The sequence below is a fragment of the Erythrolamprus reginae genome, chromosome 9, assembly GCF_031021105.1.
Source record: "Erythrolamprus reginae isolate rEryReg1 chromosome 9, rEryReg1.hap1, whole genome shotgun sequence".
In the NCBI taxonomy this organism is placed as follows: domain Eukaryota; kingdom Metazoa; phylum Chordata; class Lepidosauria; order Squamata; family Dipsadidae; genus Erythrolamprus; species Erythrolamprus reginae.
Genome location: NC_091958.1, coordinates 23,479,587 through 23,540,534, shown reverse-complemented (window position 1 = coordinate 23,540,534; position 60,948 = coordinate 23,479,587). Strand labels below are relative to the sequence as shown.

Below are 60,948 nucleotides of genomic sequence, written 5' to 3'. Positions count from 1 at the left end.
TCAAGTCCTACCCTCAAAATGTCGCTACAGAGCACTGCACACCAAGACAATTAGACACAAGAACAGTTTTTCCCCGAACGCCATCACTCTGCTAAACAAATAATTCCGTCAACACTGTCAAACTTTTTACTAAATCTGCACTTCTATTCTACTAGTTTTTCTTATCATTCCTATCATACTTTTCCTCCCACTTAGGACTGTATGACTGTAACTTGTTGCTTGTATCCTAAGATTTTTATTAATATTGATTGTTTCTTCATTGCTTATTTGACCCCTATGACAATCATTTAGTGTTGTACCACATGATTCTTGACAAATGTATCCTTTTCTTTTATGTACACAGAGAACATAGGCACCAAAACAAATTCCTTGTGTGTCCAATCATACTTGGCCAATAAAATTCTATTCTATTCTATTGTTCCTTGTGTGGCTTTTGGGTGCTTTGGAAAACAGCATGACCCCCTCCTCTCTCTGACAGACCCTCAAATATTGGACGACTGCTGTCAATGTCTCCCCTGGTCCTTCTCTTTGCCAGACTGGCCATTCCTACAACTGATACTTTGTATGTTAGAGTTTCCAGTCCCCTAATCATCCTGGTTGCTCTGTTTTGCACCTTCTCTAGTGTTTGCACCAGACTGGGACCCCTGTACTTCATCTCGGGCTTTAGCCAATTTCTAAATCTCTGTAAATAGAAGGGATGCTGACAATCATCTTAGCATCAGCAACAGGAAGGCAACTGTGTCACGATTTCCACCTCTCTTGCCCCGCTTGCACAGAGGTCCACCTCTAATCGGAAGTGTGATAATGAAACGGTGCTGGTCCCAACAAATCTCCAGCTCGAGCAAAGCGATTCGTTTCCCAATCAGAAAGGAAGCTCCGCGCGCGTTGCATCCTGGGAAGATGGCGGCGCGCGGTGAGTGAAACGCGGTCGTTCGGGCGAGGGGGGTCTCCCGTGGGGAATGCTTCTCCCTCGTTTCTCTCACCGGCCTCCCCCACCCGCCCCGGGCAAGGCAGTTAAGCATTTCGGTTCGCCAGGGGATGAGAAGGAAGCTCGGTTACGCCTGCCCCGTTTTTGCTCCCCCTCGTGCGTCTGAACATGTGTGGAGTTCATTCCTCAGGTTATCTGACCCAGAAAAGCAGGGTTCGTGGGCATGGGCAGAATTCCTGATCCTCAAACAAACTTAGATGAAACTAACGAATTTGTAAAGTTTAGTTTCTCTATGTTGTGTTGTGTTGTGGTTATGTAATGTTATGTAATTCTGGGGAATCCAGAGCAATGATACCATGGTCTTTCGAGATGAAAGGATTTGTTTATTTTGTCAAGAACATATTGGGGGTATAGAAAGATATAATAATATTCATATACATGATACAAGTAAAAAAGAAACATGCCAATGCCATATAACGTTTGTGTAATGCTTATGTCATGATATGATTTTATATTTATATTACATTTATATTATATCATATCATATTATTACAATATTATTATATAATATTAATTATGTATGTTATATTATAATATATGTTATTATGTTATATTATACATTATTCTATTATATATTCTATTTATTATATTCATTCAGTCGACAAAAATAAAGTACAAATCAGAAAACAAAAAAGACATCCACCACCATCAAAAGTGACATATGATTGCTTTTCACAATTGTGACCTTTGCAGTATCCCCATGGTCAACAACAACAAAAAAGAAAGAAAAGATTGGTGTACAGAAAAGGTGGGGAAATGACATGTGTATCAAATAAATTAATTTAATTTATTTGATTTATAAGCTGCCCATCTCCAAATGTGTAACATTAAACATAAGCCTTAAACATAAACGGCATAGCTGGAACTGGGGAGAAAAAAAGACCAGCAAAAAATTATCCTCCCCTCTACATAGTAGGTCTACCAATAGTTATAAGCTTTCCCCTCCCTACCTAAGAAGAACAGGATATTAAATAAACAAATACAGGTTTTCCTTGACTTATAACAGTTCATTTAGTGACCATTCAAAGCTACAACATCACTGGGGAAAAAGTGACTTATGACCATCGCAGCATCCTCATGGTCATGTAACCAAGATTTGGATGCTTGGCAACTGGTTCATATTTATGATGGTCGCAGGGTCAATCTGGGGTCTTGCAATCCCCTTCTGCAAGCTTTTGACAAGCAAAGTCAATGGGAAAGTCAGATTCACTTAATAACTGCAGCAAGAAAAGTTTGTAAAATAGGGCGAAACTCAAGTGTCTCGCTTATCAACAGATTGGACTCAATTCTGGTCATAAGTTGAGGATTACCTGTATTCCAGGGGAGGGGATTTCTATCTGATGATCAAATCAACCAAAGTTTTGTTTTCTGTTTTATTAATTTGTCAAATTGATATAGCTGACCATTTCATATGTTTAATGTGCATCATTTGTGATCACATGACCATGCTGCAATAGTCGTGTGAAAAATGGTCATACAGTATATCACTTTTTCCAGTCCTGTTGAACTTCCAATAGTCACTAAACGAACTGTTGTAAGTCGAGAACTACCTGTAAAAGGCAGCCTTGCCATATATCCATATAAACGTGGCTGACGGACCATTCTTTTCAGTTTTTGGGGTCAATCTCATCTTAGAAGATTGCTTTGGTTTGACGCGATAATGGTGTTGCCGTTGTACATTTCCTAAGCTGCAATTTGTTTTCTGTTGCAATAGGTTTTAGCTTATGCATCCAAATACAGGATTTGTCTTAAAAAGAACTTTTCTCACAAAATAACAAAACAAGATAGACGGTGATGAAGGTTTTCTGTGGAAGAGCCAATCCGACTACTGGAGCCATGGAGTGGTTAGAAGAAGACGAGAATTATGATTACCACCAGGAAATAGCAAGGTCTGTCTGTCTATCTATCATCTGTATTTAAACATAATGTTAATGTATAAAATCAATATAGCATAGTGGCAACTTTGTTTCAGGCCAGGATATAGCATAGAAACAGTGTTGAACTTTTTGGCAGCTTTTGGAGAGCACCCATTCTTCCTGGTCCTCCTGCCACCCAATTTGGCAGTACCCAATCTTACTGGTCCTCCTTGATTTCTCAGCAACTTTTGTTAGTTTCATTCATGGTATTCTTGACAACTTGAAGACATGTGGACTTCAACTGCCAGAATTCTCCAGATAGCATGATGGGGGGAATCTTCAAGTTGCAAAGATTTTTGCACAAATTGCAATTGTTCCAGAAAAAGTCTTACTCATGGTCATTGAAGACTTGACATATCTCTCACTTGGACTTCTGTAATACAGTCTACATGTGAGAAATGGAATCTTATTCTTGTAAGAAATAACAAATATAATGAGAGCAATGGCACAGCCACTTTTATGACATATTATTTAACCAAAATATTTTTTGCTTCTCAGATATCCTTCTGTTCTCATAAACAGGATATGTTTGTGCTTAGAGAGGAAATGTTTATGCTGCTAAAATGTGAGAAAGGAACTTCCTGACCATTACATGGACAAAGTGTGTAGATGTCCAAATGATGTAACACTTTAGGGACTTTCCAAGTTGGAAAGCACCAGAATAAAATGCCAAGGTGTTTACACAACAGATGTGTATTTATATGCAGTACCCACATAATGACTTTGCCTTTTTTGATTTGGAGATATAATAAGCCTCCATTCATTTGGGGACTTGTTGTAACAGAAACATAATAAGCCATTTCTTAATTGTTCCTTCAGACTCCTGTTGTTTTCCTTGGTGGATTTTCCTCACACACATGCATTGCTTTTGAAAGGAATTCATAAATTACACCTCATACAAATTTGGGTGGGTTAGACAATGATGGGTACCATCTGGATAATAGTGGCTAACCCTGTTTTGGAACTGTATGAGCCATTAGGTTTCTTGTAAGCGCAATTCAGGGTGCTTGTTGAGGCTTCATAGAGCTCTGAACCAGGTTATCTAAAGCAGGGGTAGACAAAGTTGGCTCTTCTATGACTTGTGGACTTCAACTGCCAGAATTCCTGAGCCAATCATGCTAGCTCAGGAATTCTGGGAATTGAAGTCCACATGTCATAGAAGAGCCAACACTGCCTACCCCTGATCTTAGGATATATTCACTCCCACTCTTAATTTTGATCCAATTTTGCTTCCTTTTTGAGCTTGAGTCCCATTTCCTATGCGCTACTATACATGTTTATCTGCATCGATATGATATTTTCTCCTGTCATTTTATAAAGTAGCAGTGCAATTATTGTGCATTCATATTTGGTGCATTCATATATATGCCATAATAGGAATTTATTTATTTATTTATTTATTGGATTAATTGCTCATCCTGTCATTTATTTAGCTCTTTTTTTGATAATTTTAGCACTCCTTGGCAGCTTTCTGAATCTGTATTGTGTTTGATCTGATAACTGAATTTTATTTACAGGTCGTGCTATGCAGATATGTTGAATGACAAGGACCGCGTAAGTTACTTATTTGTTTTAGCCTTGTTTTATTAGGTGTTGAAATTCCTTAATTCCAGAAGGAATTAAGGCACTACAGATCTCCCACTCTGTAGTGACTTAAAATATGAGGCAAAAGATATATTGGCTAAATGACATTGATAATTTCTAATGAAAAAGGATTGAGTATTTGTTTTTTGCCTTATTTTTTAGTTATTGGTGCAATTATTAGTAACTTTGAATTTCAGATATTTGGGGTAGTTTTTGTGCAGTAGGTCTGGGTACAACCATATTTGAAATTATATAGAGTGACTTTCAGAAAGTTTACATTTTACTCTATTGTTTTGCAAATGCTCACAGATTCCCAAACCCTTGTGGTAGGGTGCATTTGTCCAGGTCTAAGAAATAGGAATACAGTGGAATAATGGATTCTCCTTTCTTTTAACAGAACACCAAGTATTTTCAAGGTATTCGTGCTGCAGTTAGAAGAGTAAAAGAAAGAGGGGATAAAGCCATTGTCCTGGACATTGGGACTGGCACTGGACTCTTGTCCATGATGGCAGTGACAGCAGGGGCTGACTTCTGCTATGGCATTGAGGTGAGCATCTTTCTCCCTTGTCTGTAAGTAAAGTATGTGGATCAATTGAGTAGGAGACACTTCTTGACACTGTGAATAAAAAAAAAGGTTCTGTCCTGTTCCATATTAAGCTCAGAAAGGTTTCTTCTTCTGGTGATTCTATATTCTTGAATGTTTGTTGAAGTATAATTGTTAGTAGGGCTTACATCATCCCTGCTTTATTGTTGCTAGTATAGTGCTTGAGAATCCTTTGCTGTGTTTTCAGGGGTACATATTGAGCAAACCCGTTGCAAATTTTGAGCATGTTGAGCATGTTCAACTTTTAATTCCAAGGAAGCCATTGGCACTCTCTCTTTCTCTCTTTTTTCTTTTTGCTATCCAAGTCTCAGATTGTAGCCTTCCTTTTAGTTTATTTATTTTTATTTATTTATTATTTGGATTTGTATGCCGCCCCTCTCCGAAAACTCGGGGCGGCTCACAACAAGTGAATAGTCATACATTGAGCCTACCTGTATAGAAGTGCCACCTTCTGAATCTGACCTATTCAGAAGACGACTTTCCTACATAGGCCCTCCTTGATTTATAGCAATTTAACATCATTTTTCTAGTCCAATGGTAGTATGTGTATGTATGTGTATGTATAAATATATGTAAATAATTGAGTAGGCAAGGATTAAGTTAAAAGATGCTGAAATAACCTTTTTAATTAATGTATTTACTGTATTTTTCGGACTATAAGATGCAGCTTAGTTTTTGGGGAGGAAAACAAGAAAAAAGCTGATTGGGGGGTGGATATTCTCAATCAACTGTTCCCGGAGGTGAATCTTAGCAATAGGTTTGTTGGTTGTGAACTCTATGCCTTGCTTTTTCAGCCTGTGAAACCTGTTTCAGAGCCCTTTTCCCATTCTTTGAAACCTGCAATTCAGAGGCATTTTTTCAGCATCTGAAACCTCTGTTGTAGCCTCGCTCAACCTCTGAAACAGAGGTTTCAGAGGCTGTTTTGAGCTTCTGAAAGCTCAGTTTGAGAGGCTGGGCAGGGCTACATTCAGTGTATAGGACACAACCAAATTTTCACCCTCTTTTTAGGGTGGGAAAAGGTGCATGTTCTGAAAAATACGGTAATTGGGGAGACTACCCAATGTATAACTTCCTCTTGTGAGCTCTCCAAGGTCCTGAAGATTCTTTCTTAATGTTCTCTTTTCTAGAGCATTCTTTGGGAATCCCAGGGTTTCTTTTCTTGAGGTCCTGGACCAGGGCAGTTTCACTTTGGATGTGAATAGATTTTCAAACTTCAAAGGCAGAATGTTGTGCCGACTTTTGAAGTAGATGTTCAGGAGTTCTTGTCAATCAGGGTATAAAAGAAATATGTGGGATAATGAAAGCTGCTGTAGCTTCCAATTTCCTTGGTGTAGGGTCACCTGCTCCGGGGGCGTGGGGTTGATGACTTACAAGTTCCCTTCCAACTATGTTAATCTAAAAAAAATACTTTCTAGTCATAATTCCTTATTCTATAAAAAAATAATAATCCTGGTGGTTCCATTGAATGGCTTAATCTCAGGTTTTCAAAGACCTCATTCTGCTTTGTTTACTGTTCCTATTTTAAAATAATAATAGCAATAACACTTAGACATATATTGCTTCATAGTGCTTTACAACACTCTTTAAGCAGTTTACAGCGTCAGCCTCTTGCCCCCAACAATCATTTTACCAACCTCAGGAGGATGGAAGGCTGAGTCAACCCTGAGACTCACAACCTTGAGCCTTGATTAAACTGCTGGCAATGGGCAGAGTCAGCCGGCAATACTGCATTCTAACCACTGTGTAGCTTCAGTTATTTTATTTTCAAGAGGTTGATTTAAGCATTTCATCTAACTTACATCCCTTACCATTGTCTACAGCAAAGATGTCACATAGGGACAATTTTTAAGCAGGAGATCAACTCTTAAGGAGATAAATTCCTTAACTAGGGAGATAGAGGGTTTAAAAATAGAAAGCACTTGTCTCTTTCCAATAGTTTATCAGGCAGTTTTTAATCAAAAGGTATACACAATGTGTGTTTTTTAAACAAAATCCATGGCAGGATTTTTATGCCAAAATTTGCAGAATGAGATCAGAGAATATATCTAAATTAAGATTTCTTATTTCTTATATGTGAACTTCAGTATCTCAAAGATCCCCTGATTTTAAGCTGTATTTGCCTGTATTTATCTGAACTTCCTATGCAGAGCTTGCTTTTGTCTTGTAAATTAACTAATACACGTAAGACATATGTACTTGCATCTAAGAGAATGGATTGTAAACTTTACAATAGATGTGTATTGTGGAACACCAGCTTCTTTATGTAAAAAACAAAAACTATAGGGTTTTAAAAATGCCTGAAACTGTACAAATTGTTTTCTCACATGAGAGTTTGCTTATTAGCATGCAGATACTTAGTTTCTGCTTGGATAGCTTCCAAGAAAACCTTTGTGTTTTGATGACTCTGAAATAACAATAAGGCTCTGATTAGGTAGGAAATTTTGTATTTTGAGAAGGTAGGGACCATGTTAGGTTGGATTAGCTTTTATATTAAGCCATTGACTAATGAAAGACTTTTTGGCCAGCAGTGGTCTGTAGCCATCTGTGCTTTTCCTCAACTTTTGGTTTCACATTTACATTTTGGCAGGAAAGAAAGCATTTTTGACAGCTTGGATTGTAGCAGGAATTTTTAATTTTTGTCAGGATTCATTCATTAATTAGATGGATGTTTTAATATAAACAGAAGCTTTTTGGCCTTAACAAACCACAACACTTTGCTAAGTTATAATTCGCCTTGTTATGCCTGCCCAGGTCAATGCAAAAAAAAATTAATCCAGAGTTTGCAAGTTGGCAAATGGGAATAAATGGTCAGCCCTTTCCAATGTAAAAAGGAAGAATAAGTAGAATGAATTGTTTTTAAATGGCATGAAGCTATTTTGGAAAATCTGGATGTTTATTGGAAGTTATACACTGTTTGTGCTTAGCTATGTTGCTTTGCAATAAAAATTGGCTGTAGTAATTTTCTGATAGTACAGTATTTGAACCTAGAAAGTAGATCCTGTTTACTTCAAGAGATACCAATGTTTATTGAATTGAATGTAGCATTTTGGGGTTCTTTTTAACTGTTTTATATTATTACTGTTTTACTATGTTGTTTATTATTGCTCATCTAAGATTTTTATTAATATTGATTGTTTCTTCATTGCTTATTTGACCCCTATGACAATCATTAAGTGTTGTACCACATGATTCTTGACAATTGTATATTTTATTTTATGTACGCTGAGAGCATATGCACCAAGACAAATTCCTTGTATGTCCAATCACACTTGGCCAATAAAGAATTCTATTCTTGTATTGTATTATATTATTTATGACTGTACACTGCCCAGAGTCAACAAGGAGTTGGGCGAATGAAAAATTAAATAAATTAAATTAATTAACTTCTTTTGGGGGGAGCATTTGGAATAGTGCAGGGGTCTCCAACTTGGAAACTATAAGACCTATGGACCTCAACTCCCAGAATTCCCCAGCCAGGATGGCTGGCTGAGGAATTCTGGGAGTTGAAATTTACAAGTCTTAAAGTTGCTAAATTTGGAGACCCTGGTATAACGATATGAGTATATAATGGGAACTATCAAATTCGGGTTCCATTCTGAGCAGTGAATTTGTAAGATGTTCTTAAAAGCAGAAACTTGCCCAATTTTCTCAGCCAAGCTAGATCCTATTCTGCTCAATTATGGTTCTTCTGTAATAAGGAATGTAAAAAAAAAAATCATAGAATATCTACTTGGATCAAAACTTTATGGTCAAACCAATCTAATATACTTTCCCCATTGTCTCCTTCCTCTTTGCATACCCCAAGAATGAAAGTAGTGAAAATATTGTAAGACATCTAAGTTTTGGGGCTAGATAGGAAATTCCTATTCATCCAGCTCAGCCTTTGGAAAATACCCTCCAGATATATTGGATACCCCCCAGATATATTGCACCTTTTTGTACAGCTCTCAAATCTTCATCTAGCTTGGTCTTTGGGTGGGAATCTAGGAATCTTAATCATTTCTAATACCAAATTACTATTGTACACTGTTTTATTGTCGCTGTTAGCCGCCCCGAGTCTACGGAGAGGGGCGGCATACAAATCCAATAGATAGATAGATAGATAGATAGATAGATAGATAGATAGATAGATAGATAGATAGATAGATAGATAGATAGATAGATAGATAGATAGATAGATTGTAGTCTGAGCCTGAGGCTGAAATGAAACTCAAAATGAAAAGCAATTGTATTACAACTGGGTTCTTCAAACTTGGCAACTTTAAGAGCTGTGGACTTCAACTCCCCGAATTGTTGAAGTCTGCAAGTCTTAAAGTTGGCAAATTTGGAGACCCCTGCATGAGAGCAATGAACTCCTAAGGTATTCACACGAAGGCAAAGCAGTAAAATCCCATCCTTCTCTCAAAACTGCTTCCTCCTGCCCTTAATTTTTTCACGTATACCTCAACTCCAAATGATAGCTCTACACTGGAGAGCTTTAAAAAATTAATGAGGTAACGTAGATGGCATATTTAAATGTATTATGGATGGCCAGAGTCTGCTGGAAGAGGCGGCCTTGACAGATTTAAATAAAAAGTGTTTTGACCCATTGAAATATACTGTATAAATACCAAGGATTTATACATTGCAGGTCTTTAAACCAATGGCCAACACAGCTGTGAAGATAGTGGAAAAGAATGGCTTTAGTGACAAAATAAAGATAATCAACAAGCATTCTACCGAAGTTACCGTCGGATCAGGTAAGGCTACTGCCTTGATTTACGGAGAACAGAATATTTTTTATATACAGGTAACCATCAACTCACAACCACAATTGAGTCCAAGATCTTCCTTGCTAAGCAAAACAGTTGATATGTGATTTTATTATTATTATTTATTTTATCACTTAGATTTCTATTCTCCACAGACTCAGGGTGGCTTACAACAGGAAAAATACAAAAACATATAAGAAATCCAGTAATTAAAACAATCTAAATTTATCTAAAACCACAATAATCCAATTCATCTAAAACCCCAATTACCTAAATTTATTTAAAACCCCAATTATAAAACACAATCACATACATTCTTTCTTTGTATAAATAATTTTTATTGTGAGTTTTCAAAAGTTTTACAAACATACCTAAGAACACAAAATAACAAGATAAACACATGTAACAAGAAAACAAAACAAAAAAAAGGAAACAGTACAGTATAATACAAGTAACGTACAAAGGAAAAAAAGCATGTTACATTATTATTAAGATTTTACTAATATTCACTTCCTTGACATCAGTGTAATATTAATGTTTGCGGATTTATAGATTTTTTCTTTTTTCCAGCCATGTATAGTTTCTCCCATATGATATATATTGTTCATTACGTAATTCTAAAATGAGTTTACTCATTTTTGAGCATTCCAGTATTTTGTTAATTACCATTGTTTCGGAGGCCATGTGTTCATTCTTCCATTTTTGTGCGATTGCTAATCTGGCAGCTGTTAGTATGTGCATAATTAAGTAGTAATATGTTTTTGCATGGGTTTTTTGTATGGTTTTTTTACATACATTCTATTTGCACTCATGGCCGGAGCAAAGTATCCGTGCTCAACAGCCCCAAGCTAGTCAGCATAGATGAGTTTTCAAAGACTTATGAAAGGCCAGGAGGGTGGGGGCGGTGCGAGTCTCAGAGAGGAGCTGATGCCAAAGGACCGGGGCTGCCACAGAGAAGGCTCTACCCCTCGGCCCCGCCAGGCGGCATTGCCTAGCTGACGGGACCTTGAGTAGGCCAACTCTCTGGAACCTAACCAGTCGCTGGGATTTTGCTCCATTTTACAACTTTTCTCGCCACAAATGTTAAATGAGACGCTTTTGGTGTTGAGCAAATCTGGGTTCCCCAATGACTCTACTTGTCAGAAAGGTCGCGAAACAGGGACCACGTGACCCCAGGCAACCATTGTAAGTATGGGTCAGTTGTCAAGCGTCTGAATTTTGATCATGTGTCACCATGAAGATGCTGCAATGGCCATAAGAGTGAAAAAGGGTCATAAACTACTGTTTTTTTCAGTGTTTGTAACTTTGAATGGTCACTATATGGATGGTTGCAGGTCAAGAACTGCTTGTTCTCTCTTTAAAAAAAAGATGCACATAAAGCAGAATGTAATTATACAAGTATCAAACTACAATCCAGGAAAATATTTTTTTAATGCAACTCAATTAGAGGACTACTCAATTGAAATGTTCAGGGAGGAGATAAATCTCTCATTCTAGCACTAATAAGATTGCTGTGTTGGCACTGTGCACCTCAGTGGGATGCCATACCTAAGAAATGTTTTACTTTTCTCTCTCTCTGATTGCCAGTTGCTGATCGATAGATTTGCATCTGGTTTTTTTCTGGGCCTTATGCTGCAAAAAAGCAGAACATTATGTTATATCTGCATTTTAGCTCATAGCTGTGAAGGGAAGTTTTCAAATTTGTCCAAAGTAGATTAAAAAAAGGAAATTACAGGACTGTTTTTGCATTTCAAAGTCTTTTTCCCAAGGAAAACATTTTCTGCTTAGGAAACTTCTGAACAAAGTTAATCAAGTTGTGGTTTCTTCATTGCTGTGTACTCCAAAATATGGATACCTCTCTTCTCTTCCCCTCCCCTCCCCTCCCTCCCCCTCCCCTCCCCCCTCTCTCTATATCTATATCTGTCTGTCTGTCTGTCTATCTGTCTGAATCTTTGATTCTGATGTTTTCAAACATCCTATGCAGGAAAATTTCATTCACACCATGGTTTACTGGTGGAATTTTGAACTTTTATTGTGAATGGGTAGAATATTCAGAGTTCTGCTTAGTTTCATCTTTGCTCTTGCTCATTTGTAAAGAAATTTACCTGCTTTTAGATCTGCACCAGTATTCTCACTTAAGATATGCTCAAAACTGGCATTTAGAGATATTCACAGAACAGCTTTTTCCATTTTGAAACTTATACCAGTGTGTTTTAGGGAATAGGAATATTACTTTCTCCCACCAGTCTACTTTTTTCCCTCCTGAGCCTTCCTAATAACAACCAGGAACAAAAAGACAACTTCTTGTAAAATTGGAAATTCTGTGAAAAACAAATAAGCTCATTGGAAAAAGTTCTGCTAGAGCTCTTCTGTATCAACAGGGAGAATTGTTGTCATGCTTATATCATACCAGCTGTGTGTTATATACGTTTACACTAGGCTCATATACCATGGTTTGTTTCACCATGATTTGCTGAAGATGCTGAAATTGGCTAGATTCCTTAAGTGGTGAAGTAAAATCCAGACCAACCACATTACAGTTTAATAGCTTGGGCAGGTCCAGCCTCTGTTTACTCTTTGCAGAGACTGCACAATATGTTGGAAAAACTGCATCTTTTTTTCGCCCAAATCCAATATTGAGGTTTGTGGTGTGCTGTATATTATGCAGTGAGAATGTCGTGGGAGCCTTGTGGTTTAGTCATACAATAACAGAGTTGAAAGGGAGTTTGGAAGCACTCTAATCCAACCTCCCGCTTGAGCAGAAAACCCTTTGCCAATGATGGCGAACCTGCTTTTGCTCGGGGGCCAAAAGGGGATGTGCGCCCACTGCCATAATGTAATGCCCACCCCATGCACATGCATGCAGGCCTCAGTGAAGCCCCCAGTTGGCTTGTTGGGCCATTTTTCACCTTCCCCAGGCTTCAGGAGGCTTTCCCAAAAAAGTTCTGAACTTCCAGTGGGCCCACTCAGTCTGTTTTTGACCATCCACAGGCTCCCGAGGCTTTTTTGAAGTCTGGAGAGGGCGAAAATGGCCTTCTCCTGCCGTCTGGAAAGCCGAAAATCAGCTGGCCACCACACTGATGTGTGGTGGAACTGACATAGGGCAACACCTATGGTATGGCTCTGGTTGCCAACTGTGGCACGCATGCCATAGGTTTGCCATCAGGACCCTATAACACATGCGAACGTCCCCTCGTGAGATTTTGCTTCCTGGGCATGCGCAGAAGTAAAAACACACTGGGACGCGCATCACACCCGAGACCTGAAGCTGTGTGCGCAGCTTAACCTTTACTGCCAGTGTGGCGTCCTTTACCATTCCGGTAGGAACCCGCTACTGGTTGACTCTCTCTTCTTTGTGGCAGCCCCTCAGATATTGGAAGGCTGTCACCCCACCCTTGTTTCCACCAGATCAGTGGTGGCGAACATATGGCATGGGTGCCACAGGTGGCCCGTGGAGCCAAATCTGCTGGCACATGAGCCCTTGCCCTAGCTCAGCTCCAATGTACATGTGTGTGCCGGCCAGCTGATTTTTGAGGCTCTGGGAGGGTGTTTTTGGCTTCCAGAGAACCTCCAGGGGGAATGGGGAGGGCATTTTTACCCTCCACCAGCTCCAGGGAAGCCTTTGGATCCTGGGGAGGGTGAAACATGTTGGCTTGTCTCGGTTAGCTATACTATGAAACCTTCGACAATACCGAGCAGAGAATTTTAATAGAGCGTGGATGTGTGATAAAGCCAAGACACAGACTTAGTTAAATAAGTATTATTTACATATAAACAAAATATAAACAATCCAGAATATGCACGTAGCAAATACAGAACAATACAGAATATATATAACAAGCACAAAGCTAAATATAATAGATAAAGCACAAAGCTAAAATACAATAAGATAGATAAAAGCACAAAGCTAATATAAGCACGGAGCTTAGAAAAACAACTCCCCCGTCTCAGGCAAATATAAAGTAACGAAGTGACTGCGCACGATCATGAGCTTTTATAGCTTCAATGACCACATAGCCTTGAACATTTACTCTGCAATTAAATGTTAACTCTTTGAGTGCACATTAACCCTTTAAGTGACAGTACAGTTTTACAGTAGCCACTGTAACATTTAAAGTGACAGTACAAGTTTGGTACAGTTTATAATATGCAGTTTATAATGGCAATCCCTAAAACACATGTACTCCTGTACTAACAAAACACAAGCCTACTGGGCTCATCAGAAGTTGGGAAACAGGCCGTTTTTGGCTTGCAAAGTGCCTCTGAGGGAAGGGGGAGCTGTTTTCGCCCTCCCCTGACATTGAATTATGGGTGTGGGCACTTGTGCGTTCATGACAGCACATGCACACGCTCTTTCGGCACCCAAGGAAGCACTAGATTAAAGGTAAAGGTTCCCCTGCACATGCGCGCTAGTCGTTTCTGGCTCTAGGAGGTGTTGCTCATCTCCAAACTGAATTCCAGACTCACTCGTCACTGTTGGTTTTGTACGATGCTTTCCAGATGGAGACATGGAATCACGTGCCAACATCCTGATCACAGAGCTGTTTGACACCGAACTCATTGGGGAGGGGGCCTTGCCATCTTACGAACACGCTCACAAGCATCTTGTACAGGTAAGGAGTGATACAGAGAAGATAAATTCAGTTCTTTGGTGGGTAGACAGTGAACCTTCAAATTCCTCACAAGGAAACACGTTTTCTCCGATTCCTGGCTGTTCAAGATTTGTTTACTAGCTTACAACTCTCAAAATGTTGAAACGGATATTCAGAATAGAATAGAATAGGAACAGGAACTAGAATAGAATAGAATAGAATTTTATTGAACAAGTGTGATAGGACACACAAGGAATTTGTCTTGGTGCATATGCTCTCAGCATACATAAAAGAAAAAGATACATTTGTCAAGAATCATGTGGTACAACACATAACAATTGTCATAAGGGTCAAATAAGCAATGAAGAAACAATCAATATTAATAAGAATCTTAGGATACAAGCAACAAGTTACAGTCATACAGTCCTAAGTGGGAGGAAAAGGATGATAGGAATGATGAGGGGGAAAAAAACCTAGTAGAAATAGAAGTGCAGATTTAGTAAAAGGTCTGACAGTGTTGAGGGAATTATTTGTTTAGTAGAGTGATGGCGTTCGGGGGAAAACTGTTCTTGTGTCTAGTTGTCTTGCTGTGTAGTTCTCTATAGCGTTGTTTTGAGGGTAGGAGTTGAAACAGTTTATGTCCAGGATGTGAGGGGTCAGTAAATATTTTTACAGCCCTCTTTTTGACTCGTGTAGTATCCAGATCCTCAATGGAAGGCAGGTTTGCAGCCATTGTTTTTTCTGCAGTTCAGATTCTCCTCTGAAGTCTGTGTCGATCCTGTTGGGTTGCAGCACCAAACTAGACAGTTATAGAGGTGCAGATGACAGACTCAATTATTCCTCTGTACAACTGTATTAGCAGCTGCTTGGGAAGTTTGAACTTCCTGAGCTGGCGCAGAAAGAACATTCTTTGTTGTGCTTTTTTGATGTTTTTGATGTTAGGTGACCATTTTAGGTCTTGAGATATGATAGAACCTAGAAATTTGAAAGTACTGTTGATCTGTGATTACTGTGATCTGTGCCTTTCATTGAATAAACTTTTGAGAAAAATGCTTTTAGAGGCCAGCACAGGGATATTTATTCATTTATATTATTAAATTTATAGGCCTCCCTTCTCCTGGTCTCAGGGCGGCTTGCAAGGGTAAAAAAAAACAGTAGACAGTAAACACTATTAAAACATTAGAAAATAAATAATGCCCACTATAAAAACAAGCAATCATCCCTCACTCATACTAATGGCCGGAATGAAACTGTCGCTCACAGTCCCCAGGTCTGCTGGCATAGATGTGTCAAAAGGCAAAGAGAGTGGAGGCAGTGCAGATCTCTGGGGAAAATTGGTTCCAGAGGGCTGCTACAGAGAAGGCTCTCCCCTGTGGACCCCACCAGTCGGCATTGTTTGGCCAATGGGACCCGGAAAAGGCTGACTCTGCCACCTAACTGGTCGCTGGGACATGTGAGGCAGAAGGCTCTCCTGTAAATAATCTGGTCCAATGCCATGTAGGGCTTTATTGGTAACATCCAACACCTTGAATTGCATTTAGAGACCAACCAGCAGCCAGTGCAGCTCATGGAGTGCTGGACTAATGTGGGAATACCTGTGAATGTGGTGAACGTATAGAAAAGATACATGGAGACATTTCCTGAGAACATAAAGTTAAGATAAAACAGCTTAACAATTTCCAAGAGATCTATGAAGAATGTTTGGGGTTCTAGAATAAGGGTTGGCAACCTTAAACACTCAAAGAGCCACAAAGGTCCTAACTGGAAGCCCCCCCACCCCTTCAATTCTACAGCCAACTGGAAGTCTGGTTCCCCCACCATAGAGTCTCCTCCTAGTGCAGCGTCCTTTTTCCTCTACCTATCCAAACCAAACTCAGAATCAATTGTGCCGTTGACTGGCAACAGGGACCTGCAGTAGAAGGATGACAGAGCCGCATGCAGCTCCAGAGCCACCGGTTGACCCCTGTTCTAGAGCAGTGTTTTTCAACCAGTGTGCCGCGGCACACTAGTGTGCTGTAAGACATGGTCAGGTGTGCCGCAAAGCTCAGAGAGAGAAAGAAAGCAAGAGAGAAAGAATGAGTGAGAGAGAGAGAAAGAACGAGAGAGAAAGAAAGCAAGAGAAAGAGCAAGAGAGAAAGAAAGCAAGAGAGAGAGAGAAAGAGGGAGGGAGGGAGGGAAGGAGAGAGAGAGAAAGACATAGAGGGAGGTAGGGAGGGAGAGAGAAAGAGAGCAAAAAAGAGAGGAAGGAAGGAAGGAAGAGAAAGAGGGATGGAGAAAAAGAAAGAGGAAGGAAGGGAGAGAAAAAGGTAGAGAGAAATAGACCGAAAGGGAGGAAGAGAGAATTTTTTTGTCCAAACTTTTTTTAGTCCCCACCCCACCTCGCTCAATGTGCCCCAGGGTTTCGTAAATGTAAAAAATGTGCCGCGGCTCAAAAAAGGTTGAAAATCACTGTTCTAGAGGATTCCAAACGGAATGGGACAATTTCTTGTGGCCATCCCCACGTGGGGCAATTTCAGTGCAATAAATATTATCCGTCATTGTTCTTTTGGCATTATTTCCATTGATAAAAATTGAAGAAACAGTGGTGGATAACATTTGTTGCACTGAGTTATCTATCCCACGTGGATTGTTCTGTGTCGAGTTGGCTGCAACATGGCAAAATGCCTGTGCCAGATTGGCCGTGACAGGGATGAGTTGGCCGTACTGAGATGGCCAAGGCGAGATAGCCACAGCGAGTTGTCCTAGACCTGACTCTCAAATCCCTGAAATTTCTGCCTCCAAGTTATTTTTCAGCTCAGGTTTGGTGTCATTGGTTTTTTTTTCTCCCAAAGCCCATGGACCGTATTTGATTGCTTTCCTATTCCTCCTTCAATGAGCAGGAGGGATGTGAGGCCGTGCCCCACAGAGCCACCATTTATGCCCAGTTGGCGGAGTCCAAACGCATGTGGTCGTGGAGCAAGCTGTCTCCCATTCATATCCAAGCAGAAGGTGCCCAGAAGACCATCGTCTTCCCACCAGAAATGGACATTTGCCCCGGTGCACCTTCAGTCTGTGACATCCAACTGAGTCAGGTGCCCACGAGTGACTTTGTGCCACTCAGTGAAGTCATCGCTATGTTCAGGTGAGTGGTACCTTGTGTTGCTGTCTTTAGAGATGTGCGTATTTTTCCTGATAGCAATAGCACTTAATATACCACTTTACAGTGCTTTGCAACCCACTCTAAGCAGTTTTACAGAGTCAGCCTATTGCTCCCAAACAATCTGGGTCCTCATTTTACCCACCTTGGAAAGAGGGAAGGCGGAGTCAACCTTGAGCCAGTGAGAATCAAACTGCTGTCAATGGGCAGAATTAGTCTTTTAGTCACCTGCCTAGGCACAGGCATATAAGGTCTGGAAGAGTGAGGAAATGAATGTGAAATGCTTATGATATATAGCAAAAACTATGTCGCCAGGCTTGGGGAAATTAATATACCCCATAGCTATTATGATTTATGTATGGTTTATGTGGGTTGTATGATTGCTTTTTTGTTATAAAGGTTTTAAATGCTGTTTTTAATATTGGATTTGTACCCTGTATATTGCATGTTGTGAGCTGCTCCGAGTCTTCGGAGAGGGGCACCATACAAATCTAATTAATAATAATAATAATAATTATTATTATTATTATTATTATTATTATTATTATTATTATTATAAAAACAATAACTCTTATATACCGCTTCACGGTGCTTTACAACCCTCTAAGCGGTTTACAGAGTCAGCCTATTGCCCCCAACAACCTGGGTCCTCATTTGGAAGGATGGGAGAGAGGGAGGAATGGAGGGAGGGAGGAAGGAAGGAACAAAGGGAGGAAGGAAAGGAATGAGGAATGGAAGGTGATAGCAATAGCTATTAGACTTATATACCACTTCCCTGTGCTTTACAACCCTCTAAGCGGTTTACAGAGTCAGCCTATTGCCCCCAACAATCTGGGTCCTCATTTTACCCATCTCAGAAGGCTGGAAGTCTGAGTCAACCTTGAGTTAGTCAGGATCAAGCAGCCGGTTATCAGCAGAAGTAGCCTTCTAGCCACTGCACCATCGCAGCTCATGACCACAATTGTGACCAAAATTTATGTTGCTAAGAGAAAATTGTTAAGCGGGTTTTGCCCCATTTTATGACTTTCCTTGCCACATTTGTGAAGCGAATTGCTGCAGTTGTTAAATTAACAAACTGTGTTATGAATCTGGCTTCCCCCATTGATTTTGGTTGTCAGAAGGGTGCGAAAGATGATCCCATGACCTTGGAACACTGCAACCATCATAAATATAAACCAGTTGCCAAGCATCCGAATGTAAATAGCGTGAGCGGGGATGATGCATCGGTCTTGGTGTGGAAAATGGTCATAATATATAATATTTAATGACTCATATAATAATGGCAGCAAGGATATCATACACACAATAATGGAAAAATAAAGCAATCCCGCCGGGAAACATAACTATAGATAAAATGTATAGATGCACAGAAATGGACAGGATGAGCATGGAGATTAAGGGTTTAAATAATTCAGAATATCATGAGATTTGGATTAAATGGTACAATTGGATTGAAAATAAAACTAAAGGACTGTGATACAATGTGAAAAGACATTTGAAAAATAAGAAATATATTATACTATGTATATTATCAAATAATTACAATGTAAGAAATAGGGTATGGATCTGCATTAAATTATTGTGATGTTTTAAAACAGAAAAAAGTAATGAATAAAGCATTAAAAAAATAAGTCACCTTTTTTTCAAGTGCTGTCGTAACTTCGAAAGGTCACTAAATGAACAGTTGTAAGTCGAGGACTATCTGTATATCCTGTACGTTTACTTTTGTGTGTCTTCATACATAAATGATGCTAACACTTTAACCAACTAGCTAAAAACCTTCCGTTTAAAAGGAGCTGATTTCACTTCACTGTTTTCCACAGTATAGATTTCAGTAAGCCGGTCAGCAGAGCTCCTGCGTCTTATACAGTGAAGTTGAACCCCATCAGGTCTGGCAAAGCCCAAGTGATCCTTTCCTGGTGGGAGATCGACATGGATCCTGCTGGGTCCATCAAGTGCTCGTTGGCCCCATCCTGGGTCCAAAGCACTATTGAAGAGTATCCGGTAAGCTTTCTAAAACACTTTGTTGCCTTACCAAGAATTTCATGGTAATAAAGATGCCTACATGAAACCAATCTGCCTGGAGGACAGAAGGGAAAGGAGGGATAAGATGGAAACATTTAAATATGTTAAAGGGTTAAATAAAGTTCATGAGGGAAGTGTTTTTAATAGGAAAGTAAACACAAGAACAAGGAGGCACAATCTGAGGTTAGTTGGGGGAAAGATAAGAAGCAACGTGGGAAAATTTTTTATTATTATTATTATTATTATTATTATTATTATTATTATTATTATTTATTAGATTTGTATGCCGCCCCTCTCCGTAGACTCGGGGTGGCTCAGCAATTTTACTGAAATAGTAGTAGATGCTTGGAACAAACTTCCAGCAGATGTGGTTGGTAAATCCACAGTAACTGAATTTAAACATGCCTGGAATAAACATATATCCATCCTAAGATCAAATACAGGAAATGGTATAAGGGCAGACTAGATGGACCATGAGATCTTTTTCTGCCGTCAATCTTCTATGTTTCTATGCCTGTTTGAGTTTTGATATCATCAGTATGCTGATGAAACCCAACTCATGTCCTCAACTCTGGGCTGTCCAGGTGAAGCTGTTGAGCTTCCATCCCAGCTAAAGCAGTGATCTTGCCAGCATGCTATCAAAAGAATAATCTTGCTGTTTGCTGCTGGAATCCATGTATGTATGTATGTATATATGTATGTTCATTTATTCAAGTTGATATTTGTAGTATACAAAGATATAACAATGTTTATATAAATGATACTAGTAAAAGAGAAACATTAGCACAGGGGACGGAAGGCATGCTGGTGCACTTATGCACGCCCCTTACTGACCTCTTAGGAATCGGGTAAGGTCAACAGCCTAAGGATAAAGTTTTGGGGGTTAGGTGATGATACTACAGAGCCAAGTAGTGAGCTCCATGCATTAACTACCCCGTATTTCTTGCAGTCAAGTTTGGAGTGCTTTAACTTTAAGTTTGTATCTGTTGTGTGCTCATGTGTTGTTGTGGTTGAAGCTGAAGTAGTTGTTTGCAGGACGGACGTTGATTGGTTTTTTTGTTCAATTCTCCAACGAAAGCCTTTTGCGACATTGTTGAAGCAATCAGCAATTTAATCGCTCCTCTTTTTCAAATTACAGTGATCCCTCGAGTATCGCGAGGGTTACGTTCCAAGACCCCTCGCGATACTCGATTTTTCGCGATATAGTGGTGCGGAAGTAAAAACACCATCTGCGCATGCGCGCCACTTTTCCATGGTGTTTTTACTTCCGCTACATACAGCCCGCCCGCCTGCCGCTTGTCCGCCGCCTGCCCGCCCGCAGCTTGTCCGCCCGCCGCTTGTCCGCCGCCTGCCCGCCCGCCCGCCGCTTGTCCGCCGCCCGCCCACCGCTTGTCCGCCCGCCGCTTGTCCGCCGCTTGTCCGCCTGCTCGCCCGCTCGCCGCTACCGCCCCTCTCACCGCCAAGTCCTCCTGCAGCAGCGCTGGCGGCCACTGTTCCCCGTAAGCACCCACCCGCCCGCCACTCGCCCGCCCGCTCACTCGCCGCTACCGCCCCTCTCACCGCCGAGTCCAGCGCTGGCGGCCACTGTCCCCCGTAGGCACCCGCCCGCCCGCCGCCCCCCCCCCCGAAAGAGATGAGAGAGGGAGGAAGAGAGTGTGAGAGAGGAAGAAAGAGAGAGAGAAGAGTGGAAGGAAGAGAGAGAGAAATGATAGAAAAAAAGACGTCATCGGGTGAGAAAAACCATGGTACAGTATAGCAAAACAACCGGGGAGTATTTTTAATTTATTATTTTTTGAAAAATCGCGATATAGCGTTTCGCGAAGATCGAGATCGCGAAGATCGAGGGATCACTGTACTCTTTTATCCCATTGTTTTTAGTGGAGAGACCACTGGATGCAGTGTGTGTATTTCCTTCCAAATGAGGGACCTGTGACCCAAGACCGGAGCATGGACTTGACAGCTTTTCGTGATGATTACTCTGTGTGGTTTAAGCTTCAAAAAAGCAGGTAACGCAAGATGTGGGGATGGGAAGAGGAGCTGTTGACCAAATGAAGTGTGTTAGACTGGAAAGGCTTACTATCTTGGTCTCCGAAAAGCTTTGGACATTATTAGGGAACTTTGGACCATGATGTAGAACAGTGTTTCCCAACCTTTTTTGAGCCGTGGCACATTATTCATATTTTCAAAATCCTGGGGAACACTGAACCCTGGGGGGGGGGGGGGGGGGGGGGGGGGCGGCTAAAGAAAAGTTTTGACAAAAAAAATCTTCCTCCATTTCGCTCTATTTCTCCCTCACTCTTTCTCTCTCTTCCTTCCTTCCCTTCTTTCTCTCTCTCCACTCCTCTTTCTTTCTTCTTCTCTTTTTTGCTCTCTTTCTCTCTCCCTCCTTCCCTCCCTATATGTCTTTCTCTCTCCCTTGCTCTCTCTGCCTCTCTTACTATCTCTCTTTCATTCTCTCTTTCTTTCTCTCTCTCTTTCTCTGTCTCTCTTGCTATCTCTTTCTCTCTCTCTGTCTCTCTTTCTCTGTCTCTCTTTCTCTCTCTCTTGCTAGCTCTCTTTCTCTCTTTCTCTTTCTCTGTCTCTCTTTCTCTCTCTCTCTGTGTCTCTCTTGCTATGTCTCTCTTTCTTTCTCTCTCTCTCTGCCTCTCTTTCTCTGTCTCTCTTTCTCTCTCTTCCTTTCTTCTCTGCGGAGGCCGGCAAAGGTTTTTCTTATTTTAAAAGTTCCGGGTGGCAGGGGGATGCGGAGCCCGCACGCACACACACCCAACATTCCAAATCCTGCCTCAGCTGTGAGAAGAACACCTGCCCCGCCTGTCCTGTAGCCCTTTCGCTGACAGCCTGGGACAAAAGCGCTCGGTGAAGGGACTGCAAGAGGGGCCGGGCGGGCGTTAGCAGCCGGATGAGGAGGACGAGAAGCCGCTGCAGCCACCCCCAATCCCCCCCCTTCCCTGGGTACCTTCCAAAGGCCCCTGGAAAAAGGCAGGAGGTAGCAACGAGGCGCGAGGACAAGCAGGCAGCTTGGTGGAGGGGAAGCGCTGAGGGGCTCTCCTCCTTCCCCACCCCCACGCTTCTCTCCTGCCCTGGCTTTTGCTTCGCCTGCAGATTTTCCCGCAATTCAAAAGGAGGCAAGAGGTGGCCTGGATGAAATTGCAGGGAAATCATGGGGCGAAGCGAAAGCCAGGGCGGACTCGCAAAGGCGGGCTCAGGCTGCATGAGGAGAAAGAGGCGGAGGGAAAGAAGGCGACGGCAGCGGGACCTGCAGCTCGGTGGGTGTCTCCTCGTGGGATGGAATCCTCTCTTTCTCACGCTACTCCCACCATGGCTACGTGCAGTCCCGGCGCCCCTGGCTGAAGGTCGTCCTGTGGCTGGTCTTGGGCTTTACGGTTGCTTCCTGGTTCCCTCTCCTCCCACCGCCTGTGTCTACCGGCAGCGCCTCATTCCTCGGGCCGGAGCTGCCGCTTCCTTCCAGCAGCCCAGCCACGCTGCCGTAGAAAGTGCAGAAGTTATTGCCACCCGCCTCTGCCTCCACTCAGGGAGCCATCGTGGTTGAGCTGAGCGAGAGGAAAAGGCGCGGTGACCACGGTGGCTCCCTGAGTGGAGGCAGAAGCGATGGCAATAACCTCTGTGCTTTCTACGGCAGCGTGGCTTGGCTGGCCGGAGGGAAGCGGCAGCTCACTCGAGGAACCCACGGCAACGGCCGCCAGCTTGGTGGGAGGCGACGGCGGGAGACACAGGCGGTGGGAGAAGAGGGAACCAGGAAGCGACTGTGAAGCCCAAGACCATCCACAGGACGACACTCAGCCGTGTCTCGCGGCACACTAGTGTGCCGCGGCACACCAGTTGGGAAACGCTGTATTCCGAGCGTCCTGTAAACATCCCTTTGTTCCATAATTTTGGCTGAAGGAAGAGCTAATTTGAGATGTAGGGGCCATTTTGCTAATAGTAGTCAATCCTGTGATTTTAGAAATGAAGAATCAAAGATTCCGGAATCCACCGAGAGGCCAATGTGCGTTTGTCAGGCCCACCTGTTATGGAACCGGCCACGGTTTGGAGAACTCAATGACTGGGACCGCACATTGTGCTATTTTCAAGCTCTGAAGAAGGTAAGACTTACGAAATCACCTGTGAAGACTTCCTGCCTTGATGTCTGTGTTGCTTTGTTCACTAGGGAAATGATTCCTGTCTAACTATTTAGTCTTCTGTTGCGAACAAGACCAGTAATTTGTTTTTCTGGGTCTCTGCAAAGCATTGTTTCCCAAGATGACATCTTTCAAACATGTTAAGATTGCGGTCTTCCGAATCATCAGCTGATATGAAGATGCTAAAAGCCTTTGACATACAGTAAAATAAAAATTAAGAATTCAAAGGTTGTGGATCTGCATGCTTATTACAACAGTTAGAGTTTTGCAGATCACTAACCTTATTAAATATGTACTTAAATATGATTGTTGAGTTTAGTCTGAACCAAAACAGTAACATATAATGTTGACAAGCTAGATTAAATTCTGTGATTGAATTCTGTAATGCTAATTCTGTACAATTTCTTTTAACTAGGGAACTGTAATCCAACTTGTCTTCTCTTTAGTAGTTCTGCACTCCCTAACCTCTGAGTAATTTAAGTAAAGCTTACTCAGATATTCCTGAGGCTACATTATTTCTGAATTTCTAAGGTCTGAAATATGGTGACTCATTAATGCAACTTCATAGTCCTGCTATTCAGTCGTATTTATTGTGATTTCGCAAATTACCTTGCTAGGATAATAAGCTATTATTCACGCAGGTATATAAAAAAAGCAGATCTCATATTTTTAGGACAAAATGTTTCAAACTTGCAAAAGTTTGAAATTCTAATCAGTAAAAAATGATCCTAATTTGTCAAGCACCATTTGAACAAAAATATATTCACTGACATAAGAATTTAATGGTCTCATAGTAGGATTCCCCAGAAATAGAACTAGATTTTTTCTAAAATCGGCTCCCAAGATACTGTGTATGGATTTCTCTTGTAGGTAGTTGCCTGCTTACTGTAAGTAATGCATCCGTTTGTTTCCTTGAAATACCTTAAGTGCTGCTTGATTGATGAGAGTTTTAGGTGGCCATCAGATAAGAGCCACCTGTAGTCTTACAAATCAATGCTGCAGTCTTTTCCTTGTGTTGAAACCACTAAAATGTTCCTGTTTTCTTGGAAGGTTCTTAAGCCGAACAGCATCTGCTTGAGCATAAGCGACGGTAGCCTTCTCCCGGTCTTAGCTCATCACCTTGGAGCAGAAAAGGTACAAAGTTGTCCTGTTCAATTGTCTTTTTACAGTATCAGTACAGTATACAGATAGTCCTTGACTTACAACACTTCATTTAGTGGCTGTTCCAGAGGTGGGATTTAGCAGGTTCTGACCAATTCTGGAGAACTGGTAGCATACATTTTGAGGAGTTGGGAGAACTGGGAAATACCACCTCTGACTGGCTCCGCTCCCAACTATTCTCTGACTTTTGAGTCCCAGCTTGATTGTGAGGAAATTAGGATTTTAAAGTAACCTTCCCCTGCCACACCCACCAAGGCCACCAAGCCGGTAGCAAAAATTTTGAATCCCACCACTGCTCACTGTTTGATGTTAAATGGCACTGAAAAAAGTGAGATGACTGTTTTTCACACTTAGATATAGATGAAGGGATATAGACATAGATATAGGTGAGAATGGGGGTGGGTAGATAGATAGATAGAAGACAGAAGATAGATGATGATAGATAGATAGATAGATAGATAGATAGATAGATAGATAGATAGAAGATGGATGGATGTAAGTAGGGAGATATATACAGTATATATATTATATATACGTACATACATACATACATACATACATACATACATGAAGAGGCAACAGCCATCCTGATCTCCCCAATGTTTAAAATTTATTTAAAACTACTAAAATTACTTAGCTTTTGTTGGTCCTCTACTAACTAAATTTTAAATGTTCCGGAGATCGCGATTGCTGTCGCTTTTGAACCTGCAGAGTCTGCCTTGTAAGGCAGCAGCTTTAACCTCTAGACCACAGGCTCACCTCCTCTCAGCTTTGTACAATCACCCTGATATACCCAAATATGGGAGGAGCATGCATATTTGGGTATACCAGGGTGATTCGATGAAAAAAACATTATATATATGATTTGACAGAAAAGCATTTAAATTTCCCCTGGCTCAACTGATAAAAATGAGTAGAACCTGTGGCCTAATGATTAGAAGCATTAACCCAGGTTTGAATCCAATGAGGGTATGGCTGGCTGACGAGAGCTAAAAAGCTTGAAATAGATCTATCCTGGTCTCCCTCTATTTCTTTATCAGTTCTTTACAAATTTGAATATATGTATGTGTGTGTGTGTGTGTATGTATGAGTGTGTTTTGATGTATACATGTACAGACATATACACACACATATATATAGAGAGAGGGATACACCCACACATGCATTTATATTCATATTCTTTACACATGTGTGTGCGTGCGTGCATGCCAACCGTGACACAAAGTCAGAGCTATCCAGAGAGCATCTCTCAGAACATTCCCAGTCTGAATGCGGTGACACAGTCTTATTGGTTTAATTAATCAGCTCCTGTGAAGCAGATGCTTGTGCCTTGAACGGGCTGAGCTCACAGCTGGTGTTCTTTGTGAGGTTTCTCAGAGGACATGGCAGTCTTGGAAAATGTGTCCCAGCCCACAAACAGCCGCTTGCTCTACGCAAGACTCAGAATGTCCTGAAAGATGTTCTCGGCGGAGCTGTGACTTTGTGTCATGTTTTGCTTCCCAACCTGAGAACAGTTGAGGGCACTGTTCTATGCACAGCCAGCTGGAAGCTCCTTTGCAACCAGTGAAAAAACGGGCGGAACACGGGAAACCGCTAGGAAGAGTATCAGAGTGGCTCCACCATAACGTAGAAGGGAATAAACCATTTCTGTCGCAATACAATTCATTTGCTGTCACCTGGTGTTTTACAAACTTGGCAGCTTTGTGTAGACTTCAACTCTCAGAATTCCCTAGTTAGCTTGCTGGGCAAAGTACTGTAATCCTATCCCAGGTCTTCTGAACTGGTTTAGAATAATGAAACCAACCTCACAATCTTCTTCTTTTAGGTGTTTACACTGGAGTGCTCTTCGCTTTCTCGCTCACTCATGCAGAAAGTAAGTAATGTGTGTGTGTGGGGGGGGGGGCGGTTGTCAAGACGTCACAAACAGAGTTTTTCAAAGTCACTGTGTCTTCAGTATACTCTTCTCTCTTAGGTAAACTTGATCTCCCATGGACTCATTATTTTCCCACCATGGCCTGGTCATGAAACATTAGCCTTATAGCAGTAACGGGCTTCTGCCCCCACAGGGGGGCCGGGAGGGACACAGTGGGGGTAGTAAGTTTATGCACTATTTATTGAATACTTAATAGTTTTTTTTATTGTCCTTTCTTCTCTAGTATTTTAGTATAATCCTCAATTGTTTTTAAAATAGTAAATAATTAAATAATATGTTTTTACTCATAAATGCTTTAATAGCTTTAATCATTATCTAGAACTGAACTTTTATACCATTTTAAGAAAATTGAGCTACTTGCCTAATCTGTTATCCTACTGAACCGGCATCTGCTCTGGATGTCCTTGAGCGGTCGGGAGCACAATGTCTCTCTTTTTTTTTTTTATAAAAACTTTATTAATTTTTCTTAAAATTCACACATAGACTTACAAACATTTAACACACAATAGGGGTTACATTTGCCCCTCATCTTTGAAGATTCATTTTTGATACAGGAAAGGAATATATTCATAATTCATTAAATCAACATATTAAATCTAAATGAAAAGAAGAATATTGTTCAAATGTTTTAATAATATAAAAGTTAAGGTAATAAAAAATAAAAAATATAAAATCATTTTAGTATATTCACACATTTCTCATATTGTATAATTTTTGTTTTTCTTTTTATCAATCCACTTATAAACTTTATTCCAAATAATATAAAATTCAGATTCTTCTTGGTCATTCAACAATGTCTCATGGGATCCAGTGATGATGTGAGCTTTGCATTCCAATGCACACACACACACACACACACACACCATTCTTTGTCAAGCTGTGATCCAAGCAGAATATAGGTGAACAAGTCAGTCTGGACGGTCAGATCCAAAAATAATAAATACCGGCAGTTTTCTACTTTTGACCTCAGCTGAGACCAGATTTTCCATTGCCAAGCAAGGCGATTGTTAAGTGAGTTGCATCAGGTTTGACGACCTTTTTGGACATGGTTGTTAAGCAGATCATTGCACTGATCAAGTGAATCAAACTGTTGTTTAGCTAGGATGATCAAAGGCCTAAAAACTAAAACATATGAAGAACGGTTGCAGGATTTGTCTATAGAGAAAAGGAGGACTAAGGGGGACATGATAGCAGTATTCCAGTATTTGAGGATCTGCCATATAGAAGAGAGGGTCAACTTATTTTCCAAAGCACCAGAGGATAGGACAAAGAAACAACTGATGGAAACTAATCAAGGAGAGAAGCAACCTAGAACATAGGAGAAACTTCCTAAGAGTGGGAACAATTAACCAGTGGAACAGAAATTGTAGGCCCTTCATCACTGGCGGTTTTTAGGAAAAGACTGGGCTGCCATTTACCTGAAATGGTATTGAGCAAGGGGTTGGACTAGAAGACCTCCAAGGTCCCTTCCATCTCCATTCTAATTCTGATTCCCCATTGACTTTGTCAGACTCTGGTTAGGAAGGCCACCAGTGGCGATCCCTTGACCCCCAGGACATTGCGGCTCTCGTAAATACATGCCAGATACTGAATTTTGATCCTGTGTTTGTAGTGTTGGGAAGGCTATAAATTTGAGCACCAGTGTCTTTGTAACTTCAGATGGCTGCTAAACAAATGGCTCTCTAAATCAAGAACTACCTTTAATAATTCAAAGAATAAAATCACCTGAGCTCACCTGGAAAATTCAACATGCTTCATTGGAAATAGCATTCCGGGCAATAGAGTTCTCCCAGGGGAATGATTATTTGCTCCTGCTGATTTACAAGAACAAAGGATGTTCAGTCCTGTTTTGTCTTCATCAATTATATAAACATAAAATCTATGTATATTTTATAGTAGGTATGTATATTTTATAAAAAATCAAAAACTGAGTGACACGGGTGGTATCAAAATTTGAGAAGTGTCACTATTTACCGTAAATGCTTTTCCTGCCGCAACAGTTTCTTTTTTTAAAAAAATAATATTCACAAGATCATTAACAGTTTTACTTTTGTTTTTCTTCCCTTCTTCTAAAGATTTTTACGGCCAACCATTTGGAAGATAAAATCACAATTCTAGAGAAACCCACGGAATTGTTAACACCCTCTGATTTTGAAGGCAGAAAGGTAAGATATCTAAGCAGGCAATTCCAGTTGTGCAACAGGGGTGCTGCTGGTGTGCTTTCCCTCCTCCTGAAGCCAGGGTTGTGAAGGGGAACCAGGGTGGGAAGGGATCCTTTAGATCTTCAGCCAGCCTTGCCAAGCAATTTAGGGGTTTTCCTAAATTTGGGTTTCCCAGACTTGGAAAATGTGAGCCAAAGGGGCTTTCTGGGAGAATTGGTTAAAATCTCTGTCTCCAATGGCTTTTCCTTCCTGGAGATCATTTCTTCATTCTGTAAGAAATGATTGAAGGGGCCATAGTTCCATTCAAGACAATGAATGAATGAATGAATGAATGAATGAATGAATGAATGAATGAATGAATGAATGAATGAATGAGCCACAATTCCCCTTTTTAGCCACAAGGAGGATATTTAAAATTGTGCTGCTTTGCAGGGTAGGAAGAGCTTGACCTAGTAATAGTTAACTTACACCTTGAAAGATTGCTGGGATTGATGATGAAAATTGAGTTTTTTCTGGGTTTTTCTACCCACATAGGCCTGGTTCAAATATTCATGTCCTTTTCCCCCCTTTCTCTTTCCTTGAGATATCCCTTTTAATTGCTGAGCCTTTTTTCTCTACGAGCTTGCTGCCGTGGCATAATCTATTTTTCTGGTACGCCCGGACAGCATTGGAGAGTCATCTCACCAGTGATGTGACTGTCTTTCCCCAATCAGCTTCTCTCCACCTGATTACTGTGGAATTCAAGGTAAGGAGGTGTTGTCTTTTTGATTTCCAGTAATTGGTTTGGTTTCAAACTTCTTTTGTCTGAGCAATGCATTTTATACCTCCAGCTTAAGCTTTTGCTAAGCCCCTAGACTGTCCTATGACCCCAGCAGAGGGTTATTGGTCAAATTAATATCTATGGACTTCTATGTTCTGTCTCTATCATCTATCCATCTATGTAGCGTATTTTTTGGAGTATAAGATGCACCTTTAAAAGAGGCTAAAAATTTGGGTGCATTTTATATGCCAAATGTAGCTTTTCAAAGTCTTTTTCCCCAGCCCTAACTAAGTGCTAATGATCCTCCAGGCTTGCATGATTTTTTCATTGCTACAGCAAATACTTTTGTTTCCATCCCTAAGTCTTTGCAGGCTTCTTTTCATTGCTATTCCCTCTGAAGAAGATTTTTTTCAGCCCTAACCAGGGGATAAAACAATGTGCTGAAGGTGACCAGAATAAGGACTCTAGCCAGATGAATACTGGTAGGCAGATTCCCCCCCCCCATTTTCCTCCCCCCAAACTAAGACTACGGTGCATTTTTTACTCTGAAAAATAAGGTTTCTTTTTTCTTTCTTTCTTTCTGTCTGTCTGTCTGTCTGTCTGTCTGTCTACAATAAAGTTAAAGGGAGACCTTGACTTACAACTAAAATTGAAGCCCAAATTTTAATTGCTAAGGAGAGTTGAATGATTATTTTTTGAAACTCTTAACAGTGGAGTCATCCCTTCTCCATTTTCCCAGACCACATCTGCATTCTTCCATACAGTTCACTTTTGTATTTTGTCCAAATGATTCCTTCCTTCCCTCCCTCCCTCCCTCCCTCCCTCCTTCCCTAGATTACTAGAAGTTTTCCCTAAATAAATTGCCTTATCTGAAGTCATTTCATCACAGTCTTTTTCACTCTATTTACATGTTGTATAATTTTAGAAATCTTTGAGTGTATTTATGCAAACCTATTCTGTTCCTCATTTATATAACTAGCTACACTATGGCCAAGAACCTCTGCCAAATATAAAGTTTCTCATATATAATTTGACACTGCAGACGTCTAATACTGTGAGCTAATTCTTGTATTTTAATAGAATTTTCAATGCTGAGAAAGGCTACTTGTTTCTTCCTCCACCAGGACTTGTGGCGAATCCGAAGCCCTTGTGGTACCTGTGAAGGTTTTGATATGCGCATTATGGATGACATGATAAAGGTGAGTTTCATCGAGTGAAAGGCCAAATAAATTATCTTGTGGCATAAACCATTAAATACATGTATTTTAAATAGAATCCATGGTATAAGCCTCTAGGATGAATTTTGATTACAATAATAAAATCTAATATAAACTTAATTTTAAAAAGAGAATAGATAAAAAGTGCAAGGAAAAGGAGGGGGGGAGAAGAGAAAAATTAGAATAGAATAGAATTCTTTATTGGCCAAGTCTTCTAATGCTGCCTCCTATAGGTAATACCACCTTTAATTTTTAATTTTCTTCCAAATCAATCTTTATCTTCGGGACATACTCATTATCTCTTGTAAATCATCTTTGTTTCTCTTCTTTGCACTTTTCCAGCGTCTCAACAATAAAAAGTTTATTAATGTAAGAACAGAAACACTTCCATGCCTTTAAAAATAGTACTAATCTATTAAAAATAATTACAAAACTCTGCAGTGGGGCAATTGTATAACAATCCCAAGCAAACAATGCAAAGCAGCCGTGGTAATCGAAGTCTTTGCCTCAGCCAAAACTCTTAAGCCAAGAAGCGAAAGTTCAGCGATGTTGCTTAAAATACTGAGTTACTCCCACAAGGACCTTTGTGCCACCTCCTTTTCATGATAATAAGGGGTTTGCAAGTTTTCAACCCTCATTGTTGGAGAGCATAGGGCCAATTAACTTAATTGCAAAAATGTGTGGTTATTGGAAAGTACTACTTAGAAATGTCTGGGATGATGGCTTTAATGAGTCACATTAGCAGCTGTGAGGCTGGAGCAAAATCTGCTGTGAAAAGGGCACAAACACGGAGCCCTTCCCCAATTAATGAAGACAGATCCTTTCCGGGTTTTCTCGTAATGCGTCTGCTTTGGACCAGTGCATATTCCACAGGTTCACTTGGGTTTCATATTAGGTCAAACCTGAGACGTGCATTTCTGTTAAGGTTGCATTCAACCAAAATTAAACAAACCACATGATCCCTGAGGTCTGACGCAATGTGTGAACCCAGCTGGGATGGGTTATTTTTGTCTTCCTGGCTTGAGAGGGGGAGCAGGTAACGTCAATCTGTCCTGCTGGCATTCACAGCAAGAATAGAATAGAATAGAATAGAATAAAATAGAGAACAGAAAGAAGAGAATAGAGCAGGAAATAGAATAGAGAACAGAAAGAATAGAATTAGATTAGAATATATTAGAATAGAATAGAAAGAATAGAATAGAAAACAGAAAGAATAGAATAATAATAGAATAGAAATATTTGAATATAATTGTTCTGTCTGGGTACCCCCAGACCTCAACACCAACTGGAAAAAACAGCCAGACACGCTGGTAAAAGCAAAAGTACTTTATAGCTTGAAAAATAAACACCGAGAAAAAGCTGTTCTTCCCCACAGGCAGGTTATGAGACTTTACAGCAGAGTCCTGATGTCCAGACAATACAGCAGCCTTCTTGCTGGCACACCTACCACTGTAGAGAATAAGACCCCCCACCTTTTTCCCCCAAGGTTTCAGTATTCAAAGTCACAAACCAGAATTCCAAGACGCCAAAGAGCACAGCCAGGTCCCAGGACTCCATAAGCCAGGAAGGGTGGGTCTGCCTTTTAGCCTTTCCAGAGAGCACCACACCCAAACCCAGCTGTTGCCTCTTTAGTGCTGAAAGTACCTAGCTAATTGGTCCCTTCTTTGTGTTGCTCTTCTCTGTCGCAGATCGATTATTGCTTGTGCATTTTCCTCTAAGGAATCCAGGCTGCTTGCTGGGGAGAGCTCCCTCTCGGGGGCCTCTGGCTGTTCCCCCTCTTCCTCAGCCTGAGATTCCTCCTCCTCGTCTGCCTGCACCTCCTGTTCCTCATCCTCCCCCTCTGAGCAGGAAACCGACAAAAGATCAGCCGTTCCCTGAGGGGCCTCGGACAGAATCACAACAATAATAAAAAAATAGAAAACAAAAAAAAGAGAAAACAGAAAGAATATAATAATAGAATAGAATAGGTAATAGAAAGAATATAATAATAATAGAATAGAGAAGAGAAGAGAACAGACCTTGGAGGTCTTCTAGTCCAACATCCTGCTTAGGCAGGAAACCCTATAACACTTCAGACAAATGATTGTCCAAAATCTTCTTAAAAACTTCCAGTGTTGGAGCATTTATAACTTCTGGAGGCAAGCTGTTCCACTGATTAATTGTTCTGTCAGGAAATTTCTCCTTAGTTCTAAGTTGCTTCGCTCCTTGATAGTTTCCACCCATTGCTTATTATCCTGCCCTTAGGACAAGAAACACCTGGGACATTTGTATTACCAAGAGCAAAGTTTTATTGACAGAAGAAGCAAAACCAGTTCTGAAGATTTGGTGTGAAGCACAGTATCACAAAACTTCTTTTTCCTTTCCCTGGGCCACCCATTGTCCACCAATCCAGGCTAAGCATTTTATTTTGGGAAAACAGTCTGCACCTTTGGAAAGTCTTCAGCTCTTGACCTTGGGGTTGAACAAGCTGCAAGCAGCTCATGTAAATCCCTTCTCTTTCCCCCCTCCATCTTTCTACCCATTCCAATAATAATAATAATGAATAATAATGAATAATAATAATAATAATAATAATAATAATATATTAGATTTGTATGCCACCCCTCTCCACAGACTCGGGGCGGCTCACAACAACAATAATACAATATAACAAATCTATACCCCTTCCCCCTCCTTTGCTTCTTTGTCAAGCTGCGAGCAGGAAGAGGTGTTTGGCGTGTCAACCTTGTAGTTGAATGCCAGTTGTTACAAAACAACAGTAGTAAAAGACCCATCTCATTTGAATTAAGGTCAAATCCCCCTGACTTTGTGATGCACTTTCAAAAAAAGCTTTGGCATATCTATTTCTTGCCATGTTCTTTGAATTTCCTGTTCAGCCTAGAGCTGTGGGATCTCTTAGTGGTCTCCTGTCCATGTAGTAACCAATAAAAGCGGCTTAGCCTTTTTAGATCAACCCAGAAAGAGGCTCTTGTTTTTGTATTCATACAGACATCTCACGAATTACTATAGTACTGGGTTTCTCAACCATGAAAATTTCAAAATCTGTGGATTTCAACCCCTAGATTTCGCATAGTTAATTTAATAGGCCATTCTAATAGTGTCTTGAAGTTGCCATAGTTGGGAAATTCTGATCCTGAATCAGGACCGATGCAAGAGAGATGGAAACTAAATGTATAAATACAGTAGTTTTTATGCTTTTGAATCGGGTTGATATTTTGCGTATATTTTAAAAATCGGGAAGGACCATTTTTAATTGTTAGATCTACATTTTAAGTCTGATGTTCCTGTTGTTTTATGTGCTGTCCTTTCAAAATGATTGCAAAGTAGCAGAACATTCAACAAGGATGGTCAGGTCACCTGAAGTTTCAAATTGTCCAAACTGGATCTAGAATGGTTCCCTTCATGGCTGCTTAAGAGTGAATTGGGGTTTACAGAAACCAATCCATAAATTTCAGAATCCAAAACAAACAACCACAACACACACTCCGCTCCTGCATTAAAGCTATTCTCATTCTTTCTGTTTTATGCAAAATGTTTCACAGTCTTGAATCATTAATCATTCATCATAGCATCAGTTCTCCTTCAATACTTTGGAATTTCAAAGAAGTGCTTTTTTCTAAATTCTGCATCACTGACCCAATTTTTCTTGCCACGTCCTTTAGAATTCCTTAGATTTCCGAGAATCGAGAGAAGCCGAACCCCACCCGCTCTGGGAATACCCATGTAGACCCACTTCAGATCCTATCACGGTTCTGACGTTTGACTTCCAACAAGTTATACCAGAACATCTACTCTTGGAAGAAGGCATCATAAACCTGTCACGGTCAGTATCCTGGGGGCGGGGGCTAAACTGCAATACAGTGATCCCTCGATTTTCGCGATCTCGATCTTCGCGAAACGCTATATCGCGATTTTTCCCACCCGATGACGTCACTCTCTTCCTTCCTTTCTCATCTTTCTTTCTCTCTCTCTTTCTCTATCTTGCTTCTTCCTCTCTCACACTCTCTTCCTCCCTCTCTCATCTCTTTCTTTCCTTCTCTCTCTTTCTCTATCTCTCCCCCTCTTGCTGGCGGGCGGCGGGCGGGCGAGCAGGGGCATCAGCGAGGAGCCGGGGTTTCCCCTTTGTGTGGGCGGCTGGGAAACCCCGATCTTCGTCTGCTGGCTGCTGCTGCACCGAGCAGATCAGCTGCTGGGTGGCCGAAGGTTCCTTCGGCCGCCCAGCAGCTGATCTGCTCGGTAGCGCAGCAGCAGCGAGGAGCCGAATTGGGGTTTCCCCTTTGCGTGGGCGGCGGGGAACGCAAACTCCACCATCTCCACATGCGTGGCCATAGAAAAAAAGGTTGCGCATGCGCAGATGGTGTTTTTACTTCCGCAACCCTACATCGCGAAAAATCGATTATCGCGAGGGGTCTTGGAACGGAACCCTCGTGATAATAGAGGGATCACTGTATTTAATATTTATTTATTTATTAGATTTGTATGCCACCCCTCTCCATAGACTCAGGGCTGCTCACAACATATAATAAAACAATTCACAACAAATCTAATAAATTTAAAAAATTTAAAAACCCCATTATTAAACCAGACATACACACAGACATACCTAACATAAATTGTATAGGCCCAGGGGAGGGGGGAATGCCTCAATTTTACAGGATGCTCCAAGACTTCACTTATGTGGACTTCAACTCCACTCACGGTGGCCTTTGCTGAGAATTCTGGGAGTTGGAGTCAAGCCAGCTGGGATTTTCACAGTTCAGGAAACCTTGCTCTTACGTTGTATTCCAAGTTTACCCCTTTCTTCGATTAGCTGTTGGTTCCTTGTATCTGTCATTGATTGATGATGATGTTTGTGCATCATGCTCGAAAAGGACCGTGACCTGTAACATAGAACATTGATGGCAGAAAAAGACCTCATGGTCCATCTAATCTGCCCTTATACTATTTCCTGTATTATCTTAGGATGGATATATGTTTATCCCAGGCATGCTTAAATTCAGTTCCTGTGGATTTACCAACCACGTCTGCTGGAAGTTTGTTCCAAGGATCTACTACTCTTTCAGTAAAATAATATTTTCTCATGTTGCTTTTGATCTTTCCCCCAACTAACTTCAGATTGTGTCCCCTTGTTCTTGTGTTCACTTTCCTATTAAAAACATTTCCCTCCTGTTTGGGAGACATGTGTGGGCACCACTGCTGCAGCATTAGCAGCTCTGGCTTTGCAGAGTGCTCGCTTCTCTTCTTCTATGAATGTTCTTCTGGCCTCAGATGTCTGGCAGCCTCGATGGATCAGCATGTGCCATGCTGGTCCATCTTGTGCCAGGGTTTCCCAGGAGAGGTAGTATTGATATTGAGGGTCTTGAAGGAGGCTTTCATTGTGTCTTTGTAATGCTTCCTTTGTCCCCATTTGATCACTTTCCTTAAGACAGCTTACTATAGAGCAGTGTTTCCCAACTTTGGCCACTTGAAGATATTTGGACTTCAACTCCCAGAATTCCCCAGCCAGCGAATGCTGGCTGGGGAATTCTGGGAGTTGAAGTCCAGATATCTCCAAGTGGCCCAAGTTGAGAAACACTGCTATAGAGGAGCTGTTTAGGGATGCGATGGTCTGGCATCCTAGCCACATGGCCTGCCGAGCGTGTCTCGGCTTTCATCAGCAGGGTGGGAATTGGTGGCAGGCCTCCTCTGGAGAAGACCTCTGTGTCAGGCACCTTATCCTGCCACTGGATCCTCAGAATTCTATGAAGGCAGGTCATTTGGAAGTGGTTCAGTTGCCTAGCATATCTCCTGTCATTGATTACAGTAACCTTAACCGTTGGAAGGGACCTGGGAGATCTTCTAGTCCACCCCCAAGCAGGAAACCTTATACTGTTCCAGACAAATGATTGTCCAGTCTGCTCTCGAACACTTCCGGTGACGAAGCACCCACAACTTCCAGAGGTAGTTCCACAGGCTATTTGTTCTCAATGTCAGGAAGTTTATCCTTAGCTCTTGGTAGGTAAGATTATCTTTGATAATCTTCTATCTGTTACTTCTTGTTCTGTCCTCAGATGCTTTGGAGAATAGATCGACTCCCTCTTCTCTGTGACAGCTGCTCAAATACTGGAAGACAGTTATCATGTCACCCCAATCCTTCTGTTTAATAGGCTAGACATCCCTAGTTCTCTCAGCCATGCATTGTTGGGTTTAGTCTCCAGTTAATCACTCAAATTTTGGTTGAAGTGGGATTCTTTAAGGCTGAGGGCTGTGGGGAGCAGAATGGGACGGTTTGCCTCCTCCGCTTGGCTGCGCCTATTTGGTTCCCAGGATTCCGCCCCCAACCATTTGGGTGCTGCCTTTTCTCCTTGGTCCTTTTGCCGAATGGGTCCAAAAGCCCCTTCACCCTGGGCTTTTGGGCGCACGGGACACTTGCTGCTAGCCAATCAGAGGAGCAAGAATCCCACCCCCTTCTTCATCCCTTCCTTTCCTTTCCATTCCCCTCCATTCTGCCTGCGTGTGTGTGTTTGGAAGCAGCCTTTTTAGGAGAAAGAACGGGAGGGAGTAGCCTTCCTCCAACCCCTCTCTCTCCCCCCCTCCCCTGGTGTGTGTGTTTGGCAGGATGGGAAGAGGAGAGTGGAGTCTCTCTTCCCCTCCCATATGTGCGGTGTGTACATGTCTGTATGTGGGGTGGTGGGATGTCGCGGGGTGGGGGGGTGTTGCATGCATAGGCTCTCTCTCTCGCTGGCTGCCCTTCCCTAGACTTATGAAGTTTGCAGCTGAAGAGTACAAGTATACTGCTCAAAAAAATAAAGGGAACACTGAAAGAACACATCCTAGATCTGAATGAATGAAATATTCTCCTGGAATACTTTGTTCTGTGCAAAGTTGAATGTGCACAACAGCAGGTGAAATTGATTGTCAATCAGTGTTGCTTCCTAAAGTGGACAGTTTGATTTCACAGAGGTTTGATTGACTTGGAGTTATATTGTGTTGTTTAAGTGTTCCCTTTATTTATTTTAAACAGTGTATAATCTTTGATTAAAAGAAAAGAAAGGAAAGGGTAGGAGAAGGTTTATGTGGAAGGAGCGTTGTGGAGAAAGGCATTCGATCTCGCAGTAGATGAACTTGCTTTCTCTTGTGGGTTGCAATCCCCACGGGGATCCTCCCCCCCCCCCCCCGCCCCACCTGTGCACCTGGCCGATCCTTTCCTGTCATTTCTTTGGAAGTAAATGTAACCAGTCCCTGTCTCCACCCTCCTGTTCCCATCTCCTTCTTCATTCCTCTCCCTCTCTCTCCCCCCCCCCTTGTGTGGTGTGTGTGTATTGGTGTATGTAGGGTGACAGGATGGTGCAGGGTGGTGGTGGATGTTGTGCGCATAGGCTCACTGGCTGGGCTGGCTCGCTGGTTGCTCTTCCCGAGACTTGTGAAAATTGCGACGGAAGATTTGCAGCGGCACAGAGGAGGAAGGGGAAGAGGATGTTCCCATCTCTGCCACCACTCTTTTTCTCCTCGTGTCGGTGGAGAAGAGAAGAGGAGGGTGACAACTTGACAACTGCAGTGGTTAACCACTGTGGCAGGAAAGGTTGTAAAATTGGACAAAACCCACTTGACAATGCTCTTGCTTAGTAACACAAAGTGTTGGGCTCCCATTGTGGTGGCCAGTTGAAAACTGCCTCTAATAATCTTTTTTCCTGTATCCTGCTAAGTACAGTAACTACTTGGCAAGAGGACACACTGGGAACTGAAATGAAACGAACTTTTAGCCTAAACTTGACAACTTTAAGACTTGTGGACTTCCAAGTTCCAGAATTCTCCAGCCAGCGTCTTAAAGTTGACAAGTTTGGGGACCTCTGATTTAGAGGGACTCTCGCTTAAAATTAGGCTAGTTTCACAGTGTCATAGTTTAATGAAAACAATCTCTCACATATGAAGTAACATATTGTTCTTAATGAATAATGTATAAATTATCTGGTACCATATGAATGGTTTGATTTATAACTATGTTTATTTCTCCTTTCCAAATACAAGCCATCTGTTGCCTGGCTGAACATTTCTTTTTTGAACGTATACAGAGTCTGTGGGGTTATCATTGTACCCGATTATAGTGTTATTGCTGCATCTTATTGCTGCACCAGCTGTAAAATGCTGGAATATGCCGTAAAAATCAATATTTATCTGCAAGGTGATCCTTATTTAAACATCAAATATAGGTTGTTGGGTTTTTTGGAGAAAATATCCCTTAATTTATTGTGGCATTTTAAGATTCTTTTTGAGATTTCTTGTTCCTTGAAATCAAGCGAGGAAGAATTTCCTTTTGGTAGCCAAACCACTTTATCTGGAAACAACCAAGCATTTAATGCAGAGTAGAAGAAGTGCAAACATTTGCCTGGAGATTCTCAGCCAGGTCATGGCTTTCCCAAACGTGCTATTGTAAGGTTTGCCTATTTGCCGATGACTCTAAAGTGTACAATAGGGTTGATATTCCTGGAGATGTCTGTAATATGGCAAATGATTTAGCTTTACTAGATAAGTGGTCAAAGCAGTGGAAACTGCAGTTTAATGTTTCCAAATGTGAAATAATGCACTTGGGCAAAAGGAATCCTCAATCTGAGTATTGTATTGGCAGTTCTGTGCTAGCAAAAACTTCAGAAGAGAAGGATTTAGGGGTAGTGATTCTGACAGTCTCAAAATGGGTGAACAGTGCAGTCAGGCAGTAGGGAAAGCAAGTAGAATGCTTGGCTGCATAGCTAGAGGTATAACAAGCAGGAAGAGGTAGGTTGTGATCCCACTGTATAGAGCGCTGGTGAGACCACATTTGGAATACTGTGCTCAGTTCTGGAGACCTCATCTACAAAAAGATATTGATAAAATTGAACGGGTTCAAAGACGGGCTACAAAAATGGTGGAAGGTCTTAAGCATAAAACGTATCAGGAAAGACTTAATGAACTCAATCTTTATAATCTGGAGGACAGAAGGGGAAGTGGGGACAGGATCGAAACATTTAAATATGTTAAAGGGTTAAATAAGGTCCAGGAGAGAAGTGTTTGCCGTCAGTCTTCTATGTTTCTATGTTTCCATGGCTTCCTTTGATTTTGCAATCATTCGATTTACTGCCTTTTAATTTAGCTCTAGGTCACAACCAACCTCTACCAGGGGAGGCAGCCGAAGGCCTAGTAGGGTCTGATGCCCCCATGAACATCCCCCAAAGAGACCCAGGGGCCTCACCTTGGTGGTTTCAAGTTTCAATGGCCCATTTCAAGTTCAATCCATTCTGTGCATGCACGAGTCTTTGGAGAGGGGCGGCATACAAATCTAATAAATAATAATAACAACAACATCATCAACAACAACACTAATAATAATAATAATAATAATAGAAGAACCTTTGTGACCGGCTCTCTGTTGAACGATAGGCATAAGCAAACCGGAAGTATTTCACCCCTGGTTTGCAGGAAATAAATATTTCAGGATATATATAAATATATGTATCTATATTTATTGCAGGTGTGCGAAGAGTCACGGGGCCGTTCTGTGGATGGAATACCATCTGGCACCTAACGTTTCCATCAGCACAGGGCTTGTGCAGGATCCCATTGAAAAGGTTGGTTATGTTCTGTTTCAACTCTGCTGCACAAATAGTTGGCGAGCTGGGACAGCCATCATATTGCATAGAAAAAGGAGCGGGAAAAGGCCCATCAATTCCACTCTGTTCCAGTGCCTAATTTTGAGCGCATTTGGAACGAATTCAATTGTAGTAGTTGTTCTGAAATAACGCAGGAGGCAGATTTAATAATTAATGGTGGTGAATCTGCCGTTTATAATTAACCGGGAGGCCTGTGATTGGAAGCTTTTGCAGAGCCTATTGTGCAGTGCAGTTAGGATGGACAGGCTTACTAAGGACCTACAACAGAGAACAGGATTTACTACAGATGTAGATTGGAGTTGATGGAACGTAAAGTTGAATTGGGACTCATTTCGATCGAACTGCTTGGAAGCTTCACGAGCGGTTCTGGGGTTTTAAAGTGAATCAAAAATACCTTTATGTTATAAAACATAGTAAGTTGCAATACAATCATGGCATTTAAAATATAATGCAAAGAAAAAATACTCAGTACTATAGTAGATAAAAAATATGTACTATGAGTAGACTTTTAATTACAAACACAGTTGTGTCTGGAATTTTGGTTGTAAGTCATAGCAATCAAGCCGATACATTTTCAACATACAGGCATTCGTTTAGCACTCATTCACTAAACGACAGCACTGAACAAACTCCCTTTAACACATTAACACAGTTGGAAGGGACCTTGTGGGTCTTCTAGTCCAACCCCCCTCCCAAGCAGGAGACCCTTCACCATGTCTGACAGATGGCAGTCCAGTCTCTTCTTGAAAGGCTCCAGTCATGAAGCTCCCACAACATCTGAAGGCAACTTCTGTTCTATGGGTTGATTGCTTCCACTGTCAATTTCTCCTTATTTCCAGGTGGAATTTATTCTTGTTCAGTTTCCTTTACAGACCTTCAGATGCCATGGAAAATAGCTTGAGCCCCTCCTCTCTGTGGCAGCTCCTCAAACATCGGAACACCGCTATCATGTCTCCCCTGGCCCTTCTCTCTACTAGACTAGCCATGCCCAGTTCCTGCAATTGTTCATCGTATGTTTTAGCCTCCAGTCCCCTAATCATCCTGGTTGGTCTTCCCTGCACACTGTCTAGAGTCTCAACATCTTCTTTATAGTGTGGTGACCAAAACTGGATGCAGTACTCTAGATGTGGTCTTATTGAGGCTTTATAGAGTGGCATTAGTACCTCTGTTGATCTTGATTTTATCCCAATGTGAATGCAAATTAGGATTACATCGGCTTTTTTGGCTATTGCCGCACACGGGCTGGATCATATTTAGCTAGTTGTCCACTAAGATGCCAAGATTCCTCTCCCAGTTACTTATGACTGGTCCTCATACTTAACAAGCATTGTAGCATCCCTGAGGTCACATGCTCAAAATTCCGATTGCTTGACAACTGGGCCTGTAATTTACAACAGTCGCCACATCTCAAGGGTCACGTCATCACCATCTGCAACTTTCCCAGCAGGCTCCCAGGAAGCCCAAATCAATGAGGGGAGTCGGATTCACTGATTACACTGAAGGGGTCCCCAAACTTGGCAACTTTAAGACTTGTGGACTTCAACTCCCAGAATTTTCCAGCCAGCTATGCTAAGCATAACTAAGCATAACTAATGCTGGCTGGAGCATTCTGGGAGTTGAAGTCCACAAGTCTTAAAGTTGCCAAGCTTGAAGACCTTTGGATTAGAGCCATGTGGTCCATCCAACAATCGTGGCAACCCGCCCAGAATTGGATACAAGATGGGAAGCAAATGAATTTCATAAAGAAAGAAAGAGAAAGAGGGAGGGAAGGAAGGAAAGGAAAGGAAGGAAAGAAGGAAAGAAAGGATGGATGGATGGATGGATAGAGAAAGGATGGATGGATGGATGGATGGATGGATGGGTGGATGATAGAGAAATAGATTGATAGACAGACAGTAAAATTGTGTGGAACTCTCTTAACAACAGCTTTGCTTAGGAATAGAAGTTCTGGTCCCAGTTAGGATGCTAAGTTGAGGACTAGTCATGCCACATTTGCCCCAGTCCAAGTCTTGTACAGGTAATCCCCAACTTCTAATAGTTTGTTTAGTGAAAGTTCAAAGGTGCAACGGCCACTGGAAAAAGAGAAGTATGACCTTTTTTCGCACTTACGACCGTTGCAGTATCCCCATGGTCATGTGATCAAAAATTCAGAAAACTGGAAACTTGACTCATATTTATGATGGTTGTAGTATCGGTGTGTGTGTGTGTGCACCTGAGTCTTTTTTTACGACCTTGTGACGAGCCAAGTCAGTGGGAGAAGCCAGATATCCTCAACAACTGTGTGCGACCAACTTAACAACTGCAGTGATTCACTTAACACCTGCAGCGAGAAAGGTCATAAAACAAGACAAACCTCACTTCCCAACTTAGCAACATGGGTTTGGGGCTCAATTGCAATTGTAAGGCAAAGTCTACTTCTACTTTAATATATTCACTTTGTCATCCAGAAGTAAATTCTTCCGGTTATTTCCACTATGGTTGGATTTTTCACTTTGAGTGAAGGTGTTTTTAAACTATTCTCTCCTAGATCTTGTTTGTTAGAGAAGTGGCAGCATTTGTGCCTAAATTGGAATTCAATCCCAGTACCTAGATATGAATTCCTTCTGCTTTATATGCATGTGCTGGAACGGCTGCTTCTTAATTGAGAACGGTGTCCTTAGAAGTCTTGTCGATAATCAAATAATTGAGAATCCCACTTTAGAATTTCTGCAGACAGTGCTGTTGATCAAAGGTGAAAAGGATTAGGTGATCAGGGGACTGGAGGCTAAAACATATAAAGAACCGTTGCTGGAACTGGGTATGTCTAGTTTAATGAAAAGATGGACCAAGGGAGACATGATAGCAGTCTTCCAATATCTGAGGGGCTGCCACAAAGAAGAGGGAGTCTGGCTATTCTCCAAAGCAGTGTTTCCCAACCTTGGCAACTTGAAGATATTTGGACTTCAACTCCCAGAATTCCCCAGCCAGCGAATGCTGGCTGGGGAATTCTGGGAGTTGAAGTCCAGATATCTTCAAGTTGCCAAGGTTGGGAAACACTGCTCCAAAGCACCTGAGGGCAGAACAAGAAGCAGTGGGTGGAAACTAAACAAAACAAGGAGAGAAGTAACTCTATTCTATTCTGAGCAGAAATTTCCTGATAGTTAGAACAATTAATCCGTGGAAAAACTTTCCTCCAGAAGATTGTGAATGCTCCAACGCTGGAACCTTTAAAGAAGAGATTGGATAACCATTTGTCTGATGCAGTGTAGGGTTTCCTGCCTAAGCAGGAGGTTGGGCTGGAAGACATCCAAGTGGCCATGCTGGCACAATCTGAGTGGGCAACGTGACACCAAGGTCCCTTCCAACTCTGATATCCTATTCTATTTTATTTTCTGTTATATTCTGTATTCCATTCTATTTTCCATTCTGCTCTATTTTCTATTCCATTCTATTTTCTATTCTTTTCTACTTTCTATTCTATTTTCTGTTCTGTCGGGCTCTCTGGTAGAATCCTCCCAAACACACACACGTTTGAAAATTCAAAACAATGTTCTTTATAATGAAACTTCACTTAAACCAAGCCCTCTTTTGGTATAGCCAAGAGCACTCGTCTCCAAACAAACTGGTAATTTGTACAAGTCCCTTATCAGTTCTGTGATACTTAGCTTGCAGCTGTGAGGCAATTCACAGTCCTTCTTCTTTCACAAAGTGAAACACACTTTGCTCTGGCTTAGTTTCAAAGCGGGGGAAAATCAGCACACAAAAGGTCAAAGTCAGTAAAGCAGTCACGAAACACAACGATCAGATAATCCTCCACAATGGCCAAACCCTCAGGCTGCTCTTTATAGCAGCCTCACTAATTACCACAGCCCCACCCAACCACAGGTGGCCTCATTTTCTTTGATAATAATCTCTCAGTTGTTGCTGCCTATGCATCGCTCTCCGCGTGCGTGGCTGTATCATTAACTCTTGTTCCGAATCCAAGGAGGAACTAGATAATTGATCTCCTTCTGAGCTGTCTGCCACACTCTCCTTCTCCCTGTCACTCATGTCTTCTTGGTCAGAGGAGCCTTCATCATCAGATTCCACTGGGGGCGAAACAGGCCTGCAGCATGTGGATGTCTCCCCCACATCCACAGTCCTTGGGGCAGGAGCTGGGCCAGAGCTAACCACAACAATTTTCTATTCTGTTCTGTTCTGTTAGAATTCAAACTGGAAACAGCCACTCCTCCCTTTTGTTGAAGCAAGAAATGTTGACCTAAAGAAGAAGAAGAAATGATATTTGTGGATATTTGACACCTTCGCTTACTTTCCCACCTGATTGTTCTCGGTTCTTTTTTTATGCAGGACTATTGTCAGTGGAGCCCTCACTGCAAGCAGGCTGTCTATTTCTTCAGCTCGGCTCTTGAACCCAATTCTCCTGCCAGTGCTGCCTCTGCAGTCGCGTACGCTGTGAGCTTCAACCCAGCTACAGGAGAGGTTAACATGGACTTTAAACACTTAATTTAATATAGTAGCCTCTTGTTGGGATATGAAGAAAAAATATATTTGTTTCCTTTTTAGCTTGATCAATAAATGCATCCACCATCAGATTTAATAAACCTGCAGGTTTGTGAAAAGGTGGGCTCCAGGGATATACAGTGGTACCTCTACCTAAGAATGCCTCTATTTAAGAACTTTTCTAGATAAGAACTGGGTGTTCAATATTTTTTTGGCTCTTAGGAACCATTTTCTACTTAAGAACCCGAACCCGGAGAAATTTCCCATGAAATTTGAGAGTGGCACAAAGGCCCGGCCAGTTGCCTGCCATTCCCCCTTTAATCCCGGCCAGGCTCAGGGGAAGAGCCTTCTCTGTGGCGGCACCGGCTCTCTGGAACCAACTCCCCCCAGAGATTAGAACTGCCCCTACTCTTCCTGCCTTCCGTAAACTCCTTAAAACCCACCTTTGCCGTCAGGCATGGGGGAATTGAAACATCTCCCCCTGGGCACGTTTAATTTATACATGGTATGCTTGTGTGTGTGTCTGTTAGTATATGGGTTTTTTTAAAATCTTTAAATATTTTAATTAATTGGATTATTTATGATTTGTTTCACTTGTTGTGAGCCACCCCGAGTCTTCGGAGAGGGGCGGCATACAAATCCAAATAATAAATAAATAAATAAATAAATAAATCTCGGGCTTTTCTGGGCTGCCAGAGGAGCCTTTTGATGGCACTTAAGGAAGCCTTGGCACTCCAGAGTGAACGGAGCTTTTTCCTTTCTCTTGGAATAAACCTCTGCCGGTGCCCAGAGAAAAGAAATGCTCCCTTCGCTCTAGGCAGCCCAGAGCGAACAGAGTGTTTTCCTTTCTCTGGCAGCTTGGAGAGGGAATAAACCACTTCACTGTGGTGATTCCCTTACGCTGCGTCCCATACACCCGGCGCGATGTTGCCTCCCAGAGCATCTGGGCACGGAAAAGCAAAAGGGGGCGCTTCGCCTCGGCCGAATCAACTCGGCTTCAGACAAACTGAGGAGTCACCACAGTGAAGGAAAGGCGCCAGCTACAAGAGGAGAGGGGAGCCCATCAGCATGGGAAGGAACAGGTAGCAGGTAGCAGCAGCAGACGCCTTTCTGTCAAAGGTTCCCCCCTCTAGTTTAGTTTAGTTTATTTAGATTTGTATGCCGCCCCTCTCCAAAGACTCGGGGCAGTTAACAACAATAAAAAACAATGTAACAAATCTAATATTAAGAAGTAATCTAAAAAAACCCCAATTTAAGAGACCAATCATACCAACAAACATACCATGTATAAATTGTATAAGCCTAGGGGGAAGGGAGAAAAAATGTTCAATGCCCCCATGCCTGACCTGGGTTTCTCTCTCTGGCATAGTGTATGGGAGGCAGCCTCACGCCAGGTGTGTGGGAGGCACATTTTCCTCTTCGCTGCCTCAGAGTCCCTCTTTTTTAAAAAAACCTTAAAGTTTTGGATATTTTGGATTCCCCTCTCCTCTCCTTCTTCCTTCAGCAGCGACTCTCATCCTCTTCCTCCTCCTCCTCCCACCCAAATTCCGAGCTTTTATTTCTTTCCTAATGGGTTTGCCTGCATTATTTGCTTTTACATTGATTCCTATGGGAAAAATTGCTTCCACTTACAAACTGGTCACGGAATGAATCAAGTTCTTAAGTAGAGGTACCGCTGTACTTGGTCTCAAAGTAGTGGGCCTAACCGTTGAATTCAGTGACTTGAGTCCCTTCAGAGTTTTTGATGGCAACCTCCCGACTCCTTTGCCCATCGGCCATTTAGGTTTTGGGGGGAGTTTTTTTGTAAATTTTTTTTGTTACAGTTTCACATCAATGCATATATTTTGAAATATATCAGCAACAAACATAATTATACATTTTAATTCAATCAGTCATAAATCAGTATCCTTTTTTGCACCTGTTTTATGCTGTTATTTACCAGCCTGTTTTTCTTCTTTCCTTTATACTCCCCTCCCTGTGTCTCCATCTACTCCCTCTTATTCCTTCTCTCCTCCTTCCTCCTTCCCCCACTCCTTCTCTTTTCCCTTAGCAATAGCATTTAGACTTATATACTGTTCATAGTGCTTTTACAGACCTTTCTAAGCAGTTTATTGCCCTCAGCAATCTGGATCCTCATTTTACACACGTCAGAAGGATGGAAGGCTGAGTCAGCCTTGAGCCGGTGGTGAGATTTGAACTGCTGAACTACAGCTAGCAGTTAGCTGAAGTAGCCTGCAGTGCTGCACTCTAACACCACCCCTTCCTCTTTCTCCCTCTTAACCTTTCCCTGAGTGATTCTAATCCTAATTCATGTTATATTTAACAGGCTGATAACATATTCTTGTACATCTTTAAACAATCGGCGTCTCTTCTAAAATCGTATTTTTATGTCACTTCTATACATGTAACTCTTTATTCTAGGTATAATGCCGCCTTCTACCTCCTAGTTTTGTCGCCTGGGTCTTCCACCTCTAAATTTTCAACTTTTTAAATAAATTAGCCCATTGACCATTTAGTTTAAAGGTCAGTCGGAATTGATTTAAGGCATTCGACACACCAATCTTGTTGGAAATCATCTAAGTGCTAGGCTGAGAGAAATCAGTCAAGCTAAGCTATTCACTTTTAGAGCCAGAGGAAAAAAGGTTTGGCACGGGACTGATGGATTTATTTGGGGGTGGGTGGGTGTAGTGGGGAATTAAAACATTTGAAGCACAACTTGGCAAAGACAATTATTTAACAACATTTCATTTGCCCCAATCTGACAGCTTCTGGGTGACAAAACAGAAATAATTCATGGAGCCATAAAGGAGGTCATTTTCAAAATTGCTTTGATGGCTGCCCAGAGTCAATCAACCAGAGCCAAGATCATGCTGGGATCCTTCCCATTTTATTGTTTGCAGAGAACAAAGAAGGTTGGGGTGGAATGGTCTCCCTGGGGAAGGTGTTGCAAAGAGAGGGTGCCACCACCGAGAGGGCTTATCATCAGGTCCACACTCTGTGTAAATCTTGAGGGAGAAAACACTTCAATACCCCCCTGTCTCCCTCTGGTAGTCGGGACTGGAAAACTGAAGGTTGCTGCTCATTACAAAACATCCATTTATTACAAGGCAACTTTGGATATGGTTTACCATCCTTGTTTATTAGCAATAGCCCTCGGAACTGAAGAAGCTTCATTGAATGAGAAGCGAAACATCTTTAAGGAAAAACAGAAGAATGTCCAGTTGCCTTTTGAAAAATAGCACTTATATACCGCTTCATAGTGCTTTTACATCCCTCTCTAAGTGTTTTACAAAGTCAGACAACAATCTGGGCTCTCATTTTACCAACCTTGGGAGAATGAAAAACTGAATCGGCCCATCAGGATCAAACTCCAGGCTGTGGGCAGAGGTTAGCCTGCAATGCTGCACGTCAACCGCTGTGCCACCAGGACTAGTAGACCTTTTTAATTTTCCAGCTCAGTAGAATGTTGGAAAGAAATTACATAAAGGGTAGTTTAGGGCAGTGTTTTTCAACCAGTGTGCCGTGGCACAGTAGTGTGCCGTGAGACATGGTCAGGTGTGCCGCAAAGCTCAGAGAGAAAGAAAGCAAGAGAGAGAGAAAGCAAGAGAGAAAGAAAGCAAGAGAGAGCAAGAGAGAGAGAGAGAAAGAGAGAGAAAGAGAACAAGAGAAAGAGAGAGAGCAAGAGAGAGAAAGAAAGCAAGAGAGAGGGAAAGAGAACAAGAGAAAGAAAGAGAGAGAGCAAGAGAGAGAGAGAAAGAGGGAGGGAAGGAGAGAGAGAAAGAGGGACATAGGGAGGGAGAGAGAAAGAGCAAGAAAGAGAGGAAGGAAGGAAGAGAAAGAAAGAGGGATGGAGAGAGAGAGAAAGAAAGAGGAAGGAAGGGAGAGAAAGAGGGAGGGAGAAAGAAATAGAGTGAAGGGGAGGAAGAGAGAGAGATCATTATTTTGTCCAAACTTTTTTTAGCACACACACACACACTCAATGTGCCCCAGGGTTTCATAAATGTAAAAAATGTGCCGCGGCTCAAAAAAGGTTGAAAATCACTGGTTTAGGGCTCTGTCTTTTCACATCATCAGATACAAATAACACTCCAAAATCTGAAAGGAATGAAATCTGACCCAATGAGAATAGCCAAGCAAAAGAAAAATTGAATTGGTTCAGAAAAAAAGAGAGATATCAACTACCAGTGACTTGGGTTCCATTCCAGCCCACTCTCAACATTTCAATAGGCTTCTTGTCCCAAAAGATTTACCTATTCCTGATACATATAAAGGAAGAACTTTTCCTACCCTTCCGGGATCGGTTTACAAAGTATATGACAATACAGCATCTGCAAACCTTCTGCCTTTGCCTTCACGCAATCCCAAACTCCGTCCTTAGCATGTTCAGGTGACATGTACCCATGTTACAAAGAAGAGAAGGCTCCCTGCAAGCAGAGAGACATTGGGATAGTTGAAATGCAAGAAGGAGACAGAGGTGTGCAAAACCTCCCTGGAGCTGCCTGTTGCAGAAAGAGATAACAGAGGACGGGGATGACGAACTGAGCGCCAAAAAGGGAGCGCGTGCATGAGGGGCCAACACCAAGCGCTGAAAAGAGAGCCCTTCACACTTGTCTGGGCTGCAACCAGGAATGGAAAATGTACTTCTGGTTTCCGGTGTGCACTCATGTGCTGGCCGGCAAGTCTTCTGCTTACTGCCACACATGCGCTGATGAGCTGGCTGGCACGCAGGTTCATACTGGAAAACGGAAGACCAGGTCTTCCGGTTTCCTTCACTGCCACATGTACAAAAGCCAGTGACCATTGTGTGCACATGTGCACCAGAAACCCAGAAGAGGAACGGGTGATGCTGTGCATGCCAGGTAACATGGCTCCGCATGCCACTTCAGGCACACGTGCCATAGGTCATAGGATGACAGGTTATTTTTCCAAAATCGTTCCATTCTTTCTGCTTCTCCCACGAAGCCTGGGAAATCACTAGCTGGCACCATACATGACAGCTGCTAAGAGACAAGCGTTGAGCTCAAAAATCCACAAGGGGGTATTGAAGATTCTCTCCCCATTCCTTGGCATTTCAGCAATTTTTTTGTAATCAGCTGGCTAAAAAATAGCCAAGAGCCAGTTTGGGGCAACTTTCTGCATAGAACAAACACCTTGTTTTGCTCTGTCTGCTAAGAACAAAATAGATTTTCTGAACATCTTTCTGCATCATTATTTTATTATTTTATTTATTTATTCATTTGTCCAATACACAATACATATGGAAGAGAATAGGCATGAAGTAATATATATAAAGATAATATGTAAAAATAGAGGAGAAGATATATGAAAGGAAAAAAATATATGATATATGAGATAAAGGAAGGACAATTGGACAGGGGACGAAAGGCACACTAGTGCACTTATGTATGCCCCTTACTGACCTCTTAGAAACCTGGAGAGGTCAATCGTGGATAGTCTAAGGGAGAAATGTTGGGGGTTAGGGGTTGACACTATTGAGTCCGGTAATGAGTTCCACGCTTCGACAACTCGATTGTTAAAGTCATATTTTTTACAGTCAAGTTTGGAGCGGTTAATATTAAGTTTGAATCTGTTGCGTGCTCTTGTGTTGTTGCGGTTGAAGCTGAAGTAGTCATTGACCGGTAGGACGTTGCAGCATATGATCTTGTGGTCAATACTTAAATCGTGTTTTAGGCGCTGTAGTTCTAAGCTTTCTAGACCCAGGATTGTTAGTCTATTTTCGTAGGATATTCTGTTTCGAGTGGAGGAGTGAAGGGCTCTTCTGGTGAAATATCTTTGGACGTTTTCAAGGGTGTTGATATCCGAGATGTGGTATGGGTTCCAGACAGATGAGCTGTATTCAAGGATGGGTCTGGCAAAAGTTTTGTAGGCTCTCGTGAGTAGTGTGAGATTGCCGGAGCAGAAGCTACGTAGGATCAGGTTAACAACTCTAGAAGCCTTTTTGGCGATATTGTTGCAGTGGGCTTTAGCACTTAGTTCATTTGATATTAGTATTCCAAGGTCTTTTACTGAGTGTGGGTTGGCTGTGAGAATTTGTTTATTCAGTTTATATATGAGGTTTGGATTCTTTTTGCCGATGTGGAGGGTAGAGCATTTGTTGGTTGATATTTGAGGTTGCCAGGTGTTAGACCAATCTGAGACAAAGTCAAGGTCTTTTTGGAGAGTAAATGTGTTGTCAGTGGCGTTGAAAAGTTTTATATCGTCGGCAAAAAGAACACAGTTGCTTGTGATATGATCGCAGAGGTAATTGATGTAGAGAATGAAAAGAGTAGGACCTAGTACGCAATGTGCATTGCAGAATTACAGCAGATTTTACAGAAGACATCATTAGTTTAAGCATGCAGGTAGTCCTCGACTTACAGCCACAATTGAACCCAAAATTTATGTTGCTAAGTGGTAAGGTAAAAGGTTCCCCTCGCACATAAATGCTAGTCATTCCTGACTCTAGGGGGCAGTGCTCATCTCTGTTTCTAAGCTGAAGAGCCAGCACTGTCTGAAGACGTCTCCATAGTCCTGTGGCTGGCATGATTTAACGCCAAAGGCACACGGAATACTGTAACCTTCCTACCAAAGGTGGTCCCTATTTTTCTACTTGCATTTTTAATGTGCTTTCGAACTGCTAGGTTGGCAGAAGTTGGGACAAGTAACGGGAGCTCATCGCGTTATGTGGCACTAGGGATTCGAACCGCTGGACTGCCTACCTTTCTGATCGACAAACTCAGGCGTCTTAGCGACTGCGCCACCCCATCACATTCTGCTGAGACATTCGTTAAGTGAATTTTGCCCCATTTTACAACCTTTCTTACCCCCAGTTGTTAAGCGTTAAATTAGTGATACGGTCCTTACGTGGATCTCGCTTCCCCATTGACTTTGCTTGTCAGAAGGTCGCAGAAGGGGATCATAGTAACCAGGGACAGAGCAACTGTCATAAATATGAATCAGTTGCCAGGTGTCTGAATTTTGATGACATGGTCACGGGGATGCTTCAAGTGTGAAATATGGTCATAAGCCACCTTTTCAGTAACGTTGCAACTTTGAATGGTCACTAAATGAATTTTTGTAAGTCGAGGACAACCTGTATTCGATGCCTGCCGTTGGGGAAACCTGAACAATTCTTTAGTGATTTTCAAACATTTTACTTCCTCCAGGTCCCATCTTAAAAATAAATAACTTGGCAAGTGATGAATTTTGAACAGGCCGACTTTAGAAACATGAACCTGCCTGCGTTGATCATCGCTCACAAAAGATGCTAACGGCTTGGTCAATTCAATATGTGTTCAAACGGCAAGTGTCAAAATCGCCAGTGCATTTCTGCGCGAGCTTTTATTGAATGACATACATTTGGCCATTGTTTGAGGGTGATTGGATCGCTGCTGGCAAGCCGGCATTCACGGGATGAAGATAGAAGCCAATAATTCCATAGCAGAGAAGCGTGATGAAATGGCCTCACAAAACCCAATGTAAAATTAAAATTTCTTATATCATCTACTGTATTTTTCCGAGCATAAGATGCACTTTTCTTGAGTTTTCTACCTACCAGGTATTCCTTTGGCTCGCATCCTTAGTCTGGTCAGCTACAGCACATCATTTTGTCCACAGGTTTAGGGCTGAAAAAAAATCTTCAATGAGTAGTAATGAAAACAAGCTTGCAAAGACTTCGGGCTGGAAAGAAACTTCTTCAGAGAGAGAGGAATGAAAAAAATCCTGCAAGCTGAGAAGATCATTAGCACCTCGTTAGGGCTGAAAAAAACTTTTTTCAGAAGGAGTAGCAATGAAAACAAGCCTGCAAGCCAGGAAAAAGTTAGCACCTTGTTAGGAGTGGGGAAAAAAACTTCAGAAAAGATACATTCGGAGTCTAAGATGCTCTCAAATTTCCAACCTCTTTTAGGGTGCGTCTTATATACCGAAAAATGCGGTATGCGAATTTCAATGGTATCACATTTTTTGTTTCAGTCTAAGGGAGATGATGGAAATCTTTAAGTTACTGTTTGTTTGTTTGTTTGTTTGTTTGTTTGTTGGTTGGTTGGTTGGTTGGTTGGTTGGTTGGTTGGTTGGTTGGTTGGTTGGTTGGTAGGTTGGTTGGTTGGTTGGTTGGTTGGTTGGTTGGTTGGTTGGTTGGTTGGTTGGTTGGTTGGTTGGTTGGTTGGTTTGATTATATGCCGCCCAATTGCACAGGACTCAGCGGCTCACAATAACAATTGTCATTGCACTTCATCCAACGGAATTAAATGCCATCTTCAGTGTACATTATAATTAGAAAAATAAAACACAAACACACACCCTTTCCATTCTAGTGCCTGAAAAGTAGAAAGCTGGTGCCGTTTTGACTTCCAGGCTGTTTTGGGGTAGTCTTAGAATTAGAAATCCTAGAAATTTCCTGACAGAACAATTAATCAGTGGAAAAAACTTGCCTCCAGAAGTTGTGAATGCTGCAACACTGGAAGTTTTTGGGTAACCATTTGTCTGAAGTGTTGTAGGGTTTCCTGCCTAAGCAGGGGGTTGAGCTAGAAGACCTCCAAAGTCCCTTCCAACTGTGTTGTTCTGTAATGCTGGTTTAGCCTGCCTCGTAACTCTTTAAAACCACTTTGTTCCTGAATGACAAAAACAAACAGGAGGAGACTTCAGAAAGCTACAATCCAATGCTCCCTTTAGAGAGTACATTGTATTGAACTCCGCAGGACATACAGAGCGAAGATAGCTAAGATTGCACGTCAGTCTCCATATATCAAAGCCAATACTTTGAAATAAAATGTGTTTCCAAGAAATTGGTAAGCTTCTTGTGCTGCCTTGCTAAACAGTTTCCAAGCCCATGTTCCCATGAGTCATGATAGAATGGAAGAGAACTGTTCAGAATGGCACTGTTGTCTTTTCCCATTATTTTGAAGTGGCAAGAGATGTTGCCCAGCCTAGGCACAAATGTGTGACCTTGTCATGCACTTCACTTCCAAAATCCTGCAACGAATGCTAGCCAAAGTTTAATGTGTATATCTGTGCCAAAAAAACAAAAACAAATTCCAATTCAGAAAAGAGTTCTTAAGACATCACCATGAGCTATGTTAATGAAAAGGAATATCAGCAGGTCTTTTTGGAGTTTAGAAGCTGGATAGCAGTTGGGTAAATGACCATTGGGAAAACTCGGCATTATTATTAGAAGTTGTTATTATTATTATTGATCATTGCACAGTCAGCTATATGTTCAGACTGAGTTTGGCATTTTTGTCAATCTATCGAGTTCTTACCAAGGACCTGGGATAGGCAAACCTGGATGTTTGATGGTGTTTATTTGTTTGTTTGTTCATTCATTCATTCATTCATTCATTCATTCATTCATTCGATTTTTATGCCGCCCTTCTCCTTAGACTCAGGGCATGTTAGCAATAGCACTTTTTTAACAGAGCTAGGCTATTATCCCCACAAATATTTTACCCACCTCGGAAGGATGGAAGGCTGAGTCAACCTTGAGCCGGTGATGAGATTTTTACTGCTGACCTTCAGATCTACGAGTCAGCTTTAGTGGCCTGCAGTACAGCACTCTACCTGCTGCGCCACCCCGGCTCATGTTACAGATGTCATCGCAGGATGGAAGCTGTTTCAAGGAAAGCCTGCCTGCCGGTCCCTTGGAGCTGATGTAGAGCATACTGGGTCTCCAACCTTGGCAACTTTAAGACTTGTAGACTTAATAAGTTCCTTTTAAGCAAAGCTGGCTGAGGAATCCTGGGAATTGAAGTCCATAAGTCTTAAAGTTGCCAAGGGTGGAGACCTCTGCTCTACATGATCTTGTCTTCTAAAACCATTAGGACATTTTATTAATGAATGAAGGTTGCTTCAGTCTTCATTGAGTGGCTTGGATTCTGGTATGTTTCCTCATCGATTTCAACATTTTCATTCTGATCTTTGAAGCTTCAACTTTGGCCACTTTAAGATATGAGGATTTCAACTCCCAGAATTCTCCATCCAGCATGACTGACTGGGGAATTCTGGGTACTGAAGTCCACACAGCTTAATATGGCTGAGGTTGAGAAACATTGCTTTAAAAAATGAGCTCATATTATTTTAAGGACCTTGTAACATTAGTGAAAACTGCCAAATATTATGATCAACTTGAGAAGCTACTTGTTGTAAAGAAGGCAGACTTTAATGGCAGGACCTCCTGTTCTGCACAACCCTTTCTCAAACAATACACAGGCACATGTTACCTTTTTAAAATATTTTAAATTGTCTTTTTTTTTCACCTTTGATTTTTAGTTGCATAATTCTTGGCAATTGTTCTCTCTTTTGTCAATTCTTTGATTTTTTTTCTTCAACAGATTATTTTGTTAATAATGCAAGAATGCTAAATCCGTACACAGTTTTTAGAAGAAAGTCATATGAAAACGTAGGTAAATAGCATATCATTGTGTTTTCAATCCCGTTATTAAGGTTTACAGAACTTTGCAGGTCATTTGGCAATCCAGATCAGTGGCTTTAATCTCAAAAAAGCTGTACCATTCTGGCAGCCCAAGGGACTCAAATGGGCTGTGGCCAACATACAAAATTCTTCTTTGTTGCATCTGTTCACCAGTTCCCTTGCTTCTCTTACTGTTTGTTTATTTTGGGAGGAACCGTTTGAAGTTCTCAGATGAATAATTTAGCTCACTTCATTTCAAGTTATATTTTTTTCTAATTACAGCATATACCCCCCCCCCCTTCCTGCTCCCTTCTAACGTTGCCCTGGGCACTCATTTGGAGCCAATCTACTGTGTATACTTAATCGTACCGTATCTCTGAATGTGTATCCCTGATGTGGCATCAAAGTGGAGGCTTGATCCTCGCATCACAGCCTTTATAAGCATCCCAAACTCTCCTCCTTACCTAAATCATTATTAAAATAGTGTTGAAGTGCCTGTTTACATTCTTTCACCATCTGCGGTCCCTGCAAAAGAGACTCATTTAATCACCACTTAAAAGACTGAGGGCCAAATTTAAGAAGTAAAGATACTGGATTGTGATCAGCAAAAAAAGTTTTGGGAAGAAGAATAACTTTTTACGCGGTAAGTACAATAGCAAATGATTAACAGAGGGATTTGAAGTAGTGATGGAGGGGAATGTGTTGGTTTTTCTTTTTTCATCCCCAGCATTCAGACAGGATGGATCCCACATGTTAAATGTTAAATTTATTTGATTCCTTTTTCCTCTTTTTTTGCACACAAGAGTGGTCCTCGACCAACTCTGGTAATGATGGATTCTGAGGAGGATGAGCAAGGGCCATCTTGGTACCCTGGGCCAGTGGTTTTGCCAGCTAGGCAGGAGAGTGAGGGAGAGATAGACATGGATGAACCCGGAAAACCACCAGAGGTGGCAAATATGCCAATGACAGTAGGGTCTAACTTAGAGGAGGAGGAGGACTAAGAGTCTTTGTTAGATGCCCGCTTTAGAAGACTAAGAAAAAGACAAGAATACTTGTATGGGAAAAGGAAATAGTTTGTGGTTTGTTAACTCTAGGGAATTGTTGACCACTCCCCATAGGTATTTAAGGATGGCCGATGGGAAATTCGAGATGGAGTTTCAACATTTTGTAATGGAGTCAGTTAATGTTTGGGGTTCCAGACATGTTACGCTTGCCAACTGTTATTTCCCAGTTAAAATCCTTGGAGTAAAAGTGCCTTGTCTGCGGAGAGACTGCAAAGGTGTAAATGTAAATCAGTGAAACTGGAGACTCTTTATCTCATAAAGGAATGCATCATTAGCTTTGATCTGCAGCAGCAGCGTAGCCACTGGACTGATACCTTTTAACTCCTCACTGAGACGCTGTCAAGTCTGCAAGGTAAGAGCTGGGAAGAGCGTTAGCAGCTAGTTAGGTCTGGAAGAAAAAAGCTATATTCACAGTATAAGATGCACTCAAATTTTTAAAAAGGTGCGCCTTATACTTCGACAAATACAGTATAGGGAAAGGTGTGTAAGATTAATTCAGACAAGAATCTGTTCATAAAATATGTATGTTTCGGGGAGGGGGAACAAAAATTGCAATAAAATTGAGTTTTTAAAACAATGCACAGTAATATGTGCTCCCCAGCACTTCCAATCAAGCAAGAACCTTAATTGTGAGTATAACTGAAACAAACTTTTAATTGTGACTGGTACCCTGTGTCAGCTCATTAAAAGTAAAGTAGATTTATTTCATTTTATTTTCCTGGTCCAATTAGCCAGCGTTGTATTGATTTCTTCCTCATTTTTTTTAAAAAATTGGGGGTTGAGAATGCTGGATCAACCTATTTCCAGGGCTTCGTATTGGCAGTCTGTGAAAAATGCAGGCATAGGGAGAGAATAGTAAAACAGGAATCGTTGGTTTGGGTGGCTGTTTCCCCATTGATCAAAGTGGTCTGCCTGCCTGCCTGCCTGCCTGCCAGCTTTTGGGAGATTCGATTAATCTTAACTGTCTTGGTCGCTTGTAGCTCCTCTGAATCTATGCTAACTTGTTCAAGAACTGGTCTCTAAACCGCAGAGGAACCAGACTTTCATCCATTAAGAAAGAAATGTCAGCTTAATGAGATTGTACTGCAACAATTAGCCTCGCAAAGAGGGGTGAAGAACCCATCTCAGGAGATCCCAGTAGACTTCAGATGTTGGCTGTACGATTGATCCTTATTCGCTCCAGCACAAGTTGGATAAATCCGTGTCTATGGGACCCATCTCAAAAAGAGGGCTGTTATTTCAAAGACCTGAACTTTTGAATCGTCAAGGTTGACCCCAAGAGCAGGGGTGGACAACTCTAGCAATTTCACGACCTCTGGCTTTTAACTCCCAGAATTCCTAAGCCGGCCTATGTTGGCCTATCAAGAGAATATAGAACATCTTTCTAATATAGATTACAAGAGGGGACTATTTTTGTTAGGCGTAAATAGCTGATAAACATAGAAGATTGACGGCAGAAAAAGACCTCATGGTCCATCTAGTCTGCCCTTATACTATTTCCTGTATTTTATCTTAGGATGGATCTATGTTTATCCCAGGCATGCTTAAATTCAGTTCCTGTGGATTTACCAACCACGTCTGCTGGAAGTTTGTTCCAAGCATTTACTACTCTTCCAGTAAAACAGTACTTTCTCATTTTGCTTCCAATCTTCCCTCAGACTATACAGATTGAGTTCATGAAGTCTTTCCTGATACGTTTTATGCTTAAGACCTTCCACCATTTCCCAAATATGATCAAGGAAATGTATATTTGATATTACAAGTTTTAACAACAGCGAGATTATATTTGCACAACAATGGGAAAGTGTGGAAACAGAAGAAGTTATAATTGAAAAAAAATATTAAGACTGTGCAGAAATGCACAGATTAACACTGAGGATAAAAGAACAAGAAAACACAGAATGCTTGTTTTATCAATGGTTGGATAACCGAGGTAGAAACTAGGATGTTAAAAAGTATGACTATGTAAGCAGTGGGGGGTTCCTTCCTGCTTGACCAATGTGGTCCAAAGTGCCATACTGGTAGGGACCCCCTGATGATGCAATTTTCAGTGTTTTTGTTTGTTTGGCGTCTCTGGAAAAGAAGCTTCTCAGCTGTTCTACAGATGAAGAATAAAGATTGGCATTAGGGAAAGCAAGGCGGTAGGGAAAGCATGGCTAGAGGTATAACAAGCAGGAAGAAGGAAATTGATACCGCTGTATAGAGCGTTGGCGAGGCCACATTTGGAATACTGTACTCAGTTCTGGAGACCTCACCTACAAAAAGATATTGATAAAATTGAACGGGTCCAAAGACGGGTGACAAAAATGGTGGAAGGCCTTAAGCATAAAGCGTATCAGGAAAGACTTAATGAACTCTATCTGTATAGTCTGGAGGACAGAAGGAAAAGGGGGGAAATGATTAAAACATTTGAATATGCTAAAGGGTTAAATAAGGTTCAGGAGGGAAGTGTTTTTAATAGGAAAGTGAACACAAGAACAAGGGAGCACAATCTGAGGTTAGTTGGGAAGATCAGAAGCAAAATGAGAAAATATTTGACAGAAAGAGTAGTAAATGCTTGGAACAAACTTCCAGAAGACGTGGTTGGTCAATCCACAGGAACTGAATTTAAACATGCCTGGGATAAAAATAGATCCATCCTAAGATAAAATACAGGAAGGGCAAAATAATGCAGACCAGATGGACCATGAGGTCTTTTTCTGCCGTTAATCTTCTATATTTCTGTTTCCTTAAGACAGGGGCAGGCAGGAGAGTTCTTCCGACACAGAGACACCGGGGGGGAAAAGCTGAAAATTGCGTCATCAGTGGGTTCCTACTGATATGGCGCTCTGGACCACATTGGAAGGAACCTGCCAGTGTATGTAAGCAAATTGTTTCAGACAACATGCTATTCACCAAGGACTAAATAAATAAATTGGGGGGGGGGGAGGAGAGAGAATAATGAACATAGAACAATAGGGCTGGAAAGGACCTTGGTGATCTTTTAGTCCAAAAAGGAGATCCTATACCAGTGATGGAAGTTTTCGTTGCCGAGTGCCGATAGTGCGGCGCACTCATATGCAATGTGCACATGATGCCCCGTGCATGCCCTACTCCCCGTTCATGCACACGTGACACCCCACACTTGCACCCCACACCCACGCATACATGCGCGACTTCCGTGAATGTGTCCCCCCATGCATGGATTTGATGATTGTTACATTTTTAAATTTATTTTTTTTTTAAATTCCTTTTTTGGGGGGGAAGTAAATGGACACTGTGTTACAGTGTTAAATTAAGAGTTGAATGTCAGTGTACAGTGGTACCTCTACCTTAGAATGCCTCTACTTAAGAACTTTTCTAGATAAGAACTGGGTGTTCATGATTTTTTTGCCTCTTCTCAAGAACCATTTTCTACTTAAGAACCCAATCCTGGAAAAATTACCCAGGAAATTTGAGAGCGGCACGAAGGCCCGGCCAGTTTCCTGCCATTCCCCCTTTAATCCTGGCCATCTCGGGCTTTTCTGGGCTGCCAGAGGAGCCTTTCTGTGGCGCTCCCCCTCTCGCCTGCCTAGGTTTCTCCCTCTGGTGCAGTGCATGGGAGACAGCCTCACATTGAGTGTATGGAAGTGCGTGTTCCTCCTTGCCGCCTGAGTCTCCCCCCCTTTTAAAAAAGCTTTAAAGTTCTGGATTTTTTTGACTCACCTCACCTTCTTCCTTTGGCAGCGACTGTCCTCCTCCTCCTCTTCTTCCTCCCCCTCTTCCCACCCAAATTCTGAGCTTTTATTTCTTTCCTAATGGGTTTGCACGCATTATTTGCTTTTTCATTTATTCCTATGGGAAAAATTGCTTCTACTGTACTTACAAACTTTTCTACTTAAGAATCTGGTCACAGAACAAATTAAGTTCTTAAGTAGAGGTACCACTGTATTTCTCATATCCTTGGATAAAGAAATCGGAAGTCATGGTTTGTATATATATTTTGTTTTCCTTTTAAAAAAATACTTTTCTGCGCAACTCTAGTTTTTTTCTTCTTTACCCTTCTTTCTGATTAATAGTTTATGCTTGTTTTCATTTGTACGTTTTGTAAAATTAATAAGACAATCAATACAGCCAAATGCCTCGTTTTTGCTGTCATTGGAAGATCTGGAAGTTGCATTCTTTTCAACCCCCACGAAGAAATGGATGAAACTTTTTTTTTCCATTTGGCTTTCTTTAATATAGATATAATAATAATATAATATAATATATTAATAATAACCAAAATGCCAGAAGGTTTGTATGTGCTTACCATATAAAAACATTAATTTTTCAGAAGGATACAATACAGAAAAAATCATTGAAATTAAAAAAAAAGTTTTTTTAGGCTTTCTAAACCTATCAATACAATAGTTTAAAAGACAAAGATTTATAGTTAAAATATGTGCAGG

At 41.5% G+C, this 60,948-nt stretch overlaps 1 protein-coding gene across 4 annotated transcripts; it reads left to right on the top strand.

The window, feature by feature from the left end:
- The first annotated feature begins 839 nt into the window (after positions 1–839).
- On the top strand, positions 840–52,323 carry PRMT7 (protein arginine methyltransferase 7). 4 transcript variants are annotated; one of them, XM_070760474.1, is made up of 19 exons: positions 845–913; positions 2,703–2,877; positions 4,422–4,458; positions 4,886–5,035; positions 9,723–9,831; positions 14,344–14,456; positions 17,315–17,556; positions 19,395–19,575; positions 21,475–21,602; positions 23,561–23,699; positions 24,786–24,869; positions 26,722–26,769; positions 28,905–28,994; positions 29,575–29,736; positions 30,876–30,950; positions 34,631–34,791; positions 40,453–40,549; positions 44,918–45,049; positions 52,237–52,323. In XM_070760474.1, the coding sequence occupies exons 2-19, from the start codon at positions 2,783–2,785 to the stop codon at positions 52,246–52,248; spliced, it is 2,055 nt and encodes a 684-aa protein (XP_070616575.1). In that variant the 5' UTR covers positions 845–913; positions 2,703–2,782; the 3' UTR covers positions 52,249–52,323. The 4 variants fall into 4 exon arrangements, with proteins under 4 accessions (XP_070616572.1, XP_070616575.1, XP_070616574.1 ...); XM_070760471.1 differs by lacking the exon at positions 52,237–52,323 and having other exon boundaries at positions 840–913; positions 44,918–45,171; XM_070760473.1 differs by lacking the exon at positions 52,237–52,323 and having other exon boundaries at positions 903–1,118; positions 44,918–45,171.
- The last annotated feature ends 8,625 nt before the right edge of the window (positions 52,324–60,948 follow it).

What these genes read in the sequence shown, in the direction of transcription:
- PRMT7 (XM_070760471.1), top strand. Translation starts at nt 2,783, where the DNA reads ATGAAGGTTTTCTGTGGAAGAGCCAATCCGACTACTGGAGCCATGGAG. An exon ending in CTCACAAGCATCTTGTACAG is followed by an intron (nt 14,457 to 17,314) that starts GTAAGGAGTGAT and finishes TTCAATGAGCAG; the next exon opens with GAGGGATGTGAGGCCGTGCC. An exon ending in CTGATTTTGAAGGCAGAAAG is followed by an intron (nt 28,995 to 29,574) that starts GTAAGATATCTA and finishes TCTTTCCTTGAG; the next exon opens with ATATCCCTTTTAATTGCTGA.